At 45.0% G+C, this 68,508-nt stretch overlaps 3 protein-coding genes and 1 pseudogene across 4 annotated transcripts in view; 3 read left to right on the top strand and 1 right to left on the bottom strand.

Annotated features, from left to right (window-relative positions):
- Window positions 1-839, top strand: part of LOC120035944 (sprouty-related, EVH1 domain-containing protein 2-like) — a 5,063-nt gene extending 4,224 nt beyond the window's left edge. For both annotated transcript variants that reach the window (XM_038982430.1, XM_038982431.1), the window contains exon 2: window positions 1-839. This exon is cut by the window's left edge and continues 336 nt beyond it. In XM_038982430.1, the coding sequence (XP_038838358.1) occupies window positions 1-471 (471 nt within the window). In that variant the 3' untranslated portion in view covers window positions 472-839.
- Window positions 840-9,117: 8,278 nt separating this feature from the next.
- LOC120035942 (actin-related protein 2-A-like) lies at window positions 9,118-26,689 on the bottom strand. Its single transcript, XM_038982429.1, has 9 exons — window positions 26,579-26,689; window positions 25,010-25,120; window positions 21,662-21,877; window positions 19,476-19,548; window positions 18,186-18,322; window positions 15,586-15,735; window positions 12,818-12,963; window positions 12,568-12,700; window positions 9,118-12,186 (listed from the first exon to the last, which is right to left on the bottom strand). Exons 1-9 carry the CDS (start codon window positions 26,624-26,626, stop codon window positions 12,016-12,018), a joined length of 1,185 nt encoding a protein of 394 aa, XP_038838357.1. The 5' UTR covers window positions 26,627-26,689; the 3' UTR covers window positions 9,118-12,015.
- A 2,996-nt stretch (window positions 26,690-29,685) lies between these two features.
- On the top strand, window positions 29,686-48,153 carry LOC120035943 (annotated as a pseudogene).
- Window positions 48,154-55,011: 6,858 nt separating this feature from the next.
- Window positions 55,012-65,169, top strand: LOC120035945 (retinal homeobox protein Rx2-like; the record flags this gene model as incomplete). The annotated part of the gene is made up of 3 exons (XM_038982432.1): window positions 55,012-55,050; window positions 61,702-62,065; window positions 64,916-65,169. Coding segments are annotated over exons 1-3 (657 nt in total), but the record flags the coding sequence as incomplete, so codon positions are not given.
- Window positions 65,170-68,508: the final 3,339 nt, after the last annotated feature.

Below are 68,508 nucleotides of genomic sequence, written 5' to 3'. Positions count from 1 at the left end.
CACTACCGCCGTCCAGGGGAGCAGGGCTTCGGTGGGGGCGTGGTCTCTACCCAGCCCCAGCCACTCCTCCCTGCCTCGTCTGATGGACAGGACAAGAAGTCTGAGGAGGGCGGGGTTGGCGAGCGCCTGCAGTGCCAGTACTGTGGTGAAACGTTCTACCGCGGTATCAACCGACGGGGGCGCTGCCAGGATGCACCAGACCCGATCAGGGCGTGCGTCCGGCGGGTCAGCTGCATGTGGCTGGCCGACACACTGCTGTACCACTGCATGTCTGACCCAGAGGGGGATTATTCGGACCCCTGCTCCTGTGAGGGGGGTGGCGAAGGGAGGCTGGGCACGCGCTGGGCAGCTCTGCTGGGGTTGTCCCTAGTGGCGCCGTGTCTCTGTCTGTACCCGCCCCTTCACGCCTGCCACCGGGCCGGGGTGGCGTGCGGGTGCTGCGGGGGCAGGCATGAAGCCTCAATGACATAAACCTTACACAACCCCAAAAAACACATGGTGGGGGGAGGGGGAGGAGGGGGAGGGGACGAAGAAGAGCGGTCCTATGCCCCATTTTGGTTTTGTGGTTTTGTTACTCTACAGGCGGACGTGTATATACAGCCGAAACGTTGGCGTGTTGTGGCTGCCATTTTGAAATGGCTTAAAGATTGATAAGCTCCTTCTTGTGTACTGTCGTTCTCTCTCTCCTCTTTCCACATGTCTTGTTCCCTCCATTCCTGGTTGAGGAGAGACTCTTTTTTTTATAGCTGACTAATATGTCATGTATCACATACAACCAGGTACTTTCTACTTTTTACACCGACTTGGTGTTGAACAACTTGAATTGTTTAGTTTGCGTATGTTGTTGTCCTGTGTGGTTGTTTGCTAGGAGAGCCTGTTTGATATTAGACCTGGGTTCATATAGTATTTGACATTTTATAAAATCATTTCAGTGTTTGTTCCAGCCGGCCTGGTGTGCCAGATGGGCGGGGTTTGCAGTGTTTAGACTCCTATTGGTTCATTAATCCAGGCAAGATCAATCAAGCACAGTTTTAAGTCTTTGAAATGATTTCAAATAGTATTTGAACCCAGGTCTTGTTATATGCCGCCAGGGCCGATCCCAGCCCCCTCTAAACTAAACTGGCCTTCTGCCCCAAGTCCTTAAAACAGAGCAACAACTAGGAGATAAGCCTAAAGCTGCTGTAGTAGTGTGTGTGTGTGTGTGTGTATTTGCGTGCGTATATGTGTGTGTGTGTGTGTGTGTGTGTGTGTATTTGCGCGCGTACGTGTGTGTGTGCACTCGTCCGTGTATGTATGTGCGCATATGTATGTGTGTGTGTGTGTGTGTGTGTGTGTGTGTGTGTGTGTGTGTGTGTGTGTGTGTGTGTGTGTGTGTGTGTGTGTGTGTGTGTGTATGTGACTAAAGCCTTCTTTGGTGTTAGTAACAAATGTAACCTCTTTACTACACCAGTACATTTCATTTACACCATCTTTACATAAACTGCAGTATCAGCATTTATAAGGTTTGAGTTGGACCCTACAATCAACCAGGAAACCTTCCCACAGATTAAGTCTAGTCCTGGACTTAAAAGCGTACTCAATGGAGAATCCATATTGAAATAGCTTCTTAGTCCTGCACTATCTTTCATTTGTGTCCAGGAAGTTGGTGTATAGCGTTCTACACAGAGGTTCAACTTTAAGCTCTCCAGTGAGAATCAACAGGGACACATCGAGTTTTGACGTTTTGAATCCAAAGATCATTTTTAATTGTATTTATTTTCTCTCTGAATTGCCCCACCAGCCACAGGGCGGCAGGGTGGACAGACAGACATGCCAGTTGGTAGGAGATAGTGTCTAGATACCACAGGGCGGCAGGGTGGACAGACAGACATGCCAGTTGGTAGGAAATAGATAGACAGTGCCTAGATACCTTCTCTAAAGCCAGGAACACATTTAGAATGAGTCCCAAATGGCACGCTATTCTCATAGGGCCCTGGTCAAAAGGAGTGCACTATATTAGGGCCCTGGTCAAAAGGAGTGCACTATATTAGGGCCCTAGTCAAAAGGAGTGCACTATAAACTGAATAGGCTGCCATTTGGGATGCATCTGCCTTTTAAAAGATTATGTCAAATCTGAGGTGGGTCCATTTGGGATTTATCTCACCGCTCGAGGTTTGAAAACGTCTGACAATCGTAGATGTTTGGGAAGCACTACTTTGAGACATGGGTGTTACTAACATTTTATACAATTTTAAAGTTGAAATGTACCTGCAGGAAATCAACTGTATATGTTTCTAATGTATGAGAAAGGAACTCAAACTCAATAGGACTTTTCTTTTGAGAGAATGAGTCAATGATAGATTATTATTATTATTAGCTTATCAGCATCGTGTATTCTCACTGAGGACCTATAAGAAACAGTTTCACCTTTGTCCCGCCCCTTTCTCACTTGTCACACACCTTTTCTCGTATGATTGACACTGCAGCTATCCACTCCCAACACTCCATCCACAATGTTAAAGCCCAACACTAATTATAAGAGGACTGGGGTCCGTTTAAGAGCGGGCGATGTTCTGACAAAATGTTTCTGATTAGAAAAGAGATGAGTGGACATGATTCTGTCCCAGAGGCCAGTCTATTCTACACAAGGTAGAAGTATTCATTAGGCCCCGAACGGAGGAACAACAGACTGCAACGGGAAGAGACTACCTGGACTCCAATAACAAACACTCATTAGCGTTTTTTCCGTTTTTAAAAACGTTTTCAGTTGCATGCCCTAATGAATACAACCCTGTCAACTAACGTGTCCGTTTGTTCCATAGAAATATAATGTTCAGAATCCATAGAATATAATGGTGCATTGTCATGTATGCAATTTCAATGCTCCAATCAAACCTAAATGGTTGAATGTGTTGTTCCATACCATGTTACTCAACAGAAGTCATGTTGCTGTAGAATGTCATTTCACCCATCTGTTGTTGTCTGAAAGCTTCCATCTTGCTGTAGAATGTCATTTCACCCATCTGTTGTTGTCTGAAAGCTTCCATCTTGCTGTAGAATGTCATTTCACCCATCTGTTGTTGTCTGAAAGCTTCCATCTTGCTGTAGAATGTCATTTCACCCATCTGTTGTTGTCTGAAAGCTTCCATCTTGCTGTAGAATGTCATTTCACCCATCTGTTGTTGTCTGAAAGCTTCCATCTTGCTGTAGAATGTCATTTCACCCATCTGTTGTTGTCTGAAAGCTTCCATCTTGCTGTAGAATGTCATTTCACCCATCTGTTGTTGTCTGAAAGCTTCCATCTTGCTGTAGAATGTCATTTCACCCATCTGTTGTTGTCTGAAAGCTTCCATCTTGCTGTAGAATGTCATTTCACCCATCTGTTGTTGTCTGAAAGCTTCCATCTTGCTGTAGAATGTCATTTCACCCATCTGTTGTTGTCTGAAAGCTTCCATCTTGCTGTAGAATGTCATTTCACCCGTCTGCTGTTGTCTGAAAGCTTCTAATGGGGTTGTTTGGTAACACGTTACGTAAAAGCCAACTGGTATAATGCCTTATAACTTGTTATAAGCATGTATGCACCTTTATAAAAGTGTTACAGGCACTATATGTTCATTCACTTTCTATGGGATGACTGTCACTACTCCACTCCAGAAATATAGTACTCCTTCATCATGGGTAACACCGACCAGTATAATGCCTTCAACTTGCTATGAGCTTATATGAGCATATTATAAAGTTAATAATCTAATTCTATGGGATGTGTTGTCAGTCTGTGTGTAATATCGTTCCCATACACTTCCGCCCAAAATGCCAAGAGTCTGTTGTACCATCGCGTCAAACTTCGTTAGCCAATACAGAAAGTCTGGGGACGAGGTTAGTCTTCTCCGCTCCTGAAGTATTTCATCAGTCCTGGGTCCAATACAGAAAGTCTGGGGATGAGGTTAGTCTTCTCCACTCCTGAAGTATTTCATCAGTCCTGGGTCCAATACAGAAAGTCTGGGGACGAGGTTAGTCTTCTCCGCTCCTGAAGTATTTCATCAGTCCTGGGTCCAATACAGAAAGTCTGGGGACGAGGTTAGTCTTCTCCGCTCCTGAAGTATTTCATCAGTCCTGGGTCCAATACAGAAAGTCTGGGGACGAGGTTAGTCTTCTCCGCTCCTGAAGTATTTCATCAGTCCTGGGTCCAATACAGAAAGTCTGGGGAGGAGGTTAGTCTTCTCCGCTCCTGAAGTATTTCATCAGTCCTGGGTCCAATACAGAAAGTCTGGGGAGGAGGTTAGTCTTCTCCGCTCCTGAAGTATTTCATCAGTCCTGGGTCCAATACAGAAAGTCTGGGGAGGAGGTTAGTCTTCTCCGCTCCTGAAGTATTTCATCAGTCCTGGGTCCAATACAGAAAGTCTGGGGAGGAGGTTAGTCTTCTCCGCTCCTGAAGTATTTCATCAGTCCTGGGTCCAATACAGAAAGTCTGGGGAGGAGGTTAGTCTTCTCCGCTCCTGAAGTATTTCATCAGTCCTGGGTCCAATACAGAAAGTCTGGGGAGGAGGTTAGTCTTCTCCGCTCCTGAAGTATTTCATCCGTCCTGGGTCCAATACAGAAAGTCTGGGGAGGAGGTTAGTCTTCTCCGCTCCTGAAGTATTTCATCAGTCCTGGGTCCAATACAGAAAGTCTGGGGAGGAGGTTAGTCTTCTCCGCTCCTGAAGTATTTCATCAGTCCTGGGTCCAATACAGAAAGTCTGGGGAGGAGGTTAGTCTTCTCCGCTCCTGAAGTATTTCATCAGTCCTGGGTCCAATACAGAAAGTCTGGGGACGAGGTTAGTCCTCTCCACTCCTGAAGTATTTCATCAGTCCTGGGTCCAATACAGAAAGTCTGGGGACGAGGTTAGTCCTCTCCACTCCTGAAGTATTTCATCAGTCCTGGGTCCAATACAGAAAGTCTGGGGACGAGGTTAGTCTTCTCCGCTCCTGAAGTATTTCATCAGTCCTGGGTCCAATACAGAAAGTCTGGGGACGAGGTTAGTCTTCTCCGCTCCTGAAGTATTTCATCAGTCCTGGGTTAAGAGTTGTGTGTCTGTTCACCTTCACTCTGTGGTGAAAGCTGAACCAAAAGCTGCCGTCTGTCTCTGTGTGTCTGGTAAAACAGTCCCACAGCCGTTCTGGTAAAACAGTCCCACAGCCGTTCTGGTAAAACAGTCCCACAGCCGTTCTGGTAAAACAGTCCCACAGCCGTTCTGGTAAAACAGTCCCACAGCCGTTCTGGTAAAACAGTCCCACAGCCGTGTGTACCATTCAGCACATGCTTTCATTGCCTGAAAGCATAGCATTCATCTATCTCCTTATAAATCTATTTTAAAAAAGAAATTGTAATGAATTAATCCACCCTTGTAATGATTAGATTCTTCTTTTTTTACGCTAAGTATTTTTACATCTGGGGGGAAAAAATATATATACACACACACACAGTGTACAAAACATTAGGAACACCTTCCTAATATTGAGTTGCACCTCTTTTGCCCTCAGAACAGCCTCAATTCATCAGGACATGGACTCTACAAGGTGTCGAAAGTGTTCCACAGGGATGCTGGCCCATGTTGACCCCAATGCGTCCCACAGTTGTGTGAAGTTGGCTGGATGTCCTTTGGATGGTGGATCATTCTGGATACACCTTGTGGAGTCCATGCCCCGACAAATTGAGGCTGTTCTGCAACTCAATATTAGGAAGGTGTTCTTAATGTTTTGTACACTGTATGAATGTTGTACATTTCTTAGTATTATTATTGTTAACATTAATGATGGATGTAGCTCCTGCTTTGAGAAGGACCTGAGAAGGACCTAGTCACCACAGAGGGGCGGTCTGCCTGGTGTGACTGTATAGTCACCACAGAGGGGCGGTCTGCCTGGTGTGACTGTATAGTCACCACAGAGGGGCGGTCTGCCTGGTGTGACTGTATAGTCACCACAGAGGTCCGGTCTGCCTGGTGTGACTGTATAGTCACCACAGAGGGGCGGTCTGCCTGGTGTGACTGTATAGTCACCACAGAGGGGCGGTCTGCCTGGTGTGACTGTATAGTCACCACAGAGGGGCGGTCTGCCTGGTGTGACTGTATAGTCACCACAGAGGGGCGGACTGCCTGGTGTGACTGTATAGTCACCACAGAGGTCCGGTCTGCCTGGTGTGACTGTATAGTCACCACAGAGGGGCGGTCTGCCTGGTGTGACTGTATAGTCACCACAGAGGTCCGGTCTGCCTGGTGTGACTGTATAGTCACCACAGAGGGGCGGTCTGCCTGGTGTGACTGTATAGTCACCACAGAGGGGCGGTCTGCCTGGTGTGACTGTATAGTCACCACAGAGGGGCGGTCTGCCTGGTGTGACTGTATAGTCACCACAGAGGGGCGGTCTGCCTGGTGTGACTGTATAGTCACCACAGAGGGGCGGTCTGCCTGGTGTGACTGTATAGTCACCACAGAGGTCCGGTCTGCCTGGTGTGACTGTATAGTCACCACAGAGGGGCGGTCTGCCTGGTGTGACTGTATAGTCACCACAGAGGGGCGGTCTGCCTGGTGTGACTGTATAGTCACCACAGAGGGGCGGTCTGACTGGTGTGACTGTATAGTCACCACAGAGGGGCGGTCTGCCTGGTGTGACTGTATAGCCACCACAGAGGGGCGGTCTGCCTGGTGTGACTGTATAGTCACCACAGAGGGGCGGTCTGCCTGGTGTGACTGTATAGTCACCACAGAGGGGCGGTCTGCCTGGTGTGACTGTATAGTCACCACAGAGGGGCGGTCTGCCTGGTGTGACTGTATAGTCACCACAGAGGGGCGGTCTGCCTGGTGTGACTGTATAGTCACCACAGAGGGGCGGTCTGCCTGGTGTGACTGTATAGTCACCACAGAGGGGCGGTCTGCCTGGTGTGACTGTATAGTCACCACAGAGGGGCGGTCTGCCTGGTGTGACTGTATAGTCACCACAGAGGGGCGGTCTGCCTGGTGTGACTGTATAGTCACCACAGAGGGGCGGTCTGCCTGGTGTGTGACAAATGAATCAGTCGTGCCTTTACTTTCTACCTCCAATAAAAGGAGAGGAACCAGTGAAACCACCCTGCTGTCATGATGTCATGATGTCTGGGATGTACTACAGTGGGACTACTGGGGAAACCGGCTAAATAAAACCAAACGTTTTCTTCTGTACACTTCAGCATGCAAAGTGTTTCTCCCTCATTAATGTAACATGGGCAGAACCTGCCTGTCCCAAGCCCACATCAATGTAACATGGGCAGAACCTGCCTGTCCCAAGCCCACATCAAAGTAACATGGGCAGAACCTGCCTGTCCCAAGCCCACATCAATGTAACATGGGCAGAACCTGTCTGTCCCAAGCCCACATCAAAGTAACATGGGCAGAACCTGCCTGTCCCAAGCCCACATCAATGTAACATGGGTAGAACCTGCCTGTCCCAAGCCCACATCAATGTAACATGGGCAGAACCTGCCTGTCCCAAGCCCACATCAATGTAACATGGGCAGAACCTGCCTGTCCCAAGCCCACATCAATGTAACATGGGCAGAACCTGCCTGTCCCAAGCCCACATCAAAGTAACATGGGCAGAACCTGCCTGTCCCAAGCCCACATCAATGTAACATGGGCAGAACCTGTCTGTCCCAAGCCCACATCAAAGTAACATGGGCAGAACCTGCCTGTCCCAAGCCCACATCAATGTAACATGGGTAGAACCTGCCTGTCCCAAGCCCACATCAATGTAACATGGGCAGAACCTGCCTGTCCCAAGCCCACATCAATGTAACATGGGCAGAACCTGCCTGTCCCAAGCCCACATCAATGTAACATGGGCAGAACCTGCCTGTCCCAAGCCCACATCAAAGTAACATGGGCAGAACCTGCCTGTCCCAAGCCCACATCAAACTAAGTCTCTCTGAAATATGGTTGGTTCAAGGGAAGTGTTTGTCATGTCTTTGGTCACATTCGAGTGGGTCACACAAAAACACCGTAATGATTGGTTGACATTAGAGCCTCCCAGCATGCAGGCAGGCGATGGCTGCAGGATGAAGTTGGTGAAGAGCAACTGCAGAAACTTAATGCGGTCGACATGTAGGCGCAAGTGGGACAATGTTTATCCCCATAACTTTGAAAGGCACGTGACAAAAGTGATCTGCATTGAACGCGCCCAATGGAGATAGCTTTGGGACTTTAAACCCTCGTCTCAAATTGAGCCAAATCATTGTCCTGAAAACCTATTCACACCGAGAGTAGCCTGTTGGGTTTTCTTCAGTTTCGTGCCTACTGAACAGTACCCGGACAAGAGAGAAAGGTCAACAGAGAGGAGAGTCAGGGGGACTGAGATCGTGGTCATGTTCATTATGGCACATCATAGCAAAACATCACACAACAGAATACGAAAAACAAAAACGTTTAATATTGGACAACTTCAGGCTGTTTTCGATCTGTTTTCTTCCATATGATGCCCAATGAACACAACCCAGTAGTGTCAGTCAGGAGGTGTGAGATCTGTATTTGAGACCAGAAGATAAAGCCTTTTCCTCTGGTGGTGTAACCGGTTAGTTTAACCACGTTTACATTTCGTCAGGCTTGTTCAACATTACAGTCTGACTGATCTACACAGAACCTTGCATCATAAATATCTACCCATTATTATTTGTAGATCAGTCAGTCACATTAGGGTTTTGATCCTCGAGAACACGGCCCTCCTATTTAGTCCCTCCTCTCTTCTCTCCCTTTAGTCTTTTTCCCCTAAGTGCTACTTTGTTTATAGACTAGAAATTGCTTCCTTCCTTCCTCCGGCAGCTCGCCCTCCTGGGTCCGGTGTGTGTGTTGTAATTACCACGGCGGTGACCTACAAACCCATATGTGACGGAAGTTATAATGCTGCTGTCTCTCCTGTCCCATTCTACTTCGGACACCATTTTGAGATCTCTGGGTCCACCTCAAGTCTTAAGTGGCTTCTTTTTCATAATAGAGATGATGCGTCTCGCTCTCCTTTGGAGAACGAACAAAATGATGTCAGATGTTCTGTGGTCAGAGGAGATAGGAAAGGTCACCCTCTGCTGTTAACCATTCGGTCTGTTTTGTCCTTCAGAAGAAAGAGACACACAAGAACTTAATTATAAATCAATTTACTTTATTTAAATCAGCGACGTTAGGCAGTTACACTATGAACAATAAGAAAATAAAAACAAAAAAAAGACAGGACAGAAACGTCAAATAAAAACATGAAAGCTCCAGATAACAACCACTGCTCTTGGCACTGGATAGAACATTTATGAAAACACATATTATATTAGGCTCGGGGGGGGGGGGGGGGGGGGGGAGAAGTGCCTCCAATATACATCATGTTGTGGTGGTGAGAGCCGGACTAGTGAACTTAAATACCAGCTTTTTACTACGTCTCAGACATGTTCCAAGCTGATTACGCTTCAGTGGCCTGCCAGACCTCAACGTGTTTAACATATCAGCTAACCACATCTAGATCCAGATCTAGATCCAGTTAACCGGACAGATTCAACCTGGTACTGGATTCATAATGTACTCCAATTAAAAACCTCCATCCAGAATGTTTAGTCCAGGACATATCTGTGTCTGGGAAACAGTTACCATAAGATGTAGCAATACCCGACTGATACCCGACTGTGAAGTCGATGATGTGGCATATAACCACGTCATTCCAGCTCGACTGGAACTGACCTAATAGTACAACTTTCAGATTGAACCATGTTTTTATATCATGACCCTCACACAACCCCACTCCTGAACCCCACTACCGTCACTAAGGTCAGGGGTCATGGCCCTTATAATCATCTTCACTATCCTCATCATCATCATCAATTCTTCATTAAAAACAAGGAGGAATTTTCATATGGCATATACTCCATTTTAAAATGGTCGTGCAACACAAAAAAGAAAAATTATGTAAAAAAAAAAATAATGTTTTAAGGTAAAGAGGATCTGTATACATCCAACAGAAGAATCAAGACATCCCTCTCCCAAAAAGAGAAATGAATAAATCATGATATACAAAACACCATAGAAAAACATGATCAGTCCTCAATGAATAATGGTTTGTGTATATACTGGACTGGCCAATGCCTGTTTGAGATACCTCCTGATTGTGACGTCCTAGAAAGCTGATGGTAGGTTGCCTCTAAATAACCACAGATACAGGATCAGTCAACACTAACCGTACCCTGACCTTAAAGGACCAGTGCAGTCAAAAAAAAAGTGATTTACTTGTTTTTTTATATAACCTATTTCCACACTATGAGGTTGGAATAATACTGTGAAATTGTTAAAGTGATGATAATGCCCCTTTAATGTCAGAGCTGTTTGAAAAGACTGCCTGAAATTTCAGCCTGTTTTGGTGTCCATAAATTCATCTGACTCTGGGGTAAGTAGAAAAAAGGCCTTAATTGCCAAAATCTCACACATCCCTTTAACCATTTAGGAAATGAGATAACATCTGACCCTGCATCAGCGATTAGGGACAGCTTCTAGCTCCTCCTTTATGATAATATCTGACCCTGCATCAGCGATTAGGGACAGCTTCTAGCTCCTCCTTTATGATAATATCTGACCCTGCATCAGCGATTAGGGACAGCTTCTAGCTCCTCCTTTACGATAACATCTGACCCTGCATCAGCGATTAGGGACAGCTTCTAGCTCCTCCTTTATAACATCTGACCCTGCATCAGCAATTAGGGACATCTTCTAGCTCCTCCTTTATGAAGAGGACAGGGAAGTTTGAAGTGATTGGTAAGGAGACGAGAGGTTTAACTGTTCTAGGGGTGGGTCTCAATAGTCTAACGTTGTTCTCCTCGTCTCCTCGTCTGCATTAAGATTAAAGTCTGAAAGAAAAAGCATAGTGTGGAAATAGAGTCCTTGACTAACTTTCCACCATATTGCTTTCACCGTGTTGTGAAAATGTGAATTTCTTTCTTCAGGAGACTTGATATCCACCGTGAACTCTACCAACCCTGAGCTAAACTATACTATGCCTTCAGACGACAGGAGGAGGGCTGGAGGAGTGGTGTCCTGAACTCTCCTACCAACCCTGAGCTAAACTATACTAGGCCTTCAGACGACTGGAGGAGAGGAGGAGGGCTGGAGGAGTGGTGTCCTGAACTCTCCTACCAACCCTGAGCTAAACTATACTAGGCCATCAGACGACAGGAGGAGAGGAGGAGGGCTGGAGGAGTGGTGTCCTGAACTCTCCTACCAACCCTGAGCTAAACTATACTAGGCCATCAGACGACAGGAGGAGAGGAGGAGGGCTGGAGGAGTGGTGTCCTGAACTCTCCTACCAACCCTGAGCTAAACTATACTAGGCCTTCAGACGACAGGAGGAGAGGAGGAGGGCTGGAGGAGTGGTGTCCTGAACTCTCCTACCAACCCTGAGCTAAACTATACTAGGCCTTCAGACGACAGGAGGAGAGGAGGAGGGCTGGAGGAGTGGTGTCCTGGACTCTACTACCAACCCTGAGCTAAACTATACTAGGCCTTCAGACGACAGGAGGAGAGGAGGAGGGCTGGAGGAGTGGTGTCCTGAACTCTCCTACCAACCCTGAGCTAAACTATACTAGGCCTTCAGACGACAGGAGGAGAGGAGGAGGGCTGGAGGAGTGGTGTCCTGGACTCTCCTACCAACCCTGAGCTAAACTATACTAGGCCATCAGGAGGAGAGAAGGAGGGCTGGAGTCATCACTCCCTACGGTGATGCCGTGATTCTGTTGTATAGAGGAGGAAGAAGGATGAATAGATATCTAGTCTGCCATGGCGGAGGAAACCGGGTGTGTCTGTGTGTTTTACACATACACCATTCTAGTGCTTCTCTATGATGACCCTTCAGTGTTTGTGTGAATATATGGATATTTATATGTTTGATTGTGTGTGTGTGTGTGTGTGTGTGTGTGTGTGTGTGTGTGTGTGTGTGTGTGTGTGTGTGTGTGTGTGTGTGTGTGTGTGTGTGTGTGTGTGTGTGTGGTCTTTAACATTGTAGAGGTCTTTATCTGACAGTGACTCCCAGTTTCTCCAGCACCCTGACACCTTTCTCCTGGTACTCCTCCCTGGTCAGCCAGAAGTTATCTTTGTCCTTCATGATGTCCGCCAGCACGGCCCCACCCAGGAACACCATGTGCTTACGCCGCGGCGGGTCCTCGATGCGGATCTTAAATTTCTACAGAGGGAGACGGGGGCAAGTTTGGCACAGGATGGATAAATCTGGACCTCATCATATAATGCAGAGTAATTCAGGATGCAAGGTGATTTGTAGAGCAGCGATTATATGTTCTACTTCTGTTGTGTACTATGAGCTGACTACTTAAGAGATGTTTCTTCTGTCTCCACCTAGTGGGGTAACTACAACACTGCACCATGTTGAGGAAGTGGGCCCTGTCCCAATACTTTTCAACATACATCCTTCCTCCCACCCTTCAGGTCCATTAGGGACCGCTTGTCCCTTAGACAGGTCATCATTGCGAATAACAATCTGTTATTGACTTACATTTATGAATAAAAGTGACATAAAACAAAGATATTTTAAAAGAGTTGTTCTCACCGAGAGTTTGTCCACGTCGCCTTTCAGCACGCGTTCCAGGTAGAGCTGTTTGAGCTCTCTCTCTAGTCGAGATGGAAGACCTGGATACATGGTGGAACCACCCGACAACACTATGTGTTTATAGAACTCAGACCTGAGAGAGAGAGAGGGGGGAGATTAAAAGGGGTGACGATAAAAAAAAGTGTGTGTATGTGTGTACTGTCTGTCTGTGTGTCTGTGTGTATTGTCGGTCTGTGTGTGTGTTAGTTACCTGGTGTCGATGTCTGCTGCATGGATAGTGTTGAAGAGCAGCTCTGCCACCCCGACTCCCTCTACGTTAATGAGATGTGGCTGGAACAAAGCCTCTGGAGCCTCGAAACGCTCCCCTCCCACCTTGATCACCCTGCCGTCTGGGAGCTGGAGGGAAGGAGAGGTAGTCAGAGGGTGCTGTGTATATGTTGCTCAGGCTTACGTGTGGTGAATGTGTAGTACAGTGTCTTGTTGATGATCACGTGGTGAGTGTGTGTGTGTGTGTGTGTGTGTGTGTGTGTGTGTGTGTGTGTGTGTGTGTAGCGTGTGGTGGTGAGTGTGTGTGCATTTACTGTAAAACATGTTCATCTGTATTTTATGCATTGTGTGTGTCTTTGTAGCATGTGTGTGTGTGTGTGTGTGTGTGTAGTGTGTCTTTGTAGCGTGTGTGTATGTGTCTTTGTAGCGTGTGTGTGTGTGTGTGTGTAGTGTGTCTTTGTAGCGTGTGTGTGTGTGTGTGTGTAGTGTGTCTTTGTAGCGTGTGTGTATGTGTGTCTTTGTAGCGTGTGTGTGTGTGTGTGTGTAGTGTGTCTTTGTAGCGTGTGTGTGTGTGTGTGTGTGTGTGTAGTGTGTCTTTGTAGCGTGTGTGTTTGTGTAGTGTGTGTGTGTGTGGGTGTAAAGGCTCTATTCAGCTCAGCCCGTGGGAGGAAGTAGAGAGCTGCCCAGCCACCGCCGCCCTGTGGCCACACAGGATATGATGTCACACGCCCCCACAGACACACTACCCACCTTGTCTTACACACACACTTAAGATGTGTGTGTGTTTTTTTAATGCGTTCCCTTCTTATGAAAGAAAAGCAAGATCATGGAGGAATATTCCGCCCACACACTCTCTGGAAGCTGCTCAGCACTTCCTGGTTCCTCTGACATTAACATATAAAGACCAATCCAGTGTTTAGCCTCGTGTGGTGTGGTGGTACATTCTGTTACTCATCAGCTGCTCAGAGTCGTGTGGTGTGGTAGTATATTCTGTCATTTTGTGCTACTTTTGAGGGGATAAAATACTTATTTTGGGGGTCATTGGGGGGGTTCTATGGTTCTATGCACCATAAATATGTTATTTTAGACTGAAGCTCCAGACAGACAACAACAAAAAAGCTGCTAAACGCTATTTATACTGGTCTGTTATTTAGGGTCCAAAAATGTGGTCCAAAAGTTGTGATTTGGTCACTAAGGGTCTATTTACACTGACCGTGCAGAACTCAACCAGCACAGAGGTTAGTTACTGACCTGGTAGGACTGACCTGGTAGGACAGTGGTACTGACCGGGTAGGACTGACCTGGTAGGACTGTAGTACTAACCTGGTAGGACTGACCCGGTAGAACAGTGGTACTGACCTGGTAGGACTGGCCCGGTAGGACAGTGGTACTGACCTGGTAGGACTGGCCCGGTAGGACATTGGTACTGACCTGGTAGGACTGACCCGGTAGGACAGTGGTACTGACCTGGTAGGACTGACCTGGTAGGACAGTGGTACTGACCTGGTAAGACTGACCTGGTAGGACTGACCTGGTAGGACAGTAGTATTAACCTGGTAGGACTGACCCGGTAGCACAGTGGTACTGACCTGGTAGGACTGACCTGGTAGGACAGTGGTACTAACCTGGTAGGACTGACCCGGTAGGACAGTAGTACTAACCTGGTAGGACTGACCCGGTAGGACAGTGGTACTGACCTGGTAGGACTGACCTGGTAGGACAGTGGTACTGACCTGGTAGGACTGACCTGGTAGGACTGACCCGGTAGGACAGTGGTACTGACCTGGTAGGACTGACCTGGTAGGACTGACCCGGTAGGACGGTGGTACTGACCTGGTAGGACTGACCTGGTAGGACAGTGGTACTGACCTGGTAGGACTGACCTGGTAGGACTGACCTGGTAGGACAGTGGTACTGACCTGGTAGGACTGACCCGGTAGAACAGTGGTACTGACCTGGTAGGACTGACCTGGTAGGACAGTGGTACTGACCTGGTAGCTGACCTGGTAGGACAGTGGTACTGACCCAGTAGGACTGACCCAGTAGAACAGTGGTACTGACCTGGTAGGACTGACCTGGTAGGACAGTGGTACTGACCTGGTAGGACAGTGGTACTGACCTGGTAGGACTGACCCGGTAGGACAGTGGTACTGACCTGGTAGGACAGTGGTACTGACCTGGTAGGACTGACCTGGTAGGACAGTGGTACTGACCTGGTAGGACAGTGGTACTGACCTCGTAGGACTGACCTGGTAGGACAGTGGTACTGACCTGGTAGGACAGTGGTACTGACCCGGTAGGACTGACCTGGTAGGACAGTGGTACTGACCTGGTAGGACTGACCTGGTAGGATAGTGGTACTGACCTGGTAGGACAGTGGTACTGACCTGGTAGGACTGACCTGGTAGGACAGTGGTACTGACCTGGTAGGACAGTGGTACTGACCTGGTAGGACTGACCTGGTAGGACAGTGGTAGGACAGTAGTACTAACCTGGTAGGACTCACCTGGTAGGACAGTGGTACTGACCTGGTAGGACAGTGGTACTGACCTGGTAGGACTGACCTGGTAGGACAGTGGTACTGACCTGGTAGGACTGACCTGGTAGGACAGTGGTACTGACCTGGTAGGACAGTGGTACTGACCTGGTAGGACAGTGGTACTGACCTGGTATGACAGTGGTACTGACCCGGTAGGACTGACCTGGTAGGACAGTGGTACTGACCTGGTAGGACTCGACAGTGGTACTGACCTGGTAGGACTCGACCAGCACGGTGGTCTCCAGAGCCAGTTTCTGCTCCTGTTGGATGTTGTAACCCACGTAGCACAGCTTCTCCTTCATCATACGCACCGTCTCAAAGTCTGCAGAGTGGTTGAACGCATAGCCCCTCAGCAGCAACAGCTGGAGATGAGAAGTAGAGAGCTGTTTCCACCGTGCTTATTAAGGGGGATACCTAGTCAGTTGTACAACTGAAATGTATCTTCTGCATTTAACCCAACCCCTCTGAATCAGAGAGGTGCAGGAGTCATTTAACCCAACCCCTCTGAATCAGAGAGGTGCAGGAGTCATTTAACCCAACCCCTCTGAATCAGAGAGGTGCAGGAGTCATTTAACCCAACCCCTCTGAATCAGAGAGGTGCAGGAGTCATTTAACCCAACCCCTCTGAATCAGAGAGGTGCAGGAGTCATTTAACCCAACCCCTCTGAATCAGAGAGGTGCAGGAGTCATTTAACCCAACCCCTCTGAATCAGAGAGGTGCAGGAGTCATTTAACCCAACCCCTCTGAATCACAGAGGTGCAGGAGTCATTTAACCCAACCCCTCTGAATCAGAGAGGTGCAGGAGTCATTTAACCCAACCCCTCTGAATCACAGAGGTGCAGGAGTCATTTAACCCAACCCCTCTGAATCAGAGAGGTGCAGGAGTCATTTAACCCAACCCCTCTGAATCAGAGGTGAGGGGGGTTGCCTTAATCAACATCCACGTCTTCGGCACCCGGGGAACAGTGGGTTAACTGCCTTGCTCAGTGGCAGAATGACAGATTTTTACCCTGTTAGCTTGGGGATTCGATCCAGCAACCTTTCAGTTACTGGGCCAACGCTCTAACCACTAGGCTACCTGCTGGTTACCGGCCCAACGCTCTAACCACTAGGCTACCTGCTGGTTACCGGCCCAACGCTCCAACCACTAGGCTACCTGCTGGTTACTGGCCCAACACTCTTACCACTAGGCTACCTGCTGGTTACTGGCCCAACACTCTAACCACTAGGCTACCTGCTGGTTACTGGTACAACGCTCTAACCACTAGGCTACCTGCTGGTTACTGGCCCAACGCTCTAACCACTAGGCTACCTGCTGGTTACTGGCCCAACACTCTAACCACTAGGCTACCTGCTGGTTACTGGTACAACGCTCTAACCACTAGGCTACCTGCTGGTTACTGGCCCAACGCTCTAACCACTAGGCTACCTGCCGGTTACTGGCCCAACGCTCTAACCACTAGGCTACCTGCTGGTTACTGGCCCAACGCTCTAACCACTAGGCTACCTGCTGGTTACTGGCCCAACGCTCTAACCACTAGGCTACCTGCTGGTTACTGGCCCAACGCTCTACCCACTAGGCTACCTGCTGGTTACTGGCCCAACGCTCTAACCACTAGGCTACCTGCTGGTTACTGGCCCAACGCTCTAACCACTAGGCTACCTGCTGGTTACTGGCCCAACGCTCTAACCACTAGGCTACCTGCTGGTTACTGGCCCAACGCTCTAACCACTAGGCTACCTGCTGGTTACTGGCCCAACGCTCTAACCACTAGGCTTCCTGCTGGTTACTGGCCCAACGCTCTAACCACTAGGCTACCTGCTGGTTACTAGTCCAACGCTCTAACCACTAGGCTACCTGCTGGTTACTGGCCCAACGCTCTAACCACTAGGCTACCTGCTGGTTACTGGCCCAACGCTCTAACCACTAGACTACCTGCTGGTTACTGGTCCAACGCTCTAACCACTAGGCTACCTGCTGGTTACTGGCCCAACGCTCTAACCACTAGGCTACCTGCTGGTTATTGGTCCAACGCTCTAACCACTAGGCTACCTGCTGGTTACTGGCCCAACGCTCTAACCACTAGGCTACCTGCTGGTTACTGGCCCAACGCTCCAACCACTAGGCTACCTGCTGGTTACTGGCCCAACGCTCCAACCACTAGGCTACCTGCAGCCGGTCCTTTTCCACAGGACAGAGAACTGGGACACAGTGAAGGACCGTAGCTGGATGGAGTACAACTACAGACCAAAAGCTGCATGTTCCAGTCGCATAGGGGACAACCATAACCCAATTCTCCTAACCTGCCGCGCTTCATTCTCCTAACCTGCCGCGCTTCATTCTCCTAACCTGCCGCGTTTCATTCTCCTAACCTGCCGCGTTTCATTCTCCTAACCTGCCGCGCTTCATTCTCCTAACCTGCCGCGCTTCATTCTCCTAACCTGCCGCGCTTCATTCTCCTAACCTGCCGCGCTTCATTCTCCTAACCTGCCGCGTTTCATTCTCCTAACCTGCCGCGTTTCATTCTCCTAACCTGCCGCGTTTCATTCTCCTAACCTGCCGCGTTTCATTCTCCTAACCTGCCGCGTTTCATTCTCCTAACCTGCCGCGTTTCATTTTCCTAACCTGCCGCGTTTCATTCCCCTAACCTGCCGCGTTTCATTCTCCTAACCTGCCGCGTTTCATTCTCCTAACCTGCCGCGTTTCAATCTCTTCTTTCCATAGTTGTACTCCATTTAACCAAAACAGTGAATGAGGGGACAATCAATGTGTATGAGATCCAGGGGTCAGAGGTGAGGGGTCAGAGGTACCTTAATGAGGTAGCGCGTTATGTCCCTCCCAGCGATGTCCAGGCGTCGTGTCAGATGGGGCAAGCTGAAGCCCTCGTACACCGGACAGATGTGTGTCACACCGTCCCCCGAGTCCACCACAACACCTGTCAGCAGGCCTGAGGTCAGAAACACAGAGAGGTCAGACACGCACACAGAGAGGTCAGACACACACACACACACACACACACACACACACACACACACACACACACACACACACACACACACACACACACACACACACACACACACACAGGTCAGACACACACACACACAGGTCAGACACACACACACACACACACAGAGGTCAGACACACACACACACACACACAGAGGTCAGACACACACACACACAGAGGTCAGACACACACACACACACAGAGGTCAGACACACACACACACACACACAGAGGTCAGACACACACACACACACACACACAGAGGTCAGACACACACACACACACACACACACACACACACACACACACACACACACACACACACACACACACACACACACACACACACACACACACAGAGGTCAGACACACACACACACACACACACACACACACACACACACACACACAGAGGTACAGACACACACACACACAGAGGTACAGTAGACACACACACACAGAGGTACAGTAGACACACACACACAGAGGTACAGTAGACACACACACACAGAGGTACAGTAGACACACACACACAGAGGTACAGTAGACACACACACACACACACACACACACACACACACACACAGAGGTCAGACACACACACAGGTCAGACACACACACAGGTCAGACACACAGGTCAGACACACAGGTCAGACACACACACACAGGTCAGACACACACACAGGTCAGACACACACACACACAGGTCAGACACACACACACACAGGTCAGACACACACACACACAGGTCAGACACACACACACACAGGTCAGACACACACACACACACACAGGTCAGACACACACACACACACACAGGTCAGACACACACACACACACACAGGTCAGACACACACACACACACACAGGTCAGACACACACACACACACACACACACACAGGTCAGACACACACACACAGAGGTCAGACACACACACACGCACACAGAGGTCAGACTGAATAACAAAATTAACACACCCCCGATAAGTTTCACAAACCCTCTGAATGGGAGGGAGTAAGCTGTGTTGAGTTGGGGCCTAAAGTGAACCAGAGAGAGTTGAAGAGGCTGTGTGTTCCTCTAGTCTAGTACCTTGGGCGTAGAGCGTCAGCACAGCCTGGATAGCAATGTAGACCCCTGAGAACTGATACGTCTCAAACATCACCTACCAAAGACAGAGAGACAACTTTAAATGACTGCCATCAAATACGGCCGTACAGCTGGATCGCTTCTGTTAATGATGAAAATGTGTAACACACACACAGCTTTAGAGTTCTGTTAATGATGAACCCACTGATCCTCACACAGCTTTAGAGCCCTGTTAATGATGAACCCACTGACCCTCACACAGCTTTAGAGCTCTGTTAATGATGAACCCACTGATCCTCACACAGCTTTAGAGCTCTGTTAATGCTGAACCCACTGACCCTCACACAGCTTTAGAGCTCTGTTAATGATGAACCCACTGACCCTCACACAGCTTTAGAGTTCTGTTAATGAACCCACTGATCCTCACACAGCTTTAGAGCTCTGTTAATGAACCCACTGACCCTCACACAGCTTTAGAGCCCTGTTAATGATGAACCCACTGATCCTCACACAGCTTTAGAGCCCTGTTAATGATGAACCCACTGATCCTCACACAGCTTTAGAGCTCTGTTAATGATGAACCCACTGACCCTCACACAGCTTTAGAGCTCTGTTAATGAACCCACTGATCCTCACAGCTTTAGAGCTCTGTTAATGATGAACCCACTGACCCTCACACAGCTTTAGAGCTCTGTTAATGAACCCACTGATCCTCACAGCTTTAGAGCTCTGTTAATGATGAATCCACTGATCCTCACACAGCTTTAGAGCTCTGTTAATGAACCCACTGATCCTCACACAGCTTTAGAGCTCTGTTAATGCTGAACCCACTGACCCTCACACAGCTTTAGAGCTCTGTTAATGATGAACCCACTGACCCTCACACAGCTTTAGAGCCCTGTTAATGATGAACCCACTGATCCTCACACAGCTTTAGAGCTCTGTTAATGATGAACCCACTGATCCTCACAGCTTTAGAGCTCTGTTAATGATGAACCCACTGATCCTCACACAGCTTTAGAGCTCTGTTAATGATGAACCCACTGATCCTCACACAGCTTTAGAGCTCTGTTAATGATGAACCCACTGACCCTCACACAGCTTTAGAGCTCTGTTAATGATGAACCCACTGATCCTCACAGCTTTAGAGCTCTGTTAATGATGAACCCACTGATCCTCACACAGCTTTAGAGCTCTGTTAATGATGAACCCACTGACCCTCACACAGCTTTAGAGCTCTGTTAATGCTGAACCCACTGATCCTCACACAGCTTTAGAGCTCTGTTAATGATGAACCCACTGATCCTCACACAGCTTTAGAGCTCTGTTAATGATGAACCCACTGACCCTCACACAGCTTTAGAGCTCTGTTAATGCTGAACCCACTGATCCTCACACAGCTTTAGAGCTCTGTTAATGATGAACCCACTGATCCTCACACAGCTTTAGAGCCCTGTTAATGATGAACCCACTGATCCTCACAGCTTTAGAGCTCTGTTAATGCTGAACCCACTGATCCTCACACAGCTTTAGAGCTCTGTTAATGATGAACCCACTGATCCTCACACAGCTTTAGAGCTCTGTTAATGATGAACCCACTGACCCTCACACAGCTTTAGAGCTCTGTTAATGCTGAACCCACTGACCCTCACACAGCTTTAGAGCTCTGTTAATGCTGAACCCACTGATCCTCACACAGCTTTAGAGCTCTGTTAATGATGAACCCACTGATCCACACAGCTTTAGAGCTCTGTTAATGATGAACCCACTGACCCTCACACAGCTTTAGAGCTCTGTTAATGATGAACCCACTGATCCTCACACAGCTTTAGAGCTCTGTTAATGATGAACCCACTGATCCTCACACAGCTTTAGAGCCCTGTTAATGCTGAACCCACTGACCCTCACACAGCTTTAGAGCCCTGTTAATGATGAACCCACTGATCCTCACACAGCTTTAGAGCCCTGTTAATGCTGAACCCACTGACCCTCACACAGCTTTAGAGCCCTGTTAATGATGAACCCACTGATCCTCACACAGCTTTAGAGCCCTGTTAATGATGAACCCACTGACCCTCACACAGATGTCCCTACATTAGTTCTCATACGGTAACGAGATCAGAGTGGCAGCTAGCTGGTGCTATGCACTTGGAGTCAACTTGCTACACCCCCCCCTCCGACATACACACCTCCATGATCTTCTCTCGGTTCTTGGTGGGGTTCATGGGCGGCTCGGTGAGCAGGATCTTGCAGTTCCTGGAGTCGATGTTGAGCTTCTCAGGCCCGAAGGTGTAGTCCCACAGGTGCTTCATGTCGTCCCAGTTCCTCACGATGCCGTTCTCCATGGGGTAGTTCACCTCCAGCATGGAGCGCAGCTCGCTGGCCTCGTCGCCCACCATCAGGTCCTATAGACGTTAAGGGGTTTAAGGTCAGATAGACACCCCCGGGTCGTGTTCATTAGCACACGACGTGACAAAGCATTTTGCAACAGTAAACAGAAACAAGCGTTTTTTTCTTATTGGACAAGATCAGGTGGTTGTTCTCCGTGGGATAGTTTGGGATCGATCGTTGGAGGGCCTTATGAATACGACCCTGGAGAAATCAGACAGTTAGCTTAGTTGTACCGTCACCTTTCACCAGAGCCAGCAGTAACAGAGGGGAATGTCAACACTGCCTCCATGATGGCTCCATGATGGCCTAACGAGACACAGTAATGGCATATACACATACGCAGCGCTCAAAAGAGGCCAGTCACATCTGTCAGCAATTACCCAGCATGCATTCTTCAATACAGCATGTTTCCATGCACTCACTCTTAAAACCTGTTCCTTTTCTGACCAGCGCACTCTGTCTAATTTCACAACGGGCACAATCCTAAACTTGAGAAACATGCAAGTAACTTACATGGATCATTCATTGACGTCAATGGGAGGTTTGCCTGAAAATCTGCATGCGTGTCAAGTTCAGATTCAGTCTCATTTGAGCAAGGCACAGGCAGAGTTACATGCAAACCCGGCATTGGGAATCACTACATGATTGGTTAGCCAAGTGTTAGTCACACAACGTTTTCTATTTCCCTGGCATACACTGAGCCTGACTGTCATCAGTGCAGACTAGAAAACTGTGCCTACGGAAGCTACTTGACACAATACGTTTAGAAACCGTAGACTGGTCCCAGATCTGTTTGTAATGTCTTGACTTGTGCCAACTGCTATGGTCAAAGTTAGGGTCAAACAGATCTAGGACCAGCTTAGAGAAACAGTTGATACAGTGTGTGTTTTGGCACTGAAGGAGCCCCCGTCTGGCAGTGCCATGTGTTTTCAATGAAGACCTGCTGCTTCCATCCTGTCTGTTCTGCCAATCAACAGCCATGTACACACACACACACACCATCATCACACACACACCATCATCACACACACCATCACAACTTCCAATTCATTATCTGAAAGCTGATTCCCATTTGCTGTACTACTATTGTTGTTAATAAGTTCAACTTGTCTTCCTAAACCACATCTGAAGACAATCTGCCTCTACTGTTGTATTACAACGGTACAGGTGGGGGACCATAAAACAGAATCACAATACGACAATGCCCCCAGCCAAAAGTGCACGAGTAGTCGCCCAATAGTCATCTCATTGTCCCTCATTTGTTTGCATGTTTGTCCACCACTTGTAGGTCTTCCATCACTGATATCACTCAACCCTGATCATCATCTTCTCTCTCTACATCAACGACTACCTGTCCACTCCAAACATCTTGGAGAGAGCACAGAGGTTTCTAATCTCGGTAAAGGCACCAGGGTTAGATACACAATATGCATAACTGTAGTTGTTGTGTTGTAATCAACTTAAATGACGACAAAAGACAGTTATGCTCAAGTTCATTGATTATTAGGGATATCAACATTATCCCCATGTGTTTCAAAATCAAAGTAAGCATACGATAATTAAAACACGCTGTTTTCTGAGAAATCGGTGTGATCTGCACATGAGCTAGCACCAGCGGTGTGATCTGCACATGAGCTAGCACCAGCGGTGTGATCTGCACATGAGCTAGCACCAGCGGTGTGATCTGCACATGAGCTAGCACCAGCGGTGTGATCTGCACATGAGCTAGCACCAGCCGGGACAGCCTCCCTCTAGCGCGAGTGAAGTGAGTTGGGAACAGCTGAATGTACGGGTCTTAGAAGTAGTTCACATACAAAACCTATATGTCCCAACTCACAAGCTTCCCCAAAATAACATCTGTTGTGGTAGAACGTTTATATTCATTGATGATTTGAAATGATTTATACTTTTACTTTTGACACTTAAGTATATTTTAGCAATAACATTTACGATTAATACGATTAATAAGTATATTTATTTACTCAAGTAGTATTTTACTAGGTGACTTGAGCCATTTTCTATTAAAGTATATTTACTTTTACTCAAGTATGACAATTTAGTACTTGTTCCACCCCTGCATGTGCATGTAGACACATTCATTTAATTAATTTTACATGAAAGTATGATCACTTATCTGAGAAGGTACCAAAAAATGTCTGAACAATTTGTTATCTGAGGGTTGACTCAACACCAACGTTTTTCTTCCGCTTTGAAATTAGCCACTAGAGGAACACAACTGTCAATAACTTAATAAGAAAACATCTGATTGGCTAAGAATACAAACTGCTATGGACATAACAACCAGATGAATCGGCTGAAACATAAACAACGGAAAAAGTTGATTATAAAACTCGTTTTTTATTATACATTTGAATCCAAAGCTGGAAGTGGGCTTAATGGGTACGGCTTAATAGGTACCTGGGCTTAATGGGTACGTGGGCTTAATAGGTACGTGGGCTTAATAGGTACGTGGGCTTAATAGGTATGCTTACCCTATATAGGGAATGGGATGTCATTTGAGACAGGCCATGTAGCATTCAAGTTCCTTCTGCTCAACTAACTTGAGATGAAAAACAGGAACAGCAAAACAGTGAAATGAGTGGACTCTTAAAAATCGCTAGATTTCTTTCTGCCTTGTCATTAGGAATACATTTTTCTCCACAGAAGTACTTAAAATGTTATAATAAGCCAAATATTTAGCCAAATTAAACACAAATGAGACAATAGAGACAAATTAAACATAGAAAACGACAACAAATAAAAGGCACTCCAAATGTAGTAGCTATGTAGTAAAAAAACACAGCATCACTCTCTCTCCCTGTCAGGCAACCAGGGAGGGCATGGGCCTGCACACACCAGCCAGGAATTCACACCACTTACCATCTTCTGAATATTCTACTTCATCATGTGATGACAGGTGAAGGAGGTGGAGCATAAAGTTGAGAGTCAGACAGTAAAACAAAGAGAGAGGAAGGGATGTCATTTTAAAAATAGGTGTTACTAGACTCAGGGAGCCAGTATGACAGACATAGATGAGATTAAGCCTAGTCCATGCTTCTTGGTCCAGGAATAGGGTTGTTGTGTCGGGGTAACTTTTGAACCAACGTTGGAGTGTTGCACAGGAGAGGGGAGCGTAGTAGTATTACCTTAATCTCAATGTTGCCCACTTTGGCTGTGGAGCGAATGATTGGCCTGCCCACCAAGGCAGGGAAGATGTGCTCGGGGAAGTTGGAGCCTGCATAGCCACACTTCACAAACTGAGAGAGAGACAGAGATATGTGAAAGATATTTAGATATTTTCTTTAGTTAAAATATTTTACTAGGCAAGTCAGTTAAGAACAAATTCTTATATACAATGTCGGCCTACAAAAAAAGGCCTCCTGCGGGGACGGGGATTAAAAATAAAGATACAGAGAGAGCGAGAAAGAGATAATATATTCAAAAATATATATATTAACACTGTATATTGCCCTGGCAACACTGGTCTGTTCCTTCCATGTCAATAAATATTGTTTGTATTGGACTGGTTAGAATTAAAAGAAAGGAGGAAGAGAGAGTGAGCACGGGTGGACAGGATGTGGAGAGATGAGGCAAACGTGAAAGACAAAGCCTTTATTTGACTCCCCAAAGCAAAATAGCCTAGTTATTATGACTAATCTGTTACCCAGAAGTAACGACAGATTAAGTTATGGCAAAATTATAGTCCACACTTCTTCGGGCATCAGAAAGCAATTACTGATAACATTTGTGACATTCGCTTCAGTAGGCTTAAGTAAGGGTCACAAGCTCTAGCCTAACAGTGAATGTGTGTGGTGTGTGTGTATCTTCGAATCATAGCTGTGGTTAAGAAACTAGTCTCACTTCCGCTTGACTAATTTCTTCAGCCCTTCACAGTGAGCACTTTTTAGCTGCATATACACTATGCCAGCATCGCTTCAAACTGCTGAGAGTCAGAAGTCCAATCCAAAAACAACCACTAAGACCCCTTTGGTGCGTCCAGATTTCAAGGATCTGAGCACTGTAAGCAATGTTTACTACCTAGGTCCTAGTCTAAGCCCACCGGTATAAATGACGGAGGGACCTCAGAATCCCTAGAAACAGTTGTCAGGAGGAACGCAGCCCTGACGCTATTTCCAGATGCAACTATTTTATAGCGTTCCATAAAAAAATATTGGATATCCTACCGGGTATTGCCAGTTAGCTATTAACGCACAAGCATGGGTTATGGATAACGTTAACTAGCTTAACTCATTCTGTCGTTATAACGTGAGGCATAGGGACCAGTAGAAACAAATGTGAATTTACAAAACATTCAAAGCCTGTCGACATCAACATTGAGTGAAAATGTAGTTAGTTAGTTAACGCTAGTTAGCCGACCTAACTAGACTAGCTAGCCAGCTAACTAACACGAAAGCTGGGTCAAACGATTTAATAGGTTTGAGCTAACAGGCCGATTTAATTTTTGCACCGTGAAATTGATTTTCATGGAATGTATTGGAAGATGACAACATAGCTAGCCAGCGGTAGATACTTGTAAAAACGGACAGACATTCCTGCCTAGCGTTACCCACCGACTTAACTAGCTAACGTTAGAGCGCTAGCAACACATCATCCACTTCCTGTTTCAGATAAAAATGTTCTCCTGCCATTCTGCCTTGGGAAAATACAGCATTAATAGAACTCTGGCATATGCAGCTTTCCACTCATAAACTTACCCCGGTTCCATTGTCACAAACCACCACTTTCCTTCCCTGGCTATCCATTTTGCAAAACCCAGGAGCCAGCAAACCTCCCCAGCTCAACTTTCTTCAGCAAGCCGGAAGTCACCACCCTGGCTGTCTTGGCATCTTCCGGAGGTGGGGCGGGGTGTTCGAATACTTTTCGATGGCATTCATCCTTCTTTCCTTCCTAGAAATGCCACAGAACAAAATAAGTATAAAATCCAGGGGCCAAGTAGGCTACTGTGGCTATTTGATCATAATGTAGACCTACCAGAGTGGCCTACCATTAAAAAAAAACAATGGAGAAAATGCATCCCGTAACATTTTAATAGCTATTCTATCATACAGCCTACAGCAGCAGCCAATGTGTTGTGTTCAATGCCTACATTCCATGAGACTTTTGAAAAAAAAATGCAGGGCTTGACCTTCAGACAAGGTGACTGAAAATGTTGTGTTGTTTAATGCAAGAAACCACTTTACAAAATAAAATGTATTATTATTCCCATACCATTATTGAATGAATCAGACAAATTAGGCTACCCTCTGCCCATTCAAGCCTGTCTCAAAATACAACACTGCCCCTTTAAGACAAAAAAAAAACGCTTTTTACTTGACTTGCTTTTCAAAGATGTCTGATTTTGTGCTCTTTTAGGAAACAATCACTCTCCTATTGTTGAATACTAATGATCTATAACTGGACTAATAAATCACTAACAATCACCCCCCTATTGCTGACGACTAATGATCTATAACTGAACTAATAAATCACTAACTATCACCCCCCTATTGTTGAATACTAATGATCTATAACTGGACTAATAAATCACTAACAATCACCCCCCTATTGCTGACGACTAATGATCTATAACTGAACTAATAACTCACTAACTAGTAAAGGATATGAACTGCTACATGCAGTTATTTCTTTGATCTCAAAACAAGCGCATCTTCTCAGGACCACAGCTGTAAACACAGTCTATATATGACAATAGTCTATTTGCATATAGGCCTACTGCAGATGTGATTGGCTATGACACATTGGTCTGTGTAGATTACGGCTCTGTCATGTGCATGTACTCTGATGTGTTCTGTCTACAACAGAATCTCTTCCATAGTTTGTGTAATTTTGTATGTTGCATTGAAAGTGGCTAATAATGTGTTGATTCAATCACAATTGCCACAGTGAAGGGAAACGTTGATAGTGTTAACAGGGAAAACTCTAGAAAGTTGAGTGAACTTCAATCAAGCGCTTCTCTCTGTGGGCTGATATTTCCTCTGCACTCTGCATGCCAGCCCCGGGAAGACGCAAGGCAGTCTCGGGGCTACTGTACGTCCGCGCATGTGCGCAGTTTAGAGGTAACATTGGTGCCAATGCACAATCCTAAACAATAACATAAACATTGATCTCTGACATAGACCCTACAATTATTACTTTAAAAAATACCATCCAATGTACTGTACAGGTGGGCTTGAGCCCTTTTATTTATTTATTTTATTTTTATTTCACCTTTATTTAACCAGGTAGGCCAGTTGAGAACAAGTTCTCATTTACAACTGCGACCTGGCCAAGATAAAGCAAAGCAGTGCGACACAAACAACAACACAGAGTTACACATGGAATAAACAAACGTACAGTCAATAACACAATAGGAAAAAATATATATATATACTGTGTGTGCAAATGAGGTAAGATAAGGGAGGTAAGGCAATAAATAGGCCGTAGTGGCGAAGTAATTACAATTTAGCAATTAAACACTGGAGTGATAAATGTGCAGAAGATGAATGTGCAAGTAGAGATACTGGGGTGCAAAGGAGCAAAAAATAAATAAATAAATAACAATTTGGGGATGAGGTAGTTGGATGGGCTATGTACAGATGCAGTGATCTGTGAGCTAAGGTGTGTACCTCTGTGGGTTTAAAACCATACATAATTGATTTGAACCCCAACTGCCTAGGTAAGCAAGTGTAAAGCACATCATGTTGCTAGCTTAGCCAATACCACTTCCCCCTGATTCAGCTCATACCAAGACTTGAACCGAGAATCTCTGCCCACCCAAACACACTTGACTTTTCTCTTGAAGCATTCCAACCCCTCAAGCTATTGAAAAAAGGCTTTCCTCAACAGCACAAGGGGCGACACTTCAGGCTGAGCAGTGAGTTTCACAGCTCACCATCTGATACACTGGCTATGACCTACCCCAGGAGGATTCACTTTATTACAGCAGTGGCTAATAACAAGTTTGCCTATGGTCTAGGAGACCTAAGATGAATTGTTCTGTCAGAAGAGGGAAGGTGTCTGTGAGGCCTTGTGGTTGAACCCCACTAAATGGTCATGTAGCTGGAGAATAAAAAAATAAAAGAGAATATTTAACTAGACAAGTCAGTTAAGAACATTCTTATTGACAATGACGGCCTAGGCACAGTGGGTTAACTGCCTTGTTCAGAACGACAGATTTTTACCTTGTTAGCTCTGGGATTTGATCTAGCAACCTTTCGGTTACTGGCCCAACGCTCTAACCACTTACATACATTTTACAGTATTCTCTCTCTTAAGAAATATCCTTGCGCACATAGCCCCAAGTGCAGTGAGAATGTTTCCCCAACACCATGTAAGACCACTGGACGTGATCCCATTGTTGCCACTAGATGCAACCTATGCCACAAAAAGGGAAGACGCAGTACAATGCTCACAAACGCTAGGTGTTACAGTCTTTTAAAATACAGTCTTTGTCATTACAGTCATTTCAAATACTGTAGTATGCTCACAAACTTAATGAAGACCAGGTCCCATGCCATCCTCATACACTGCAGTAGCATGGCATCATACACTTTATTATAACAAAATAATGTCATTTGACACACTTGTTTACATGGCTTTTTCAAAATGTTCCCTCAAAAACTCACTGGATTATTGATGAACAAATTCTATACTCATACGGTGGGTACTGAGTATAACTATCGTATACATCATGTTATTGTGGAAAATCAAAGTAAGTACACAACAACAACAACAAAAAGTCCACTGTGGATGTTTATGGATTTATGACCGGAAATGACGACAGAATCTCACTGTGCAAAGCTTGTCGGGATACAGAGACGGCTTGAGCGCCATATTGGAGTGTAACTAACTAGCTATTGTTATAAATAGGGTCGGGGCTGCTGCTGGCTGAGTTTACATGTTTTCTACAAGTTTGTTCTAAGGAAAAGAGAAAGTTATCGGTGGGTCATGAAAGAAATGTCAGCGTAAGTTGCACACATGCTAAAGACGTTGTAATGTTGTTCACTCTTCAACATGTGTGTTGTTGTAGAAATATGATAGAATATCTAACGTTAGCTAGCTAGGCTAACGCTGCTAGCGAACGGCTATCATCACAACAATGCGAGGCTGAGGGAGTTAGCGTAGCTAACAAAGGCCTAGCTATTTGGTGCATCTGTTAACTTTGCAAACTTGCTACTCGACATCATATATATTTCTAAAGTAGCTTGGTGACTCGATGGGTTTTTATATGTCGTTGTTTGTATTTCATTGTAGCTAGCTAACGTTATCTAGCTAATTGTTGATTAACGGTATTTTGTTTATAATCAGCGCTAGTTAACGTTAGCTAGCTAACTTGTTAGCTAACGACGTTAACGTTATAGCCTTTGAGTTCCTGTTTATAGCTAGATGGTCATATAGATGTCTTGTCGTTAACGTGTACTAGCTACCCGACTTAATAGCCAACATTGTTGCTAACTAACTTGCTTACACATGCGCTAACATTAGCTGGCTGGCTTATTTTGTTGTAAACATCCCTGTCTGTGTAGTGACCAATAACAGGTCATTTGGAGCTGACGCCGGCGTCATGTTCGTTCCCTCGTTAGTTCCCTATTTGTGCTTAATCTATCCAGACCAACTCAATGAATCGGAAATGAATGAAGCACCATCAAAGTAACTTTAAGTTAGTCCACGGTTTGTGTCTTTGTGTGTTTGATTTTCACCCAGTGAGTGCGCTAAACGTAGGATGGCTCTTCAAATGCAAATATTGTTTATGGAATGTAGCGCGCTATAGAGTAAATGGGTGGCTTGGGGAGGGGGGAACACATTGATTGCTAACGTTTAGGTAGCTACGTGATAACTAATAAACATAATGCTCAAGAAGAAGTATTGACCTCAGGTGAATCAATGTAGTCAGGGCTGAATTCCACAAAGCCTGGTCTGCTCAACTCCGTTGGTGGAGTTCATCAGGAACTTCCTTCCCTGTTGCGTTTAGTCGGCTAGACTGAAGTATATGTACTGCAAACAACTTTGAACAATTCAACAGGACATCTATCATATCTATAACATACTCTTCCTCCTCTCTGTGTTGACTTGTACAGGAACTGTAACAGTATGCATGGCGGGCAGCAGCCTCAGAAACACTATGGCATTACCTCGTCCATTAGCATGGCCTTCCCCAGGGAGGTGGACCATCAGTACACACACAAGCTCAGCGAGGCCATGAAACCCTTTGGGGTGTTCGAGGATGAGGACGAACTCAACCACAGGTGAGATGGCGTTCTCATGAAATATAGGAAAAGATGCCTCCACACAGATGCATACTCCCATAGTTTATTTGTATTTTTCATTGTGCAATGTTTCCACTCGGAGGTCTTTGTCAGACTTAACTCACGCCTGGGCCCGTATTCAAAAAACGTCTGAGGAAGTGTGCTGATCTAGGATCAAGTCCTCCCCTCTCCGTATAATCTTATTCATTAAGATCTAAAACATAAAACCGATCCTGTATCAGCCGCACTCGTGCTCTGAGACTTTCAGTGAATACAGACGCTGGTTGAAGTTGAGTGGTATTTGTTCGTTTAGATGCCCTTTGTTTTGCTTAGATGTTTTCCAGGTTAAAGAGTTGTAGGTTTACGTTCTTTTCATATGTGTGTTCGGGATATGCTGGGTTTCGTAGTGGACAGGTGAATTGATTGCCGTTATGTTACTTCCCACAGACTCGCAGTTCTTGGGAAGTTGAATTCATTTGTCAAGGAATGGATTGCCGAGATCAGTGAAACGAAGGTAGGTTCCTTGAAGAACAACCATGACTGAACTGTGTGTGCATCAGTGGTTGCTTTACAGACAGCAAGTCATTCCTACTCTGCTATGATATCAATGGGAGAATGATGTGTAAGCATGCTGAGTGATATTGATGTTAATTCCCCTCAGAACCTCCCACCATCGGCGATAACCAATGTGGGGGGAAAGATCTTCACCTTTGGGTCTTACCGGCTTGGAGTTCACACTAAAGGTAATGTCCTATCCTGACTCTTAAAGAGAACACGTGCGTGTCTGCATGAGACACCTGTTGTGTGCTGTCAAAGGTATAGTTAAGTTTTGTGTGCATGTTTGTGTTGCAGGGGCGGATATTGATGCCTTGTGTGTATCGCCGCGACACGTGGAGAGGACAGACTTCTTCGACTCATTCTTTGCAAAGCTCAAACTGCACGAAGAGATCAAAGATCTACGGGTGAGGTTTAAAAAAAAAAATACAATTCTCAGGATAAAATTCGTATAGGTTAAAAAAAAAAACAAGGATTCTCATATTTTATTGAACAGAGTGCGAGAGGATGACAGTGTAGGAAAAATGAAGAGCGATTGTGTCAAAAGGCAGTAGACCAGATTGTAACCTACGTTCACACTGTAAATGTGCTGGAGGCTGAGGCATGACCACTAAAATAGCCAGTCCACAAGATATTTTCTTCATGTATATTATAGCCAACATCTGTGTGTCCTGCTGTACCTTTGACTTGGCCTGTCAAATTGCTTTAAACACGATGCACTTCTTCTTTCAGGCGGTGGAGGATGCCTTTGTACCTGTGATCAAATTCAAGTTTGACGGCATCGAGGTAAAGGGGTTTTGGATGTACAAATGGTGTCTAATTTCAACACTCTGTGAGATAGGTACACCATCAGAGTGGATTTTCACCAACCCAAATCTTTAACGATGGAGCGAACACATTCATTCTACATTCACATCCAACACATTGCCGTTCATATTGAACTAGAACAGAACCCAGGTCAGGCTGTAGATCAACCTCAACACAGTCTTGAGGTGAAGAACAGACCCTGGAAATGAGAGGTTTATGATACGCTTAGTCAGAAACGAGCTGCCGGACCCAAGATTGCGTGATTTTTTTTTTGCATATTTGAACAGAAAGCATAGGTAGCTATAGTATACTATTGGCATAAACATGATTATAACATAATCACTATTTAATCACCCAAAATCACAATATCCTGTAGTAGATACAGACTATAAGTAGTATTGGACTCCAACGTTTTAGAATTCACAAACCGCCAATAGGAGTACTGATCTAGGATCATGTTTGGCTTTTTATTTTTTTGTCCTACTGAATTAGTGGGTGGTCCCACCTGATCCTAGATCTGTACTTCTATTCAGAGACGTTGTGAAATTGAGCCCAGTGTAATTAAAGTGTACCTGCTCTGTCTTGTTGCCGGGCAGATTGACCTGCTGTTTGCACGGCTGGCTCTGCAGTCCATCCCAGATAACCTGGATCTGAGAGGAGACTCCCACCTGAGGAACCTGGACATCCGCTGCATCCGCAGCCTCAATGGTACTAATGCTCTCTTCCTGTGGTACTAATGCTCTCTTCCTGTGGTACTAATGCTCTCTTCCTGTGGTACTAATGCTCTCTTCCTGTGGTACTAATGCTCTCTTCCTGTGGTACTAATGCTCTCTTCCTGTGGTACTAATGCGCTCTCTTCCTGTGGTACTAATGCGCTCTCTTCCTGTGGTACTAATGCGCTCTCTTCCTGTGGTACTAATGCGCTCTCTTCCTGTGGTACTAGTGCGCTCTCTTCCTGTGGTACTAGTGCGCTCTCTTCCTGTGGTACTAGTGCGCTCTCTTCCTGTGGTACTAGTGCGCTCTCTTCCTGTGGTACTAGTGCGCTCTCTTCCTGTGGTACTAGTGCGCTCTCTTCCTGTGGTACTAGTGCGCTCTCTTCCTGTGGTACTAGTGCGCTCTCTTCCTGTGGTACTAGTGCGCTCTCTTCCTGTGGTACTAGTGCGCTCTCTTCCTGTGGTACTAGTGCGCTCTCTTCCTGTGGTACTAGTGCGCTCTCTTCCTGTGGTACTAGTGCGCTCTCTTCCTGTGGTACTAGTGCGCTCTCTTCCTGTGGTACTAGTGCGCGCTCTACCTGTGGTACTAGTGCGCGCTCTTCCTGTGGTACTAGTGCGCGCTCTTCCTGTGGTACTAGTAGTGATAATACATGACATTAAGCTGATGCTCTTATCCAAAGCAACTTATGCAAGCATGTGTTTTACACAGGAATTGTACCCACAACCCTTGGCGTTCAAGCACTATTCTCTACCTACTAAGCCACACAGGACTAGTACATAGTGTTCAAAACAAAAATGCTATTGCAATAAGGAATTGAGACCAAAAGCTTAAGAGAGGTTTCAAGTGTTTAATACCAAGGATGCCATGCGGCTATGGAACCCTGACCTGTTCACCGGACGTGCTACCTGTCCCAGACCTGCTGTTTTCAACTCTCTAGAGACAGCAGGAGCGGTAGAGATACTCTTAATGATCGGCTATGAAAAGCCAACTGACATTTACTCATGAGGTGCTGACTTGCTACACCCTCGATAACTAATGTGATTATTATTATTTGACCCTGCTGGTCATTTATGAACATTTGGACATCTTGGCCATGTTCTGTTATAATCTCCACCCGGCACAGCCAGAAGAGGACTGGCCACCCCTCATAGCCTTGTTCCTCTCTAGGTTTCTTCCTAGGTTCTGGCCTTTCTAGGGAGTTTTTCCTAGCCACCGTGCTTCTACACCTGCATTGCTTGCTGTTTGGGGTTTTAGGCTGGGTTTCTGTACAGCACTTTGAGATATCAGCTGATGTAAGAAGGGCTATATAAATACATTTGATTTGATCAGCTGAGTACATACAATTAGAAAGTTCACAAAACATCTTACTCTTCCCTGCTTGTAGGTGTCACCTCCCCAGCTATACATTCTGTAATCCCAGTGAGTTCCCCTCCTTTCTCCTGTGGAATGTCCACGGTCCTCTCTTTGTTTGGCCAGATATTCAGAATCTCACCACGTCCATCTTCATTTTCCTGTGCCTGACCCTGCTCTCTGATCATAGGCAATTTCCTCTTATCTGATTAGGTCAACCTTTCTAAATGAGCATACACACAGTTTCATGTCCTGAACTCCATTAATACTCCCAGTAATCATTCACTAAACAGGATACACTACAGTTTAACTTGAAACATGTTACATTTTAATAGAATCCATCAATAGTAATATACTGAACAAAAATACACATTCTTATTTACAATGATGGCCTACCAGTTTGGGGTCACTTGGAAATGTCCTTTTTTTTGTCCATTTAAAATAACATCAAATTGATCAGAAATACAGTGTAGACATTGTTAATGTTGTAAATGACTATTGTAGCTGGAAACGGCAGATTTTTATTTATTAATGGAATATCTACATGGGCGTACAGAGGCCCATTATCAGCAACCATCACTCCTGTGTTCCAATGGCACGTTGTGTTAACTAATCCAAGTTTATCATTTTAAAAGGCTAATTGAGCATTAGAAAACCCTTTTGCAATTATGTTAGCACAGCTGAAAACTGTTGTTCTGACTCAAGAAGCAATGAAACTGTCCTTCTTTAGACTAGTTGAGTATCTGGAGCATCAGCATTTTTGGGTTCGATTACAGGCTCAAAATGGCCAGAAACAACGAACTTTCTTCTGAAACTCGTCAGTCTATTCTTGTTCTGAGAGATGAAGGCTATTCCATGTGAGAAATTGCCAAAAAAAACTGAAGATCTCCTACAACACTGTGTACTACTCCCTTCACAGAACAGAGCAAACTGGCTCTAACCAGAATAGAAAGAGGAGTGTCTAGTTTGAGAAACAGACGCCTCACATGTCCTCAACTGGCAGCTTCTTTAAATAGTACCCACAAAACACCAGTCTCAACCTCAAGGGTGAAGAGGCGACTCCCTCTTTATTTATTCCTCTCTCCTCCTCCAGGCTGCAGAGTGACAGATGAGACTATAGTAATGTATTTATTCCTCTCTCCTCCAGGCTGCAGAGTGACAGATGAGACTATAGTGATGTATTTATTCCTCTCTCCTCCTCCAGGCTGCAGAGTGACAGATGAGACTATAGTGATGTGTTTATTCCTCTCTCCTCCTCCAGGCTGCAGAGTGACAGATGAGACTATAGTGATGTATTTATTCCTCTCCTCCTCCAGGCTGCAGAGTGACAGATGAGACTATAGTGATGTATTTATTCCTCTCCTCTTCCAGGCTGCAGAGTGACAGATGAGACTATAGTGATGTATTTATTCCTCTCCTCCTCCAGGCTGCAGAGTGACAGATGAGACTATAGTGATGTATTTATTCCTCTCCTCCTCCAGGCTGCAGAGTGACAGATGAGACTATAGTGATGTATTTATTCCTCCTCCTCCAGGCTGCAGAGTGACAGATGAGACTATAGTGATGTATTTATTCCTCTCCTCCTCCTCCAGGCTGCAGAGTGACAGATGAGACTATAGTGATGTATTTATTCCTCTCTCCTCCTCCTCCAGGCTGCAGAGTGACAGATGAGACTATAGTGATGTATTTATTCCTCTCCTCTTCCAGGCTGCAGAGTGACAGATGAGATCCTGTACTTGGTACCAAACAAGGAGAACTTCAGACTAACCCTGAGAGCCATCAAGCTGTGGGCCAAACGTGAGTCAGCACCTAGAATAGAATGTCATTTATTTGTCATTAATATCTACCATTTACTCATTTAGGATATTGAGGTCATTTAATATATACCATTTAATATTATAGGCTGTAATGTTTGATATTCAGCAAGACGCTTTTATCCAAAGTGACTTAAAGTAATGGGTTCATACATTTTACGTACGGGTGGTCCTGAGAATCGAACCCACTACCCTAGCATTGCAAGCGCATACCACCCTGCATCCCACTGCTGGCTTGCCTCTGAAGCTAAGCAGGGTTGGTCCCTGGATGGGAGACCAGAAGCTGCTGGATGTGGTGTGGGAGAGCCAGTAGGGGGAACTCTTCCCTCTGGTCTAAGAAGATCCCAGGGCAGGGAAGGGGACATTGCCCTGTGTAGGGTGCCATCTTTTGGATGGGACGTTAAATAGGTGCCCTGACTCTCTGTGGTCACTAAAACTCCCATGGCACTAATCGTAAGAGTAGGGGGTGTTGACCCCGGGGGTCATGGCTAAATTCCCAACCTGGCTGCATTTCCATCATGGCCACCTAATCATCCACCTCATTCCTAATTGGCATGTAATCACTCCTCACCTCTCCACTGATGGCATCACTGAGGTGGGTGCTACACATTGGTGGTGGATGAGGTGAGTTTCCACCTTACTATGTAAAGAGCTGTGACTACATGGGCTGATAGAAAGTCACTATATAAATCTATTATTACCAACTGAGTTAGAGGACCACTCTATACATCTATTATAACCAGCTGAGTTACAGAGGACCACTCTATACATCTATTATAACCAGCTGAGTTACAGAGGACCACTCTATACATCTATTATAACCAGCTGAGTTACAGAGGACCACTCTATACATCTATTATAACCAGCTGAGTTACAGAGGACCACTCTATACATCTATTATAACCAACTGAGTTACAGAGGACCACTCTATACATCTATTATAACCAGCTGAGTTACAGAGGACCACTCTGTAACTCAGCTGGTTATAATAGATGTATAGAGTGGTCCTCTGTAACTCAGCTGGTTATAATAGATGTATAGAGGACCACTCTATACATCTATTATAACCAACTGAGTTAGAGGACCACTCTATACATCTATTATAACCAGCTGAGTTACAGAGGACCACTCTATACATCTATTATAACCAGCTGAGTTACAGAGGACCACTCTATACATTAAGGCACACGTAACATTTCTAGATATATTTTAAGACTGGGAAACTAAATTGAGCTTTTTGTTATTGGACAAGTAGTTCAGATCGTAGAACTTCCCCCTTTTCTGACTGGTCTTTTCTGACTGGTCTTTACTGACTGGTCTTTTCTGACTGGTCTTTTCTGACTGGTCTTTACTGACTGGTCTTTACTGACTGGTCTTTTCTGTTTTGAACCTACTGAATATGACCCATTTTGTTAACACATTTTATGCACACGTGAATGTTAGTTGCTTTGCAATAAAGCATCTGTGAAATGGCATATCTGATTACCCCTGTCCCCCCCACCTCCTGTCCCCCAGGCCGTGGAATCTACTCCAACATGTTGGGCTTCCTGGTGGAGTCTCCTGGGCCATGCTGGTAGCCAGGACCTGCCAGCTCTACCCAACGCTGTGGCAGCCACTCTCGTACACAAGTTCTTCCTCGTCTTCTCCAAATGGTACACAAGGAGCCCCATACACTCGCTTTACATTCCATATCCAGTACTCATCCAGGATTGTGCCTTTTTTTTAAATCACAATGTATAAGGGAGACCTGACTCTAGATCAGCTCTTATCTGAGGCACTGTGTGAGTATGGGCCCTGATTATTTAAATGGGTGTGATGATATGGGCCCTGGTTAGTTTAAATGGGTGTGATGATATGGGCCCTGGTTAGTTTAAATGGTGTGATGGTATGGGCCCTGGTTAGTTTAAATGGGTGTGATGATATGGGCACTGATTAGTTTAAATGGGTGTGATGATATGGGCCCTGATTAGTTTAAATGGGTGTGATGATATGGGCCCTGATTAGTTTAAATGGGTGTGATGATATGGGCCCTGATTAGTTTAAATGGGTGTGATGATATGGGCCCTGATTAGTTTAAATGGGTTTGATGATATGGGCACTGATTAGTTTAAATGGGTTTGATGATATATGCCCTGATTAGTTTAAATGGGTTTGATGATATATGCCCTGATTAGTTTAAATGGGTGATGATGATATGGGCCCTGATTAGTTTAAATGGGTTTGATGATATGGGCCCTGATTAGTTTAAATGGGTTTGATGATATGGGCCCTGATTAGTTTAAATGGGTGTGATGATATGGGCCCTGATTAGTTTAAATGGGTGTGATGATATGGGCCCTGATTAGTTTAAATGGGTGATGATGATATGGGTAGCCTGTATAGTGGATGACCCGCTATGATAAATAAATATTGTTGCTTTTAAATCTCCATTGTTTTGAAAGGCTATCAATTCACTCAATCTGTTCTGTAGGGAATGGCCGAATCCTGTGCTTTTGAAACAGCCTGAAGACAGCAATCTGAATCTACCTGTTTGGGATCCACGAGTAGGTGTCTGCTGTTGAGTGTGTGTGTGTGTTCGAGATGCACAAATTCCACAAGAAATATATGGGATGAACAAAACAAATTGATAAAATGCTTATTTTGAAGATGCTGTGTGTCTGTGGGGGATAAAGCTGCTCTTGCCCTGTGCCAACTCTGCTCTCTACCCGTTTCCAGGTGAACCCATCAGACAGGTACCACCTGATGCCCATCATCACGCCAGCCTACCCCCAGCAGAACTCCACCTACAACGTCTCCACTTCCACACGCACCATCATGAGCGAGGAGTTCAAATACGGTGGGTACCTAACTCCTGACCCTAACCTGGCTGATCTAGGATCAGGCCCCCCCCGTCCATATTATCATGTTCATTATGAGCTAAAAGGCTAAACTGATCCTAGATCAGGCCACCAATACATAAATATGTAGGCAGGTGTGACTGCGAGTCGCTTTGGATAAATGTGTCTGCAAAATGGCAAAAAATAAATAAATATTTCTCCCTATATTTACAGCAGGATTAATCTCTAAAAGCTTTTTACATATTATTACACCATGTAGTGAGGAGGTATCTGTATGAGAGGAGACCCTAACCAACCTAGAGAATTCTCCACCTCCCCCCTAAACAGAGACTCTCTCAGGAAAGCAATGGCCAAATGTCCCCTCCACTTCTGAAATCCGGAACATGTGAAGTCATGATTTGTCCAAATGATCAGTTGGGGGGGGGGGGGGAGGGAATCTGGGCAACGGGAATAAAGTTCCTCGTTAATCGTTGCATCCCACATTCTGTTCACGGTTGCTATGATACCGTCCTATGTTACATGCGTCTGTTCACAAGAGATGACTAAATGTCTTTCATCCAACAGGTCTCAGTGTCACAGATGACATCCTTCAGGGGAAAAGCGACTGGTCCAAACTGTTCCATCCGCCCAACTTTTTCCTGAAGTACAAGTACGTATTTATATATTTCAATGTTTATTTCCCTGTTTTTTTTTTTTTTTAAGGCATTTTAAATGTTGAAATAGTTGAACGGTGTTTATTTGCATGCCAATTTATGTTTTGTCTTTAACAGGCATTATATTGTTCTGACTGCCAGTGCATCCACAGAAGAAAACCAATTAGAATGGTAAGTGTTTTACATGGGAATGTGGCGCTCCTAAGGGCCTATAAGATCTGTTTGGCGTCTTACCCTAGGCAAACAAGTCAAACCGGTAAAAGCCAGACTTTTCTATTATATTGACAAGATAGTCGAGTGACCGCTCTAACAATGGAAATACGTGTCCTCAAAGATGGAAGGCAGGCGGGAGTAGGTGAAATCAGGTGTGACTCTTCTAGCTCATTGTCCAAATCCCTGAGCTGGTTCCTTCCTCACCAGCAACTGAGTTAGGAAGGACGTCTATCTTTGTAGTGACTGAATCGTTTGATACACCATCCAAAGTATAATAACTTCACCATTTTCAAATGGATATTCAATGTCTGCTTTTTTAAAAACCGATCTACCAGTAGGTGCCCTTTGCGAGGCATTGGAAAACCTCGCTTATTTTAATTTCTTCATTCATTTGTAAACTTTTTTTTTTTTTTTTTTTTTTTTTAAACTTTATTCCACTTTGACATTATGGGTATTGTGTGTAGGCCAGTTGCACAAAATATCAATTGAATCCATTTTAAATTCAGGCTGTAACACAATAAAATGTGGAAAAAGTCAAGGAGTGTGAATACTTTCTGAAGGAATAATATTGACAAATAGCCATTCACAACATTTTCAGAAATTTAAACAGTGCTTTGTACAAGATTCCAAATTCTCGTCATGAATGGATAAATGGAATGCTCAAAGGCTCTAACAAGGCGTCCATTCTAAAAGGTGTCCCAACTCTAAAGATATGTCTCTGACCCCAGTAATGTAATGAACCTCCTGTCTGTTCCTCTCCCTCTAGGATCGGTCTGGTGGAGTCTAAGATCCGTGTCCTGGTGGGGAACCTGGAGAGGAACGAGTACATCACCCTGGCACACGTCAACCCCACATCCTTCCCCGGGAACAAGGAGAGCTGTAGCGAGTGAGTCTCTACACTCCACACCTTTTGAAGTTTGAAGGCACCAGAAATATTGGAGTTGTGTTCATTAGGGCACAAGACGGAAACCTTTTTTTTTTTTTTAAACCTTTGTGCACTGAGCAAGTTTATTTTGCATGGCCTTGCCCGCGTAGGTGGAGATTTCACTTAAAGGAATACTTAGAGGTTTTGGCACTGAGGCCCTTTATCTACTTCCGCAGAGACAGATGAACTCGTGAATATCATTTTGCGTGCAGTTTGAAGGAAGTTGCTAATTAGCGCTAGCGCAATCGCTAACTAGAATTAGCACAATGACTGGAAGGCTGTGGTTATATGCTTCATTCCGCTAATGCTAGTTAGCATTTTTTACATTTACATTTGAGTCATTTAGAAAACACTTATCCGTAGCGACTTAGTTATTGGATCGATCTTAAGGTAGCTAGGTGAGACAACCACGTCTTAGTCATAGTAACTACATTTTACATCAAAGTAGCGACAAGCAAAGTCGGTGCTAGTAGGGGAAGAGAAGTGCTAGTGGGAAGAATTCACGGTTGTTTGTTTTTTAGTGAGGCACCCCGCAGGACGAACTGATTGTTTTTTAGTGGGGCACCACACAGGACGAACTGATTGTTTTTTAGTGGGGCACCCCGCAGGACGAACTGATTGTTTTTTAGTGAGGCACCACACAGGACGAACTGATTGTTTTTTAGTGAGGCACCACACAGGACGAACTGATTGTTTTTTTAGTGGGGCACCCCGCAGGACGAACTGATTGTTTTTTAGTGAGGCACCCCGCAGGACGAACTGATTGTTTTTTAGTGAGGCACCCCGCAGGACGAACTGATTGTTTTTTAGTGAGGCACCCCGCAGGACGAACTGATTGTTTTTTAGTGAGGCACCCCGCAGGACGAACTGATTGTTTTTAGTGAGGCACCCCGCAGGACGAACTGATTGTTTTTTAGTGAGGCACCCCGCAGGACGAACTGATTGTTTTTTAGTGGGGCACCCCGCAGGACGAACTGATTGTTTTTTAGTGAGGCACCACACAGGACGAACTGATTGTTTTTTTAGTGGGGCACCCCGCAGGACGAACTGATTGTTTTTTAGTGGGGCACCCCGCAGGACGAACTGATTGTTTTTTAGTGAGGCACCCCGCAGGACGAACTGATTGTTTTTTAGTGAGGCACCCCGCAGGACGAACTGATTGTTTTTTAGTGAGGCACCCCGCAGGACGAACTGATTGTTTTTTAGTGAGGCACCCCGCAGGACGAACTGATTGTTTTTTAGTGAGGCACCCCGCAGGACGAACTGATTGTTTTTTAGTGAGGCACCCCGCAGGACGAACTGATTGTTTTTTAGTGAGGCACCACGCAGGACGAACTGATTGTTTTTTAGTGAGGCACCCCGCAGGACGAACTGATTGTTTTTTAGTGAGGCACCACGCAGGACGAACTGATTGTTTTTTAGTGAGGCACCACACAGGACGAACTGATTGTTTTTTAGTGAGGCACCACACAGGACGAACTGATTGTTTTTTAGTGAGGCACCCCGCAGGACGAACTGATTGTTTTTTAGTGAGGCACCCCGCAGGACGAACTGATTGTTTTTTAGTGAGGCACCACACAGGACGAACTGATTGTTTTTTAGTGAGGCACCACACAGGACGAACTGACTCAAGCTGCCACCAGGGAGCACATGGAGACGATTTGGAACTTGTCTGTCTTGAATGATCAGATTTGAAACATTTTTAGATGTTTGATAAATGTCATAGATAAAATGTACCCAGCTGATATTTGTGTCGTCTTCCAAAAGGAACGAGTTTGTCTCCATGTGGTTCATTGGGATCATCTTCAAGAAAGTGGAGAACACAGAGAGCGTCAACATCGACCTGACCTACGACATCCAGTCCTTCACAGACACAGGTAATACCATACACACACACACACACACACACACACACACACACACACACGGTTAGTTCACCCAAATTACAAAATGACCTATTGGTTTCCTTAGGCTGTAACAGACTGCTGACAACAGTCCATGCTTTGGTTTAGTTTCCCTGGCACGGTTTCCACATGCTCACGTTTTAGCATTTGTGGCACAAATCCCATTCAATTCATGGGACTGATATTAGCATTTTTGGCGCATCATGTTCAAATCATCTTTAAGTGACTTCGTTGAGCTTCACAATCAATTCTAGATACTTTTGGATGATTTGAACAGGATGTGCGAAAAATGCTAATATCACTCCCATGAATTGAATGGGATTTGTGCCACAAATGCTAAAGCTTTAGCATGTGGAAACAGTGCTAGGAAACTAAACCAAAGCATGAATTGCTGTCAAATTGTGTCCATAGACTGCTTATATGCTAAGGAAACCAATGTGTAATTTAATAATTTGAGTGAACTATCCCTTTTACATCTGTCTATGCTGGTAGAGGGAGCTCTAAATGACTCCATGTCCCACGACCCCTTTCTGCAGTTTACAGGCAGGCCAACAACATCACCATGCTGAAGGATGGGATGAAGATCGAAGCGACGCACGTGAAGAAGAAGCAGCTCCACCAGTACCTTCCTGTTGAGCTGGTGCAGAGGAAGAAGAGGGTAGGATGAATGCTCTCTTCAGGCAGAGGCTCCGTTCCTTTCTGACATTCCTGGTCTCCTCCTCAATCGGATTTCAAGGGCCCTCCCCTCGGCCCTTGTTCTCAATGCGTTTTGAGAAGAGGGCCAGGAGAGGGGATATTGAGAAAAGCCAATGTGTAGTTTAGACATATTTATTTAAGAAATGCATTTGAACGAATCATCATCTTTGTACTAAGTTTTTGTTCTCTCCTTGTCCCTCTCGCTTCCTCCTTCCCACACCCATCTTTCCCCACTCCCCTCACTGCAGAGCATAGTGGAGCTGAACCCCAACTCCAATGGCGGGACTTCCAAGCGTTCCTCTCTCGATGCCAGTCAGCTGGACAGTTCCAGAGACACTGACTCCGGGACTCCCTTCAGCTCTCCCACCTCCGTCTGCAAGCCGTCCAGGCCGGCCGCCTCGGACACAGACGACAGGTGGGTACTCCTCACATAGAACAGGGGAGAACCAGGGACACTTGTAGAATTAAGCAATAAGGCACGAAGGGGGTGTGGTATATGGCCAATATACCACGGCTAAGGGCTGTTCTTAAGCAAGTGCCTGGTTACAGCCCTTAGCCGTGGTATATCGGCCATATACCACAAACCCCCAAGGTGCCTTATTGCTATTATAAACTGGGTACCAACGTAATTAGAGCAGTAAAAAGACATGTTTTGTCATACCCGTGGTATACGGTCGGATATACCACAGCTGTCAGCCAATCAGCATTCAGGACTCGAGCCACCCAGTTTATAATATGTTCAAGGCTACAGCAGAAGATCTGTCACATGTAGTTTATACTTGTAGCTCATCACTACTTAACATAATGGTACCATTTGACACAAAGTTTTAGGATTTCCCCCCCCCCCAAAATTAATTATTCCAAGATACAGATGTCAACATTTTCTTTCCACAATTGACAAAATAAATGAAATGTGTATTTTTATTAGTTCATACTCCTTGTTTCAGGTCATCATAACATGTTTAACTTAATAGCGCAATGATGAATATAACGATATTCCTCTTGTCGTTCTGTGCCGTGCAGTTTGACACCCCCCAAGGTGCCAGTCTCTCTGTTTGTGGAGACCAGCTCCTCAGTGCCAGACGTCTCTCCACCCAGGACCAATCAGGAGCAGGGTTTGTCCATCCCCGTCATTGGATCAAGTGAGTGTCCAGAGTTCGTCTCTCCTCTCAGATATACATGGTCTACATACTAGTGTTGTTGAAAGTCACTGCTGTGAAAAATTGCACTTAAAGTAGTGTTGAAATGTGGTTGATTGGGTTAGTAACCTGCCTCCCTCTCAATCATTCTCTCACTCTCCCCCTCTGTTTTTTTCCTCATTTCTCTCACTCCTTTCTCTTTGTCTCTCTTTCTCCCTTCTCTTTCTCCTAACCTCCTCTTTCCTCCTCTCTCCCTATAGAGTCCGAGCCCTCTGCCCCAACGGGCCCAGTCGGTAGCACCATTCCTACAGTAGTGGGTAGGAGCATGGTCTCTCTCCCTGGCAGCACCAGCTCCACAGAGCAGAACGGAGCCAAGAGGCTCCACTCCCCTACGCTGGAGGATCAGTCCAAGAGACTGAAAGACGGTGCAGAGCCGGTGAGTTGAATTTGCTATTGTAAAATGAATACACAGACTCTCCAGAACACAGGTTACATCTAGATTACTCAGCAGAAGCTCTACATGGAAACGTATATTGCAGGCTTGCTAGAGCTCCCGTAGAAAACAATGACTCCTGTCAGTTTGAACAGAAACAATGGTAGCTACCGACACTCCTATTGTCTCTGTCCTTTGTGTACAGCTGGCTGATGTCTTGACCTTCAAGGAACCCCTGTTTTACCCCCCCCCCCCCCCCCCCCGTTAGCGCGATTCAAGAAAGGCACGCGACAGCCCCACAATTAAAAAGACACATGTCCTTTGTTGGTGTGAATGCCACTTAGTGATTTGACACTGAACATTCAAGTTGTGTTATATTACTCATTATGTTTTTCACCCCCAGGTGAGTCCTCCAGCAGGCAGCACCATTCCTACAGTAGTAGGCAGGAGCGTTGTACCCTGCCTGGGCTCCTCTAGAGATACAACCAGCCCGACAGAGCAGAACCAGAACGGAGCCACCGCTGCATCCAAGAGACCTCACTCCCCCACACAGGACGGACTCCCCAAGAGGATACGAGACACTGCACATCTGGTGAGGAGAGGGTGTGGTCCCTGGATGGATATGTCCAGGACTATCCTCCACGTCCAGACTAAATCCTGTCAAATGCTTCATAGACTAACAGTGAAATGCTTTCTTAAGACTTATTTTCCAACAATGCAGAGTTAAAGATCAAATATAGAAATAGTGACATGAGGAATAAATACAAAGTGGATAACAATGAGTAAAAATAACATGGATATATATACAGGAAGTAGCCGGTAGTAACATGGCTATATACAGGAAGTAGCAGGTAATAAAATGCTATATACAGGAAGTAGCTATGTACATATAGGAAGAGGTAAAGTGACTAGGCAACAGGATAGATAATAGACAGTCTATTTCAGCGTGTGGGCCGAGTCCAGGTTCTCTCATGCATGGCTGTGTTGCTTGCCTCGGAAACGAGCATAAGGCATTTAGCTCTTCTGGTAGGCTCATGTTGCTGGGCAGCTTGCGACTGGGTTTCCCTTTGTAATCCGTGATAGTGTGCAAGCCCTGCCACATCCGACGTGCGTCAGAGCTGGTGTAGTAGGATTCAATCTTATTCCTGTATTGCTGCTTTGCCTGTTTAATGGCTTGTCGGAGGTCATAATGGGATTTCCTGTAAGCTTCCGGATTAGTGTCAAATCAAATCAAGTTTATTTTATATAGCCCTTCTTACATCAGCTAATATCTCGAAGTGCTGTACAGAAACCCAGCCTAAAACCCCAAACAGCAAGCAATGCAGGTGTAGAAGCACGGTGGCTAGGAAAAACTCCCTAGAAAGGCCAAAACCTAGGAAGAAAGTAGTGAGTGAGTGTCCCACTCATTGAAAGCGGCAGCTCTAGTCTTTAGCTCAGTGTGGATGTTGCCTGTAATCCATGGCTTCTGGTTGGGATATGTATGTACGGTCACTGGGGACAAGGTCACCGATGCACTTATTAATCACCCTTTTCACTATTGTCTCACTGGAGCTGTATAAATATAAATTGAGGAAAACGTTTTTGCACAGGTTAATGAGGTCATGATGTTGTCAGTCTCTCACTTTCTCTCACTCTCTCTCCAGCTGGTGTCCGGCGATGACTCTACATTCAAGGAGCCGTTCCCTTTATCTAGCGACGGCCAGGAGCAAGGGGACGGGGTGAACGTCGTGAGTCCTCTTCTCTCAACCCACTGCACTCCGAACACCGACTGAACTCTAGAAATACACACCTCACATTATTCAGAGATTTTATGTCAGTCGATTATTGCATTTCATTTAGTTTTGTTTCTCTTAACAGGAACGTCTTGGTGGGGTGAAGGCTATGCCTATTCCAACTATCGACTCATCAAGAACACAGGTACTGACTTTTATTAGCTGGAATGCATGAAAGCAGTCTTCAAATTAATAGTTGATTTGAAATCTCATAATGTCTGTGTTCATGCATGTGTGTGCACGTGTCTGCTTTTGTTTCTCTCGCCATGTGTGTGTCCATTCTCCAGAGACTTCCCAGTATGGAGCTGCCAGATGTGACCTCTCCCCTCCCCAGCAGTAACCACCAGCGGGTGGTGAAGAACTCCATCAGACTAGCCCTCAACAGGCACAGGTAACCCCAGGTAACGCCCCCCCCCCCTCCCCTCCCAAACCCCTTCCTTCACAAGGCCAGGACCTACAACACTGACTAGCTCCAGACCTGAGAGATCCAAAATCAAGACTACTGTGGTAAAACCTAGTGAGGAAGCCGATTTTAACTCTCCCGCTCACCCCACCCTGTCACTGGACGATGGGCAACGGCAGTCCCTTGTTCCTCAAAAAATGTCATCTCTGTTTCTACGGTCCTTCCCAGTTGAGCCTGAAGCAGAAATGAAAAGGCTGATTTCAGATTGGGTTGGAGAAGAGTTGGATTTATTTATTTATTTTTGTAAATTTTCCCCCTCTTCCTTTACTGTGTGTAGTTGTGTTTTAAATGGCCTTAACGTGTCGATGCTTGCTACTACACCGGTCTGTACCATCCTAATGTTTTGACAAATGGAAACTTCTACAATAGGTGTAGTTTATTGTACATAGCTCGTCTTTAAAAAAGAAAAAAAAAGAATCACAGACGTTTAGTAACAGTCCGTACAGCTGTTATAGTTTTATGATCTAAAATGAAAAGAAAAAAAATGTTTCAAAAATGTATTGTCAACTGCATCACAACGTGACCTTGATAGCCAATCTCAGCCTTCCCACCAAGTAGACTCCGCAACCTGGGTTGTGTTCATTTGGGCGCAACATATGAAAATGTTTTGCAACAGAAACCTAAAATGAGAATTCCTTTTAGGACAAGTTCAGATAGTACCTCCCTTTTTTCTTCCTGTATGTTCCTAGGTTGGTTAACAGGACCTCCTGTGTATGTCCCCCCCCCCCTCTAGGTTGGTTAACAGGACCTCCTGTGTATGTCCCCCCCCCCCCCCCTCTAGGTTGGTTAACAGGACCTCCTGTGTATGCCCCCCCCCCCTCTAGGTTGGTTAACAGGACCTCCTGTGTATGTTCCCCCCCCCCCCCCCCTCCTCTAGGTTGGTTAACAGGACCTCCTGTATGTTCCCCCCCTCTTGGTTAACAGGACCTCCTGTGTATGTGTCCCCCCCTCTTGGTTAACAGGACCTCCTGTGTATGTGTCCCCCCCCTCTAGGTTAACAGGACCTCCTGTGTATGTCCCCCCCCTCTAGGTTAACAGGACTTCCTGTGGATGTCCCCACCCCCCCCTTCTAGGTTGGTTAACAGGACCTCCTGTGTATGTCCCCCCCCTCCCCTCTTGGTTAACAGGACCTCCTGTGTATGTCTCCCCCCCCCCCCCCCCCCTCTCTTGGTTAACAGGACCTCCTGTGTATGTCTCTCCCCCCCCCCCCCCCCTCTTGGTTAACAGGACCTCCTGTGTATGTCTCCCCCCCCCCCCCTCTTGGTTAACAGGACCTCCTGTGTATGTCTCCCCCCCCCCCCTCTTGGTTAACAGGACCTCCTGTGTATGTCCCCCCCCCCCCCCCTCTTGGTTAACAGGACCTCCTGTGTATGTCCCCCCCCCCCCCCCCCTCCCTCTCTTGGTTAACAGGACCTCCTGTGTATGTCTCTCTCCCCCCCCCCCTCTTGGTTAACAGGACCTCCTGTGTATGTCTCTCCCCCCCCCCCCCCCCCCTCTTGGTTAACAGGACCTCCTGTGTATGTCGTCGTCCCCCCCCCCCCCCCCCCCCCCTCTTGGTTAACAGGACCTCCTGTGTATGCCCCCCCCCCTAGGTTGGTTAACAGGACCTCCTGTGTATGCCCCCCCCTCTAGGTTGGTTAACAGGACCTCCTGTGTATGTTCCCCCCCCCCCCCCCTCTAGGTTGGTTAACAGGACCTCCTGTGTATGTTCCCCCCCCCCCCCTCTAGGTTGGTTAACAGGACCTCCTGTGTATGTCCCCCCCCCCCCCCTCTAGGTTGGTTAACAGGACCTCCTGTGTATGTTCCCCCCCCCCCCTCTGGGTTGGTTAACAGGACCTCCTGTGTATGTCCCCCCCCCCCTCCCTCTGGGTTGGTTAACAGGACCTCCTGTATGTCCCCCCTCTTGGTTAACAGGACCTCCTGTGTATGGTCCCCCCCCCCCCCCCTCCCTCTGGGTTGGTTAACAGGACCTCCTGTATGTCCCCCCTCTTGGTTAACAGGACCTCCTGTGTATGTCCCCCCCCCCCCTCCCTCTGGGTTGGTTAACAGGACCTCCTGTATGTCCCCCCTCTTGGTTAACAGGACCTCCTGTATATGTCCCCCCCCTCTAGGTTAACAGGACCTCCTGTATGTCCCCCCTCTTGGTTAACAGGACCTCCTGTGTATGTCCCCCCCCCCCCTCCCTCTGGGTTGGTTAACAGGACCTCCTGTATGTCCCCCCTCTTGGTTAACAGGACCTCCTGTATATGTCCCCCCCCTCTAGGTTAACAGGACCTCCTGTATATGCCCCCCCCCTCTAGGTTAACAGGACCTCCTGTATGTTCTCTCTCTCAAGCTTTGACAGCCACTAGAATAGAGAACCAACTCTCCTGGAGATCTACTGGGTATTGTAGGCTTTTGCTCCAGCCCTGCACTAGATTCACACACCTGATTCAGCCAACCAGGGTCCTGAGGGGCAGATCATTAGTAGAATCAGGTGTTTTATAGTAGGGTTGGAACACAACCCTGCGTGCGGTAGGCTACCGTTCCCCAGGCAGCGCCAGAACCCAGGGAATGTACTAAACATGAGGGACTGGACGGGGTGTGTTGCGCTAGCAGGGTCATGGTTGTGAGGTGGTTCACCACTGGGTTTGTTTGCGGAAAGGGTTTCAAGCTTTTGCTGGTGTGTGTGTGAGGATGTTGGTGTACATGAGTTAGTGTGTGTGTTGTAATTCCCTCAGTGTGGGGTGTTGGCCCTCTGCACCTCCTGTGGAGGTTCTTAAACATGGCGTCTCCTGGGTTCATCCTGGCCTGAGTCCCAAATAGCACCCTATTCTGTATATAGTGTACTACTTTTGACCAGAGCCTTAAACGGCCCTGGTCGATACGTACGGCCCCCGGTCGATAGAAGTGTCCTATGTAGGGAATAGGGTGCCGTTTCAGATGCAGTCTGGTCGAGGAGTTGACCTCTCAAATCAAATTTCAGGACTCATACTCACAACATTTCTGAGTACGAGTACTGATCTAGGATCAGGTCCCCCTTGTCTATATAATGTTGTTCGTATTAAGCAATCAAGCACGAAGGGGGTGTGGTATATGGCCAATATTCCACGGCTAAGGGCTGTTCTTAACCACGACGCAACGCGGAGTGCCTGGATACAGCCATTAGCCTTGATATATTGCCCATGTACCACAGTCACCCAAGGTGCTTTATTGCTGTTATAAACTAATTATCAACGTAATTACAGCAGTAAACAATAAATGTTTTGTCATACCCGTGGTATACGGGTCTGATATACCACGGCTGTCAGCCAATCAGCATTCAGGGCTTGAACCACACAGTTTATAATCTGATTTAAACGGCCAAACCGACTGTCGATCAGCGGTGTTGCTCTGAGACCCGTCGAGTACAAGCCCTGCTCTCCGTTAAACAGTGATCTCTCTCCATTCTACCCTGGTCAGGTGTACAGAAAGCATCTGTGACCCGCATCCCAACTGGCACCCTATTCCCTACATGGGGCTCTGGTCAAGAGTAGTGCACTAAATAGGGTTTAGGGTGTTATTTGGGACGCACCCTATGTATTTAACAGGCGTATTCTCTTCATTCATATTTTTTGTTTTCTTATTGCTTTGTGTGTATTTGTACCGTTTTTATATCATCCGTTCTAGCAGCTGAACGCTCTCAATGACTTTTACACCACTCTGTTTTCAACAACTTTCTCTGTGCTTCTTGGAGAAACAATTAGCAGGTCATTTATCAGTTGTTTTTTTGTAGGGCAACAAGTTGTATTGGAAAGTATTTTTGTATGTATTGTCTATCACCTTTAAATGAGACCATTAAATCCATAAAACCCCTAGCTTTCCTTTGTCATGTTTTGTATCTCATTGACTCTGTTCCCTGTAGACTCTAGACAGTCATTGTATCATTTAAAATGTTATAAAATATATTTTCAATAACCTAAAACATTGTATTTTCAGCTTTTTGAAGCTGAAAGTAAAATGCACAGAACGGCTCTACCGCTTACCAGACTGTCTTTAAATGGGAATGACAAGTCTATAACTCACATTTCTATGGGAAACTGAAATCATGTCTTACAACTACATAATGGACCTATGTTTATTATCAATCAGGCTTCTATTAAGAATCAATGAATTAGTCACCACTAACGTCACCCTGTAACAACACTCTTAAGGCTTTCGGTGGGGTCCAGCCGCACGGAATGATGCAATGGGACTGGACTGGTTTTAGATGAATGGGACTGGACTGGTTTTAGATGAATGTTGCAATGGAACTGGACTGGTTTTAGATGAATGTTGCAATGGAACTAGACTGGTTTTAGATGAATGTTGTACTGGACTGGACTGGTTTTAGATGAATGGGACTGGACTGGTTTTAGATGAATGTTGTACTGGCCTGGACTGGTTTTAGATGAATGATGCAATGGGACTGGACTGGTTTTAGATGAATATTGCAATGGAACTGGACTGGACTGGTTTTAGATGAATGTTGTAATGGGACTGGACTGGACTGGTTTTAGATTAATGTTGCAGTGGGACTGGACTGGTTTTAGATGAATGTTGCAATGGAACTGGACTGGACTGGTTTTAGATGAATGTTGTACTGGACTGGACTGGTTTTAGATTAATGTTGCAATGGGACTGGACTGGTTTTAGATGAATGTTGTACTGGACTGGACTGGTTTTAGAAGAATGTTGTAATGGGACTGGACTGGTTTTAGATGAATGTTGTACTGGACTGGACTGGTTTTAGATTAATGTTGTACTGGACTGGACTGGTTTTAGATGAATGTTGCAATGGGACTGGACTGGTTTTAGATGAATGTTGGACTGGACTGGTTTTAGATGAATGTTGTACTGGACTGGACTGGTTTTAGATTAATGTTGCAATGGGACTGGACTGGTTTTAGATGAATGTTGTAATGGGACTGGATTGGTTTTAGATGAATGTTGCAATGGGACTGGACTGGTTTTAGATGAATGTTGTAATGGGACTGGACTGGTTTTAGATGAATGTTGTAATGGGACTGGACTGGTTTTAGATGAATGTTGTAATGGGACTGGACTGGTTTTAGATGAATGTTGTAATGGGACTGGACTGGTTTTAGAGGAATGTTGTAATGGGACTGGACTGGTTTTAGATGAATGTTGTAATGGGACTGGACTGGTTTTAGATGAATGTTGTAATGGGACTGGACTGGACTGGTTTTAGATGAATGTTGTAATGGGACTGGACTGGTTTTAGATGAATGTTGTAATGGGACTGGACTGGACTGGTTTTAGATGAATGTTGTAATGGGACTGGACTGGACTGGTTTTAGATGAATGTTGTAATGGGACTGGACTGGTTTTAGATGAATGTTGTAATGGGACTGGACTGGTTTTAGATTAATGTTGTAATGGGACTGGACTGGACTGGTTTTAGATGAATGTTGTAATGGGACTGGACTGGTTTTAGATGAATGTTGTAATGGAACTGGACTGGTTTTAGATGAATTGTACAGCATATCAACACATCAGATGTTGATCCCTTCAGTGTTTATTAGTATGGAAAGCAAATCAGATCCTGTAGCGCAGTGAAAGATACTGTGGTCAGGATGCCAATGTCGTTTCAACGTCTTTTATCTACAATGGATCTAAAACTGCAGACAAAACAACGTGAACCATTTATAATGAATCCGTTTGTGAGACTACCTGGTTGGCACCGTTGATGCAGGCAGTGCCTGGTGAAGTCTTCGTACCTTCTGTCCAGTACTGGTAACACTAAAGCCAAAGAGCTTGTTTCATCGAAAACCAATTCCATTAAGACAAGGAGTTACTTAGAAATGTTTAATGGCAATAATGCCTGAAACAATTGGCAATGTACAGTGCCATGGCCTGTAGGCTACGGTAGTGGGATCATCCACTGTACATCTGGTCTGCTACATACAGTCATGGCCAAAAGCATTGAGAATGACACAAATATTCATTTCCACAAAGTTTGCTGCTTCAGTGTCTTTAGATATTTTTGTCAGATGTTACTATGGAATACTGAAGTATAATTACAAGCATTTCATAAGTGTCAAAGGCTTTTATTGACAATTACATGAAGTTGATGCAAAGGGTCAATATTTGTAGACCTCTGCAATCCGCCCTGGCATGCTGTCAATTAACTTCTGGGCCACATCCTGACTGATGGCAGCACATTCTTGCATAATCAATGCTTGGAGTTTGTCAGAATTTGTGGGTTTTTGTTTGTCCACCCATCTCTTGAGGATTGACCACAAGTTCTCAATGGGATTCAGGTCTGGGGAGTTTCCTGGCCATGGACCCAAAATATTGATGTTTTGTTCCCCGAGCCACTTATGGCAAGGTGCTCCATCATGCTGGAAAAGGCATTGTTCGTCACCAAACTGTTCCTGGATGGTTTGGAGAAGTTGCTCTTGGAGGATGTGTTGGTACCATTCTTTATTCATGGCTGTGTTCTGAGGCAAAATTGTGAGTGAGCCCACTCCCTTGGCTGAGAAGCAACCCCACACATGAATGGTCTCAGGATGCTTTACTGTTGGCATGACACAGGACTGATGGTAGTGCTCACCTTGCTTTCTCCAGACAAGCTTTTTTCTGGATGCCCCAAACAATCGGAAAGGGGATTCATCAGAGGAAATGACTTTACCCCAGTCCTCAGCAGTCCAATCCCTGTACCTTTTGCAGAATATCAGTCTGTCCCTGATGTTTTTCCTGGAGAGAAGTGGCTTCTTTGCTGCCCTTCTTGACACCAGGCCATCCTCCAAAAGTCTTCGCCTCACTGTGCGTACAGATGCACTCACACCTGCCTGCTGCTATTGCTGAGCAAGATCTGTACTGGTGGTGCCCCGATCCCGCAGCTGAATCAACTTTAGGAGACGGTCCTGGCTCTTGCTGGACTTTCTTGGGTGCCCTGAAGCCTTCTTCACAACAATTGAACCGCTCTCCTTGAAGTTCTTGATGATCCGATAAATGGTTGATTTAGGTGCAATCTTACTGGCAGCAATATCCTTGCCTGTGAAGCCCGTTTTGTGCAAAGCAATGATGACGGCACGTGTTTCCTTGCAGGTAACCATGTTTGACAGAGGAAGAACAATGATTCCAAGAACCACCCTCCTTTTGAAGCTTCCAGTCTGTTATTCGAACTCAATCAGCATGACAGAGTGATCTCCAGCCTTGTCCTCGTCAACACTCACACCTGTGTTAATGAGAGAATCACTGACATGATGTCAGCTGGTCCTTTTGTTGCAAGGCTGAAATGCAGTGGAAATGTTTTTTGGGATTCAGTTCATTTTCATGGCAAAGTGGGACTTTGCAATTAATTGCAATTCATCTGATCACTCTTCATAACATTCTGGAGTATATGCAAATTGCCATCATACAAACTGAGGCAGCAGACTTTGTGAAAATGTATAGTTGTGTCATTCTCAAAACTTTTGGCCATGACTGTACACACAATCACATTAGTGGAAACGGAGGGTGTTCTCAGGACAGGCCTGGTTGTAGCTAGATCCTAACCCATTTCCTAACCTTAACCTAATTCTCCTAACCTGCCACTTTAATTATACTAACCTGCGTAAGTTCTCCTAACCTGCTACGAAAAGTCACTTCTAGTCAAAACCGGCATGCCTGCCCTGAGAACGGCGTGGGTTGTGAATAACGCGGTACTCCTGCATATGCACCATTCAACCCAGGTATTATTGCTGCGTTCACAAACTACTCGAAATTAGGGAACTCGGAAATTGTTTGTGTGAACACGTTTTAATGCGGTTTACGAAAGTTCAGTAAGTAAGGCTGGTCGGAATGGCTTGTCATTTTCACATTTTTATCTAGTAAGCACAATATAATTCACATCGCTTCCTATCCCAGTGGCATTGTGGGTATTCATACGGTAGTGTTTATAATGTTACCTCATTAGCAGAGCAGGTGTTTTATATGGTAGCTTTTGTCACCTTGTCAGCATAGCGTCACATCTCTCCTTCACTAGTAGCAAGCTTGCGGAATGTCACTCACCTTTTCACTTCAGCCTATGAGCAAGGCACACTAAGGCAATTCCAACACAATTCCTGAATAACCTATGACCTCACTTGTGCAATAATCACTCAGTTCTTTCAACCAATGGGCATAAGCCTATGGGAGTATTGATGTCAACTCACCTCTTGTCTCTCACTTGCTGTTTTGTAGCAACAGTCTTCCAACGACCTTCCACCACCATCTAAAGGCCCGTCATCGGATGCATGTTCTCCCAGACGGGGGGTTCGATGCCCGCTGCTCAGCATAGGGCATCCTGTCATCAGCACTCCTCTGAGACGAGGCCTACCCAAAACTATTCAAGAAAATGCCATGTTGCGTTTTGTCTTTGTTGTCATTCAGTAAAGCCTGTACTCCAGGAAGTCCTCACCAGAACAGTAAACCAACCGGAAGTCCTCACCAGAACAGTAAACCAACAGGAAGTCCTCACCAGAAGAGTAAACCAACAGGAAGTCTTAACCAGAACAGTAAACCAACTCAAATTCAGAACTTTTCTGGTCCTCACTTCTAAAAAAGACTCTTTTAGGGGTTAGGGAAAATAGGATTTTGAATTGGAATCAATTGTTGGTCCTCAAGTATAGTAAGACATAGCTGTGTGTGTGTAGCTGGTTGGCACAGTGGATGCAGGCAGTCCTGGAGTCTCAGTACCCAGGATTTTCTTTCCAGTACTGGTCACACTTAAGCCACAGAGCTTGTTTCATGGAAACCAACTCCACTAAGACAGAGTTACTGAGAAACACTTACAGGCCATGTACAGTAGTACCATGGCCTGTAGACTAGGGGGTTAAGGAGCTAAGGTGTTGGGATCATCCACTGTACATCTGGTCTGCTACGTACACACATAATCACATTAGTGGAAACGGAGGGGTTTTTTCAGGGCAGGCCTGATTGTAACTAGATATTTCCGAGTCGCTTCAGGGAGAATTTGAGCATTTTAGCAAATCCTAACCTTTGCCTGACCTTAACCTAATTCTCCTAACCTGCTGTGTAAGATCTCCTAACCTCTGCAAAAAGTAACTTATTTTAGACAAAACCGGCACGCCTGCCCTGAGAACAGCGTGTGTTGTGAATAACGCGATACTCCTACATATGCACCATTCAACCCAGGTATTTCTGCTGCGTTCACGAACTACTCGGATCTCTGAAAAATCCAGCTTGCTAACTGGTGGAACGTGGCATGTGTATAACTACAACCAGGTAGCAAGTTGGAAATGTCAAGAGTTCCGTCTTACACGTGAACGTGTCAGAAATCATGTCTCAGAGCTTAGCGCCCATATTCGCTTCTAATGGGTTGGCCGGGCTCCCGCTACAGCTTCTCAGAAAGAGATTCCTTAATGAAATCTAGAACAGAAGCTACGTGGGGACAGTCAGAGCTTAGCTGTTACTTTTATTTTTTCTACACTGATGACGCACTCTCTCCTCTGCCTCGCCGGCCCACCAGGAGCGTCTAGTTCTAATCAAGGGTGGAGTTGTGGAGTCTACGGACAGAGCGCTCCCTTCCACATCAAAATCCACACATAAATAGTTATTTGACCACAAAATCAGCCTTTCGCAATTGCCGTCTCGGTCTCCCGACTTTAACCCCATTGGTAACCTGTTGGTTTGAATTGAAGAAGACAGTCCAGTGCATACTAAGTGCAGACTAATGATATAAAGGACCGGGAAAGATTCTGTATGGAGGAATGGTCTAAGATCAGTGTAGGCTGGTGAGAGGAGCTATAGGAGGACGGGCTCATTGTAATAGCTGGAATGGAATAAGATCAAACGCATGGAAACCACATGTTTGACTCTGGTCCATTTATTACATTACATTACATTAAGCCCGTCCTCCTATAGCTCCTCCCACCAGCCTCCTCTGTTTAAGATTCCTCCCAATGTGTCCAATCTCATAAAAAAATGATCCTCGCAAAGTGAGGTATTGAAATTTATTGAAACAGGGGTGCCAATAATTTTGACAACTATATTTTTGGAAGAAATTATACTATATGTTAAACAAAATGTCTTTCTCTGAGCAATTGTATTAGTATAAAATAATATAATTTCTCAAATATTTTTGCTTGCTACATGACCAAACATCTCATTCCAAAATCACGGGCATTAATATGGAGTTGGTTCCCCCTTTGCTGCTATAACAGCCTCCACTCTTCTGGGAAGGTTTTCCACTAGATGTTGGAACATTTCTGCGGGGACTTGCTTCCATTCAGCCACAAGAGCATTAGTGAGGTCTGGCACTGATGTTGGACGATTAGGCCTGGCTCCCAGTTGGCGTTCCAATTCATCCCGAAGATGCTCGATGGGGTTGAGGTCAGGGCTCTGTGCAGGCCAGTCAAGTTCTTCCACACCCATCTCGACAAACCATTTCTGTATGGACCTCGCTTTGTGCACGGGAGAATTGTCATGCTGAAACAGGAAAGGGCCTTCCCCAAACTGTTGCCTCAAAGTTGGAAGCACAGAATCATCTAGAATGTCATTGTATGCTGTAGAGTTAAGATTTCCCTTCACTGGAACTAAGGGGCCCGAACCATGGAAAACAGCTCCAGACCATTATTCCTCCCCACCATACTTTACAGTTGGTATTATGCATTCGGGCAGGTAGCGTTCTCCTGGCACCCGCCAAACCCACATACGTCTGTCGGACTACCAGATGGTGAAAAGTGATTTCACTGCTCCAGAGTCCAATGGCAGCGAGCTTTACACCTCTCCAGACAACGCTTGGCATTGCGCATGGTGATATTAGGCTTGTGTGTGGCTGCTCAACTATGGAAACCTATTTCATGAAGCTCTTGACGAACAGTTATTGTGCTGATGTTGCTTCCAGAGACCGTTTGCAAATCTGTAGTGAGTGTTGCAACTGAGCACAGACCATTTTTATCCGCTACTTGCTCAGCCGTTGTTGCTCCTAGACGTTCCCACGTCACAATAACAACACAGTTGACTGGGGCAGCACTAGCAGGTGCAGCAATCTGACAAACTGACTTGTTGGAAAGGTGGCATCCTATGACGATGCAACGTTGAAAGTCACTGAGCTCTTCAGTAAGGCCATTCTACTGCCAATGTTTGTCTATGGAGATTGCATGGCTGTGTGCTTGATTTTATACACCTGTCAGCAACGTGTGTGGCTGAAATAGCCGAATCAACTAATTTGAAGGGGTGTCCACATACTGAGCTAAACTATATATACAAAAGTATTTTTATTGTTATTTTATGCAGTCTTTTTTGCCAATCTTTATCAAGGGTGCCAATAATTTTGGACCTGACTGTATGTACTATCTTAATTGTACTTTATTCAACATTTTAAGAGGCTACCAACGTTTGTAATTTCTTCTTTAAAATGTCAGACTTGATTTACACTAACAAAAAAATGTATCAACCCTTACAAAAATGTCAATTAATTATAATCCACAAATAATTCACATTTCCTGTTGATGCAGGGTTCTTTTCCTGCTGTGAGAAACAAGGTCAAATGAAGATGACACACCTCTAGGTCTTAGGAGCTACAATGTTGACCTTGCCCACTCCACCTGGGCCACAAGATTAGGGCAGGGAGCCAAAAGAGGGAGGAACTCCACTGCCTTGTTACAGAGAAATTCAATACTTATTACATTGCTCACTTATATGCTTGCAGACTTTCAAGGACTTAGCCGGTTGGGAGGACTAGGTGCACTGCTACCAGAACTCCCATCTGCTGTCATTTACAACTTGTCAGATAGAGGAACCACAATGCACGGCTCAGCATTGGAAGATGATGTGTGTACTGTAAATTACCTGGATAGAGGTAAGTACATTTACACATGCTGCTACTGACATTATTGCTGTTTATTTTGAGTTGATAGTACTACTACCACTTAGTTACGACCACTATTTGTTGTTGAAGATATCATTATTGTTCAAATAAATCTTCATTTCATTTCATTGCAGTCTGTTTCTCCAATGGCAAAGGGTATAGGCTACTTCATTTGAATGTATCTATTGTCTCTCCTTTAAAAATGTTTTAATCAAAGACAGATTTAGAAGTTTTTTGGGGGGGGAAAGTAACTACAATATTTATTAATAGACCCATGTTTCAAGGGTCATTTACTGTATCATCTTTCAACTGGTCCATTCCATACTTTATAAATGTAGCTAGCTTTACATCACATACTTTATTGGTCTTGTTGATAAATGTAGCTAGCTTTACATCACATACTTTATTGGTCTTGTTGATAAATGTAGCTAGCTTTACATCACATACTTTATTGGTCTTGTTGATAAATGTAGCTAGCTTTACATCACATACTTTATTGGTCTTGTTGATAAATGTAGCTAGCTTTACATCACATACTTTATTGGTCTTGTTGATACATGTAGCTAGCTTTACATCACATACTTTATTGGTCTTGTTGATAAATGTAGCTAGCTTTACATCACATACTTTATTGGTCTTGTTGATAAATGTAGCTAGCTTTACATCACATACTTTATTGGTCTTGTTGATAAATGTAGCTAGCTTTACATCCCATACTTTATTGGTCTTGTTGATAAATGTAGCTAGCTTTACATCACATACTTTATTGGTCTTGTTGATAAATGTAGCTAGCTTTACATCACATACTTTATTGGTCTTGTTGATAAATGTAGCTAGCTTTACATCACATACTTTATTGGTCTTGTTGATAAATGTAGCTAGCTTTACATCACATACTTTATTGGTCTTGTTGATAAATGTAGCTAGCTTTACATCACATACTTTATTGGTCTTGTTGATAAATGTAGCTAGCTTTACATCACATACTTTATTGGTCTTGTTGATAAATGTAGCTAGCTTTACATCACATACTTTATTGGTCTTGTTGATAAATGTAGCTAGCTTTACATCACATACTTTATTGGTCTTGTTGATAAATGTAGCTAGCTTTACATCACATACTTTATTGGTCTTGTTGATAAATGTAGTTAGCTTTACATCACATACTTTATTGGTCTTGTTGATAAATGTAGTTAGCTATACATAACATATTATTTGGTATTGTTGATAAATGTAGTTAGCTTTACATCACACTTTATTGGTCTTGTTGATAAATGTAGCTAGCTTTACATCACATACTTTATTGGTCTTGTTGATAAATGTAGTTAGCTTTACATTACATACTTTATTGGTCTTGTTGATAAATGTAGCTAGCTTTACATCACATACTTTATTGGTCTTGTTGACAAATGTAGTTAGCTTTACATCACATACTTTATTGGTCTTGTTGATAAATGTAGCTAGCTTTACATCACATACTTTATTGGTCTTGTTGATAAATGTAGCTAGCTTTACATCACATACTTTATTGGTCTTGTTGATAAATGTAGTTAGCTTTACATCACATACTTTATTGGTCTTGTTGATAAATGTAGCTAGCTTTACATCACATACTTTATTGGTCTTGTTGATAAATGTAGCTAGCTTTACATAACATATTATTTGCTCTTGTTGATAAATGTAGCTACTGTAGCTATACATAACATATGATTTGATCAACACATGTTGATAATTTCAGATCAGATTTTTTAACTAACTGGCAAATTGACATTGTTTTATGAAAGAGATAGTGTATGTTAATGCGAACTGGTGCACATGTGACAAAGTCAGATACAGAAATAAGTCCAGGTTCCTTCATGCATTGACCATAATGAATACATGTCAAGTAGTATCAGATGTGAATTGTTCATATCAGCGTCAAATATACCCAAACGTTTTCCAACTGAAGGGAAATTGATTGTTACCGTAGTAATATGCATTACAACCAATATGTCATTGCATAACCTTTTACTGCAGTGGGCTAAATCATTGTCACACAGTGATTCTTGGTGGTCTTAAACAAATATACTTTGAAACAAAAGTATAAAACCTCACACACATGCTTATGGGTTTAAAAAAAGGAAGACACCTGTACCACGTCATATATAGAGTTGAAATGTATTACATTTTGAGTTTGCATCCCAATATTACACTTTATATACATCAGAGAAGACTGAAATATAACAAAACCGTTTGACATAAAAACACTGGATTTTCGGTGCGTAAAAAAAATATATGTTGACTAATTATGAAATTATGAAAAATATTTATAACATTCCACCCTTGAGGCCACTAGACGGCATTTCTGGTCAATCGACTGCAGGAAAGGGCTACGACACAATATTATTAACAAGAGGCATATGCAAGTGGCACATATGTACTTTCACAACAGAACCGTTCTGCAAAACCCTGTGTTCATGAGATCAACGTGTCTAACTTTCCCTGCTTTGCAGACTGACAGGAAGTCCAAGGACAGACAGATCTGCATCCCCCATCAAAGTGCTCTTTGACAGCATCCTTCTTTTCTTGGACATATTTGTCAATGGATACGTTGGGAATGATGGACGATGGCTGCCTGTCATCAGACAACTACCATGACATGGTGAAGGGAGGAGGGTCTAGCGGAGAAGGCCGGCTCCACAGCGCTGACCTGATCCCGGGCTTCAGTAAGGACCAGTACCCCCTGCTCACTCCTGTAGGGTCCGAACGGACCCAGGAAGTGGACACTGAGGGCCTGGAGGAACACCAGGGGAAGCAGGGCCAGTCAGACCCCTACAGATACCTGGCCAGCCTGGAGGACAGCACCCAGCACTCTGTCTTTCACGGTCAGTACCATGGTTGTTATTGATTTATAGGTTCATTCATTGATTGATTAGGTGATGTTGTTTATTACATGAAGACAAGGTAAAGGGCGGCAGGTAGCCTAGTGGTTCGAGAGTTGGGCCAGTAACCGAAAGGTTGCTAGATCGAATCCCCGAGCTGACAAGGTAACAATCTGTCGTTCTGCCCCCGAACAAGGCAGTTAACCCACTGTTCCTAGGCCGTCATTGTAAATAAGAATTTGTTCTTAACTGACTTGCCTAGTTAAATAAAGGTTAAATAATATTTTTTTTTAAATAACACTTTCTATGATTACCCTCTTATGAGACATGCATAATGCATTATAATGCACAACATAGGCGCTAATAACTGCTCATAAACATCTATAACATATACAGCAACAACATCAGTGAAATAGCAGTTCATATAAGAGTAAAACAATCTAAGACTTATATCCAAGACTTTCACTTCTCCACAGTAAAATGAGTAGTCACAATGTTTACTTACATTACCTCTTCCAGGAGGAAAGACAGGGACAGTTGAAAGCATACGGTGGTAACCTCATCCAGGAGGAAAGACAGAGACAGTTGAAAGCATACGGTGCTAACCTCATCCAGGAGGGGAGGCAGGGACAGTTGAAAGCATACGGTGCTAACCTCATCCAGGAGGCAGGGACAGTTGAAAGCATACGGTGCTGACCTCATCCAGGAGGAAAGACAGGGACAGTTGAAAGCATACGGTGCTAACCTCATCCAGGAGGAAAGGCAGGGACAGTTGAAAGCATACGGTGCTGACCTCATCCAGGAGGAAAGACAGGGACAGTTGAAAGCATACGGTGCTAACCTCATCCAGGAGGAAAGACAGGGACAGTTGAAAGCATACGGTGCTAACCTCATCCAGGAGGAAAGACAGGGACAGTTGAAAGCATACGGTGGTAACCTCTTCCAGGAGGAAAGGCAAGGACAGTTGAAAGCACACGGTGCTAACCTCATCCAGGAGGAAAGACAGGGACAGTTGAAAGCATACGGTGCTAACCTCTTCCAGGAGGAAAGACAGGGACAGTTGAAAGCATACGGTGGTAACCTCATCCAGGAGGAAAGACAGGGACAGTTGAAAGCATACGGTGCTAACCTCATCCAGGAGGCAGGGACAGTTGAAAGCATACGGTGCTAACCTCATCCAGGAGGAAAGACAGAGACAGTTGAAAGCATACGGTGCTAACCTCATCCAGGAGGAAAGACAGAGACAGTTGAAAGCATACGGTGCTGACCTCATCCAGGAGGAAAGACAGGGACAGTTGAAAGCATACGGTGGTAACCTCATCCAGGAGGCAGGGACAGTTGAAAGCATACGGTGGTAACCTCATCCAGGAGGCAGGGACAGTTGAAAGCATACGGTGCTAACCTCATCCAGGAGGAAAGGCAGGGACAGTTGAAAGCATACGGTGCTAACCTCATCCAGGAGGAAAGGCAGGGACAGTTGAAAGCATACGGTGCTGACCTCATCCAGGAGGAAAGACAGGGACAGTTGAAAGCACACTGTGCTTGGATTGTCATTTTCTCAAGATTCAGAGACTACAGTTTATCAGTACAGTATAGCTACAATGTTGGATTTAACGTTTCTACCTTTACACAACCAGATCTAGGACCAGGCTTGGATAAGATATAGTAGGCCTGGCTGGGATGAATAAGGGACTGGTGTACCAAGTATTTCTTCCTGAACAATCCTTGTTTATTAGAACATTACATAACATTATAACCCTCTATTACTGTAACATTACAGCATAGCATAAGGAGACCACTTTTCCTGCCTCACATGTTTATTACCGAGTCAACGATCTGATGATAATCTTGAGCCTCAATTGATTTGGATTAATTAATTAACAAGCTCTGATTAGATCTACCATCCATCAGCCATGTGTAATGGGGATTCAACCTCACCTTGTTTTCTACCATCTATCAGCCATGTGTAGAGGGGCTTCAACCTCACCCTGTTTTCTACCATCCATCAGCCATGTGTAGAGGGGCTTCAACCTCACCCTGTTTTCTACCATCCATCAGCCATGTGTAGAGGGGCTTCAACCTCACCCTGTTTTCTACCATCCATCAGCCATGTGTAGAGGGGCTTCAACCTCACCCTGTTTTCTACCATCTATCAGCCATGTGTAGAGGGGCTTCATCCTCACCCTGTTTTCTACCATCCATCAGCCATGTGTAGAGGGGCTTCAACCTCACCCTGTTTTCTACCATCTATCAGCCATGTGTAGAGGGGCTTCATCCTCACCCTGTTTTCTACCATCCATCAGCCATGTGTAGAGGGGCTTCAACCTCACCCTGTTTTCTACCATCCATCAGCCATGTGTAGAGGGGCTTCAACCTCACCCAACCCTTGTTTTTCTACATCCATCATCCATGTGGTAAGGGGCTTCACCTCCACCCTGTTTTTCTACCATCCGGAGCAGCCATCGTGTAGAGGCTTCAACTCACCTTTTTCTACCATCCATCAGCCATGTGGTAGAGGGGGCTTTCCCCCACCCGTTTCTACTCAATCCCGTGTAGAGAGGCTCAACCTCCTTTCACCTTCTTTAGGGCTTACCCCCCCTGTCTAAAAGGATGCAGGTGCAGAGGACAAGTCAGTCCCTTTGTGATATAGGAGCTGTCCATTCCCAGGGCACATGAGGACACTCAGGTTTAACAGGTGGCATCTGTCCCCATGGGACTATGAAATCACCCGTAGAGAGAACTGCATATTAGGTCGCTTTTGGTAAGTAGAACTGGCACTGCCGAAGGAACCCGAGAGCAAGAAGACAGATACCTAAACATACACGTCTCTCCTGTTCTACTGTCTCCCTTCAGAGTCAGGCCTTTTCTCCAGGGACAAGTGTGACGGGGACCTGGGAGACCTCCAGAAGGGGGTGTCCAGCGGGGAAAAGTCCCATGAGCCTCCAAAGGAGGACCGCCCTAAGAAGAAGCACCGGCGTAACCGCACCACCTTCACCACCTTCCAGCTCCATGAGTTGGAGAAGGCCTTTGAGAAGTCCCACTACCCTGACGTCTACAGCCGGGAGCTCCTGGCCATGAAGGTCAACCTCCTTGAGGTCCGTGTCCAGGTATGGAGCCTCCACCTATCTAAAACTACTATTACTATACACTAATAATACTGTATGGAGTCTCTACCTATGTAATACTACTATTACTATCACTATACCCTAATAATACTGTATAGAGTCTCTAACTATCTAATACTACTATTACTATTACTATACACTAATAATACTGTACCCATTCTCCGCCTATCTAATACTACTATTACTATATACTAATAATACTGTATGGAGTCTCTACCTATCTAATACTACTATTACTATACATGAATAATACTGTATAGTCTCTACCTGTCTAATACTAATACTACTATCACTATACCCTAATAATACTGTATGCAACCTCCACCTATCTAATACTACTATCACTATACCCTAATAATACTGTATAGAGTCTCTACCTGTCTAATACTAATACTACTATCACTATACCCTAATAATACTGTATGCAACCTCCACCTATGTAATACTACTATCACTATACCCTAATAATACTGTATAGAGTCTCTACCTGTCTAATACTAATACTACTATCACTATACACTAATAATACTGTCAGGGTATAGAGCCTTTGGCTGTCAACTATTACTAGACTAGCATTACTACTGGCCCTTCTACCACTACTACCACCACCACCCCCATTACTACAAGTACTACCACCACTACTACTAGTACTATCACCACCTCTACAATTACTACTATTATCACCACCACCACTACTACTATTACCACCACTACTACTATTACCACCACCACCACTACTACTACTACTACTACTATTACCGCCACCACCACTGCTACTACTACTACTACTATTACCACCACTACTACTACTACTACTATTACCACCACCACTACTACTACTATTACCACCACCACCACCACCACTACTACTATTACCACCACCACCACTACTACTACTATTACCACCACCACCACCACCACTACTACTACTACTACTATTACCACCACCACCACTACTACTACTACTACTGTTACTACCATATTTTTTTCTAGCTACTACTAGTCACCACCACCACCATCATACTACTAAACTACTAGTAGCTCCACTCTACTACTATTACCACAGCCACCACTAACCACTATATACTGTTTACTACACACTACACTATTAGCCACCATACTACTACTACTACTATTACCACCACCACCACTACTACTACTACTACTATTACTGCCACCACCACCACTACTACTACTACTATTATCACCACCACTACTACTACTACTACTATTACTGCCAGCACCACTACTACTACTATTACTACTGCTACTATTATCACCACCACCACTACTACTATTACCGCTACTACTACTATTACCACCACCACAACTACTATTAATATTACCACCACCACCATCACCACTACTACTATTATCACCACCACTACTACTACTACTATTATCACCACCACTACTACTACTATTACCACCACTACTACTACTACTACTATTACCACCACCACCACTACTATTAATATTACCACCACCACCATCACCACTACTACTATTATCACCACCACTAATACTACTACTATTATCACCACCACTACTACTACTATTACTACTACTACTACTATTACCACCACCACAACTACTACTATTACTCCTATTACTACTACCACTACTACTACTACTATTACTACCACTACTACTATCACCACCACCACCACCATGACCACCACCACTACTACTACTACTATTACCACCACCACTACTACTACTATTACCACCACTACTACTACTACTATTACCACCACCACCACTACTACTACTACTACTGTTACTACCACTACTACTACTATTACCACCACCACCACTACTAATACTATTACCACCGCCACTACTACTATTACCACCACTACTACTACTACTACTATTACTGCCACCACCACTACTACTACTGCTATTACCACCACCACCACCACCACCACCACTACTACTACAACACCATACATACTATAGTCCACCACTGACTCACTACTACTATTACTCCACCAACTACTACTACTACTATTTACTCCACCACTCAACTACTCGTTATACCTCACTACTACTACTACTACTATTACTGCCAGCACCACTACTACTACTACTACTACTATTATCACCACCACCACTACTACTATTACCGCTACTACTACTATTACCACCACCACTACCACTACTATTAATATTACCATCACCACTACTACTATTATCACCACTACTACTACTACTATTATCACCACCACTACTACTACTATTATCACCACTACTACTACTACTACTACTACTATTATCACCACCACTACTACTACTACTATTATCACCACCACTACTACTAGTACCCCCTACTATACTATTCACCACCACTTACTACTATTATCCCACTACTACGACATTACTATTAGTCACCAACACTACTACTACTACTATTATCACCACCACTACTACTACTACTATTATCACCACCACTACTACTACTACTATTATCACCACCACTACTACTACTACTATTATCACCACCACTACTACTACTATTACCACCAGCACTACTACTACTACTATTACCACCACCACTACTACTACTACTATTATCACCACCACAACTACTACTATTACCACCACCACCAACACTACTACTATTACTACTATTACCACCACCACCACTACTACTACTATTACCACCACCACTACTACTACTACTATTATCACCACCACCACTACTACTACTATTACCACCACCACAACTACTACTATTACCACCACTACTACTACTATTACCACCACCACTACTACTACTATTACCACCACTACTACTACTACTATTACCACCACCACAACTACTACTATTACTACTATTACTACTACCACTACTACTACTACTACCACTACTACTATCACCACCACCACCACCACCACTACTACTACTACTATTACCACCACCACCACCACCACTACTACTATTACCACCACTACTACTACTGCTATTACCACCACCACCACCACTACTACTACTACTACTATTACCACCACTACTACTACTACTACTATTACCACCACTACCACTACTACTATTACCACCACTACTACTACTACTACTACTATTACTGCCACCACCACCACTACTACTACTACTATTATCACCACCACCACTACTACTATTACCACCACTACTACTACTACTACTATTACCACCACCACCACTACTACTACTATTACCACCACTACTACTACTACTACTATTACTGCCACCACCACTACTACTACTACTATTACCACTACCACTACTACTACTATTACCACCACCACCACTACTACTACTATTACCACCACCACTAC

This window comes from Salvelinus namaycush, unplaced genomic scaffold (genome assembly GCF_016432855.1).
Source record: "Salvelinus namaycush isolate Seneca unplaced genomic scaffold, SaNama_1.0 Scaffold1161, whole genome shotgun sequence".
Taxonomy (NCBI): domain Eukaryota; kingdom Metazoa; phylum Chordata; class Actinopteri; order Salmoniformes; family Salmonidae; genus Salvelinus; species Salvelinus namaycush.
The sequence above is the reverse complement of the archived record's forward strand: the minus strand, read 5'-3'. Positions and strand labels throughout refer to the sequence as shown.

Bases quoted from the DNA above. Each gene is read 5' to 3' on its own strand.
- LOC120035942 (XM_038982429.1), bottom strand. From the start codon at position 26,626: ATGGATAGCCAGGGAAGGAAAGTGGTGGTTTGTGACAATGGAACCGGG. The intron at 19,549-21,661 runs GTGTGTATGTCG...TGTCTTTGGTAG, and splicing joins ACCGAGAGAAGATCATGGAG to GTGATGTTTGAGACGTATCA. The intron at 12,701-12,817 runs GTAACTAACACA...TCTCTCTCTCAG, and splicing joins GCAGCAGACATCGACACCAG to GTCTGAGTTCTATAAACACA.